The sequence below is a fragment of the Ixodes scapularis genome, unplaced genomic scaffold (genome assembly GCF_016920785.2).
Source record: "Ixodes scapularis isolate PalLabHiFi unplaced genomic scaffold, ASM1692078v2 PGA_scaffold3__209_contigs__length_174095766, whole genome shotgun sequence".
In the NCBI taxonomy this organism is placed as follows: domain Eukaryota; kingdom Metazoa; phylum Arthropoda; class Arachnida; order Ixodida; family Ixodidae; genus Ixodes; species Ixodes scapularis.
The window spans coordinates 159,072,328-159,144,416 of NW_024609868.1; the positions used below are offsets into that span (position 1 = coordinate 159,072,328).

A 72,089-nucleotide genomic window follows, 5' to 3' on the forward strand; every position below is an offset into this window, starting at 1 on the left:
AGGAAAAAAAGACGAGAATCTCGTCACAAGGGTCATGAGCAACTTCTCACAAACACCTAGTGCCTATAAATAAGCTATTCCTATTCAATGTTGCCCGCCATGTTCCCACACCACGGAAGGAGCAAATATTGAACTACACACCATAGAGACGACGAAGGGGATTTTGTTTCCCTTCGCTCAAAAATAAACACACGTTTTTTTTTTTTTTTAAGGTTCCAGTTTTGCAACAGCGCCAGTTCTGTTTTGTTCGCCATCGTGCAGGGATTTAAGATTTTTGGTTTTAACGTTGCTGCTATACTCGTGGGCAACTTACGGAGAGAGTTATGTCCTAACCGCGGTGACTGGTCCTCACAGTGAGGCAACGAACAGCCAGTCATCGTGGCTCAAATCTGAGGCTCAGTAAAATGGTCCAATAAACCCACTCTTTATAAAGTGAGCTATAAAAATCGTTGCACTCGGGCGAAAACCACCCTAGGTGGTCTTTGTTTTGATTAATTTTCATTCCATTTATTGAAATAAGAATAATGTCAGACGATCAACTTTCATGGTGTTGGTTTGATAACGCAACGACTCAAAGCTTCCCATTTGCGCTTTACACCAACCATGACTCTTGCCCTTTGCAACTAACGATAAGCAGCCAGGCCCGACTTGCAAGAAACAGTGCCTCAGATGACACTGTGGGAGAGACAGCACTGTCAAAGCCAGCGCAAGTGTCGAGCGGGACTCAAGCCGCGTCTCAAGATGCTCGCGCGCCCACCCATGAGTGGTGCTTTCTTTTACCCAGTCTCATCTGGGACGCAGTTCTAGCAAGCCGGCCCAGGATCACAACTCGTGAAGTTTCCTCTCGCTACTTTTTTTTTATTTTTGAGGGCCCCACAATCAGTGTTGCGAAATAAAATCAAGCGATATGCTCGGTGCTGCCCTGCCATATTCTTCTATGACCGAGATAGAAAGCGGTTTTACTTATGGCCTTCACTCTCGTCTAGAAGAATTTGGACTTCTTCAGTCGCGTGGGGGTACGACAACACTTCCATGCCCAACATCGCCTGAGCCATCCTAAACAACTATTCCTCGATAACTGCGACGGAAAATATGTGCCATTGTGCTTGTTTGGAATAAGTGTGGTGAGTCGATTGAAGTAAGTTTTGGCTTATTATAATTTAATGCTTGTCAATACAAACTCGCTTCTTGAGGAAACGAAGAGAAAGTGGATTTCCGTATAAGTCCCTGAAGGCAGCCGGCCTCGTGAACAATGGGTCTAATTACTTTAGAAACTTGTCCAACTTAACCCCGGAGAAAAGAGGACAACACGGTGAGGAGGAGGTGCCTCTCAGAAGGAATTAAAGCGTTGTAGCAGCGGTAGGATTACAGCGACCGCAGGGAGAAACTACTCCCCGTACAAAGGCCCTTAGAGACCGCGCCTGTTCACTCTAGCCCGTCCATTGTTCATTACCGCAGCCAATGTTCATTACCACGTTTGCCTTTAAACCTAAACACGTCAAGAGATTAACGCGGAGGAAAAACTTGCTCTGCAGAACCCAGGACTCATCGATTCGAACCACGCCGCCGCCCAATTAGATGTGAATGAGCATCGTACAGGCGTGCTACATTTCTCACCCACGTCGGAGACACTAGGCGCCTTTTAGGGTAGTTAAAGTTTCCTCTGCCTAAATGTCTAACAACAAGTTACTTACAATGTATTTGCACAAAAGTTTTCTACGCAGAAATAAGCAGACGTTATCGCGCTTCAAAGTCACATGCGCCAAGTAAAAAATGCTGGCTATTTCCTGTATTACACCACTCCGCCGAGAACTGGGGATTGTTCCGCCGTTCCGGTGAGGAAATAATCTGCCGTCAAACGAAACTTTGATGTTGTGTCTAAAAAAAATGGTGGAAGTTTAAAATCGTCCCCTTCTTCCACCAACGGCGACAAGGTTGACAGTCTGATATTGACGTCGCTTGTTGAGAATGCAGCGACTTCAAGCAGCTACCATGCTTTTCATAAACATTCAATTCAATTCAATGTTTATTTACCATTTTTTACAATGGCGGGGGCTGGGAAAAAAAGCTCAATGGACAGCTTGACGAGTTCCCAGCACCACAAAAGTTTCAGCAGCAGCATCAACAAGCTAATCGAACACATCGTTCGATTCCATCTTTCTTTACATGCCGCTGCCATATTTCCGAACATGCTGCCTCCATGTTCCGAAATCACGAAGGGTGGAAACCTTGAACTAGGTATGATAGCGACAATTTACAAGATTTTACATTGATTGCATTCTACTCAAGCTGGTCGATCCTTGAGTTGAATGAAGTATGCTGTTAACACGCCCATTGTGAAATGCTGTTGCAGTTGACCAGAGAAACGAAAACAAACCACAAACACGCAAGTCGAAACAAAAGTAACATGCAGAAGATGATCGGGAACCGCAGCTGGGATAGCCTAATGGTTTCCCTGCCCAAACCTCGGGGGATGTGTACACTCCCATGCTTTGCTTGGACACCCCTCCTAATTTACTAAGTTTGCCCATTTTTTTTCTGCTAAACTTCTTCATTATATTTCTGGGAACTTGGCCCCATACCTAGTACGCCTTCGCTGACAAAACAAAACACAGGGTGTGTGGTTGGGTATTTTGTCGCTGGTATAAAGAAATGGGAAAAGCAGGAATGCCCAGGACGAGGAAAAGGAGGAGCACCTAAGAGCCTGAGTGGAGTGTGTCTGTGGAAAGATTCGACAACGAACGACAAGGATAGGCATGAATGTTGGCCTTTGCACGAGGCTTCTCTTAATTAGCCTCCAGCTCATTTTCAGTAAACTTGTTACTGAATGGCTTTTAAAATTACTTTTGCTCACTTATTTTTTTAATAATATAGTTTACGGTGGGGGAACACTGCAAATCTCGTTTCTGGGTGCGGGGTCGATTTCAAGCCATTCGAAGAAAAAAGTGAGGCCGAGGGGCCTTTTTAAGGAACCCGATTCTCGACAGCGGAAAGGAAATGGGTGTGAGATTGTTTGTTTTGTGTCCTGTATGGGCGGGCGGGAAGCCCAGCTTGTGTGAGCACAGCTTTGCTAGTAAGCGTCGATAGATTACCAAGGCTCGCCAGTTAAATTTTCTTCAAGAAGCCACCAGGTGAGACACTTCGTTTTCGACTGGCATTTGCTTGCTTGCTGGAGGATTCTGCTCTTCATTTGGAACACATAAATATCCAAGATAGCCAAAGATGGTGCGTGTGTGTGTGCAAGAGGTGTGGGGCAGGTCGGAATTACGAATTGTCTTGTGAAGTGCCAACTTGCTACCTGCTTTAGTGTTTAACCATTGGTGCATGGTTTGGGCCGTGGACAAACTTGAAAACCACATGAAAACTGAATATTACCGCAATATACATGGATCTAGAATAATTCGTCTTCCGGCACTTCTTTCACCCTTTGTTACAATGTGTGCATGCGTTCGAAGTTTGCCATTTGTTGCATTTGCTACTTATGATCTGAAGATGCTTTAATTTCCCCGCGTAATAGAGGTCACTCGTGTTATTCCAAAATATTTCGGGGAATTAAGACGACTTTGGTGAGCAGAAAATGTGCAGTTGATTATATAGTTTCTCGGGACAATATGCACGGTTCCCTCAAATGTGACCTCAGTGTGTGCGCGACGTTTCCAACCACGCAAAAGACACCCCCCTTTTGAAAAGTCTCATTTGAATGAGAAATTTCTTCTGTCCAATAAACACATATGAATCATACTAGATATATAAGAACAATATAAGAACAATATAAGGACCATATAGGAACTATATAAGAACTATATAAGATATTTAAGAACATATAAGAACCGTATAAAGGAACTTGTGAGAAGCTTCTTATAAGTTTCTATATGGTTCTTATGGGTCCATATCACAAGAGCGAATGACATTTCAGCGAACGGCGACATTTGAGCGAATGGTCGTTTTAGCGAATAACGGGGGCGCGCGTTAACCCATCCGTCGCGCTGCGCTTTACGCCGCTTCGCGGCGACAGTCTGCGGCAACTCATTACAAAAATATGAACTCACTTGGCCCACCCGAAAACGCTGCTTCGCGGCGTCCGACTTTTCGCTAAAGTGTCGTTCGATGAAACGTGGGCGTTCGCTAAAACGTCATTCGATCAAGTGAGTGCCTCCCGGTTCTTATATGGTCTTTTATAGTCTTTATATAGTTCTTATATGGTTCTCATATAGTTGTTACATGTTCTTATGTATCTTGAATGATTCATACGTGTTTAATGGGAGGCACTCACTTGATCGAATGACGTTTTAGCGAACGCCCACGTTTCATCGAACGACACTTTAGCGAATAGTCGGACGCCGCGAAGCGGCGTTTTCGGGTGGGCCAAGTGAGTTCATATTTTTGTAATGAGTTGCCGCAGACTGTCGCCGCGAAGCGGCGTAAAGCGCAGCGCGACGGATGGGTTAACGCGCGCCCCCGTTATTCGCTAAAACGTCGATTCGCTCAAATGTCGCCGTTCGCTAAAATGTCATTCGCTCTTGTGATATGGACCCGTGTTTAATGGACACAAGAAATTACTCATACAAATGGCTTTTTCACTAGGACCCAAGTGAGAATTTTTTATCTTTAGTGTTAATATTTTAGTCACCCTTTGTGTTAGTGCCAACATTGATTGGTGGTAGTCTGCGTAGTCTCTGAAAATGGGACAGAAGTGGGAGAAAAGAGATGATGTTTGAGTCTGTTAAAAAAACGCGACGATTATATTCGTAAGCCAGGGATGGGCAGTATTTCAAATACAAGTATTTGAAATACGTATTTCAAATACTCTGTGTATTTTGCATTTGTATTTAATTACAAATCGGGTAATGTATTTGACGTGTGTATTTAAATACTAAAATGCGGGTATTTGAAATACAATTGTAATTAAATACAATTTCGTGCGCGAAAATACATTTCTCAAATTTATTGTTACGACTCATTTTGCTCATCCTAAGACGTGTCCTAAACTGCTCTTTCTTCATCTCAACGTCAACGGCAACAACAAACCAAGAAACTCTTCATCTCTTCATACACCAGTCGTGTTTCTCGTCTCGCTCGCAGCTCACCGCGGGCGCCCGCGGTGAGCTGCATAGCCTCATGCTGAGACGTTGAAACTGCCAGCCTGCTGCTGCTGCACGCCTGCCCGGGACCCCGACCTGAGGGCGCCGTCTGTGCACTGTCAGGGAGATCGGAATCGAACGCCTCGTGCAAAAGGGAGCCGGAGACGAGCCATCCTTGCAGAAACAGACTCCTTGCTCCCTCCCCCTCCCCCCCCTTCCCCCCTCCCGCTCTTTTTTCTACACACACACGCGCGCGCGCGCGCACAGAGCCGACAGAGCACACGAAAAGCAAATCCACAATAAAACGTTCTCGATGACCGAAGCCATGGAGGCTAGGGGCTTCGAAGTACAGGGTGTCTAGAAACGGCGAGGGGGCTTTTTTTTTCTTTATTTGTTGATTTTGCAAAGGACTTCCACGTTTTCTGACATGCAACAGTGCTAGTGCCTCCTGCCACGAGATTCGTTCGGATGAGTGGGGCGCTTGTCACAGTGCACACTTTTCTTAGCGGGAGCTCGACGGAAGGGTAAGTTTTCAGAGCGGCGCTAAGTGGTTGATGGCGCTTAGTGGTTGGTTTCCTATTCGCAAATCGAAAGAAGTCGCCGCTATCTAGTGGTCGATACATGACGCGTTGAAACGGGGAGCTCGCGGCGATTGGAATGCGCAGCGAAAGCTGGCGCAGCCTAGGGAACGAAACTTGAAACAGAGGAGCGAGTATAAAAGAGCACGTGGTTGGGGTTGCGAATATCCTAACTCGTGAATTCATTGCTTTTTCGAAGTGCAGACATTTCGCAAAGATTCGTACAGCTGGAACGCGTGACCTTCTTAGAAACCCAAGTCCTAGTAGTTACCCCTTCCCTCTGACAGGTTGCCGCCCTCTACGCCTCAGTAAGATACGCCGCGGTAAAAAAAAATGTTCCCGTACTGACCGTTTGCAGGATTGAGAATTGGCTGCTGATAACTTCGAAACGACTTTTTGGTTTGTGTTTAATTTCATTTAGTTTTATTTCCGCAATCTTAATATCTTGTGAGCACAATTGATGTATGTGAGCCAAACTGATGTGCTGTCGTGAAAGTACTTAACAACATCACGCAAGCCTGCGTTTTTTTTTTTTTTCTTTCTTTCTCTCTCTCCTTCGAGGAGCGCTTGCTTGGTGAGTTGCAAAAGAACTAGAGCTGGTGTGACGGCCAGTCCATGTGGACCGCACGGGGGGGCAGCCCGTCGACGCAAGTGAAATGCCGTTATCATCTCCCTGGTTGACAGCGTGGTTTGGGTGAAAGGACAGAACTGATTTCGCAAAAAAAGAAAAAAAAAAAGGTCGCTGATCAATACATTGCTTCTTTTGACAGCGTTTGGCGGCGTCCGTCTATAGATTTCGTTTTTGTTTTTCTTTTTAGTCAACCCGCGCTATTCGCCTCGAGGTCCAGTTTCTAAAGCGGGGACATGTGCTTTTGTTTATACATGGTTTCCTATGGGCATTCTCTCGTGAACGCAGAGCAGATGACCACAACCGTCCCCGCTTTCAACGTGAACCACAAGCAACGCTAGAGACGCGAGATCTTGGCTTGAGACGCTGCTTTTAGCTAGACGCTAAATTAGCGCCTTTTTGAGCTTCGACCACGCGTCTGTAGCCTTCACTGTGCTCCAATTGAGTGCAAATTGAGGCACCGTGCGCGTGACGGTTCGATCTCGAGGCGAATACTGCGTTTTCATCTTCGGTCGGAGCGCAGCGGAACTACGCGCCATCCCACCCAATCCAGCGTTGAGAGCGCGTGAAGAAGCCTTGAGCTCCGCGTGTCGCTCGTCCCAACCGTAAGGTCACGTGATACTCTGCCGGCGCTGGGTTGGCTGGGATGGCCCGCAGGGTTCGATGAGCTCTGACTGAACGTGAAACAAAGTCGACCCCGCGGGGGAGGCACTCACTTGATCGAATGACGTTTTAGCGAACGCCCACGTTTCACCGAATGACAATTTAGCGAATAGTCGGACGCTGCGAAGCGGCGTTTTCGGGTGGGCCAAGTGAGTTCATATTTTGGTAATGAGCCGCCGCAGACTGTCGCCGCGAAGCGGCGTAAAGAGCAGCGCGGCGGATGGGTTAACGCGCGCCCCCGTTATTCGCTAAAACGTCGATTCGCTCAAATGTCGCTGTTCACTAAAAAGTCATTCGCTCATGTGATATGGACCCCGTCCTTTTGCGATAGCACCTTTGCCGTGACATGAGGAAAGAACATCGTCCAATAAGCTGGAAAAATGGCGACGCTTGTGTTGGTTCTCGGTGTTAATACCGGACTGACAGTTCGTCAGCAGAGGTAAAAGCGATACCATATGACGTTCTGTCGTCTTTGAAAGACCGCCCCATGTTAGTTTTATACACAAAAGGCCTTTTTCTAAACATACAGGGACAGGGCATGGCTGATTCATATTCAACGTCGTCAGAGGCGAAAAATCCGAATATCCTTAAAGGGGCACTGACACATCAAAATCATATTTTTTTTTATTATCCGAAACGGTCGAAAACGATGCCGGGACATTACCCTCAAAATTTGAAATTTGGGAATTCAGTATTCGTGAAGTAAAAAAAACAATTTCCAAATGTCGAATTCGAAGTTCCCGCGCGATCGGCGCCGGTGCCTTGACGTCAAAAATTGCGGAGACCTGAGAGTCCCCTTTCCTGTCACCACTCCCTGCTGTTGCCATGGCGACCCAAAGCGAGGAGGAAAGGAGCGAGCGCCGGCTGGCGCCGGCGTTGCGGCGGACCGGTTTTGAGCGGTGTCGCCTGTTTTCCGTTGGAGGATACAAATCCAGGAGACGGCGCCACAACGAACTCCCGATTTTTGGTATATCAAAAAGAAGGGCCGTAGTGCGTTCGCAATTGCGTTAAAAAACATGTTTTAGGATTGCCGTCATTAAATGTTATAAAGATGCCGCCTACAAAGCTTCTAAATTTCCTGATTTTTGACGTCACCGATCAAAAGAAGCGAGGAGGCGAGAGGCGGGAAAATCAAACGCCAAAAATAAAAAGGCGCGCGTGCGCGCGGGAAAATTTTTTTTCGCGATACGGTTGTTTTTGCGTGTCTATGGCTGCAACTTGCATCGTTTTAGACAATAAAAATAAATAGGCAAAGGATAAATATTACAAGCAAGACCTACTTAACTTATTAATAAACAATCCCCAAAAATTTTGGAAAAGTATATGTCCGAGAAAAGATGATTCGCTTCCTAAATTGTGCAACGAACACAACGAAGTGCTGACGAACCTTGAATCAGCTACCGTCTTTAATAACTACTTTGCATCCGTATTTACCTTAGAACAATTACCTGTACCCAGTGATCAAATATGTAAACCAATTAACGTCTACTGTGAACCTATCACTTTTAACCCCTATGGCATTTTGAGTGTGATAGAAAGGCTCTCCCGAAGTTCAGGTCCTGGTGATGACGAAATCTGTCCTAAACTTCTCAAATTAACAAAGAACATATCCTGTCGCCTTTTGTGTCGCTTGTTCCAACAATCGCTCGACTTAACTTCCCTTCCCGCAGACTGGAGATTCGGGAGAGTTTTACCCATTTTTAAGACCGGCAATAAAAACGACTCATCAAATTATAGACCCATATCACTAACTAGTGTGCCTTGCAAGATTATGGAACATGTCATCTACTCCCACATTATGAACTATATGTCAGAACATCAATTAATATGTAATAGTCAGCATGGCTTCAGGAAGGGATATTCATGCGAATCCCAACTTTTTGAGTTCGTTACTGATCTACATAACAACTTCCACTCGTCTCACCCTACTGACGCCATCTTCATTGATTTCTCAAAAGCATTCGACACAGTTCCTCACCAACGTCTCCTATATAAACTTTCAAAACTAAACATTCACCCTTCTATTATCCACTGGATCGCTCAATTCTTAAGTAACCGTAACCAGGCTGTCCACCTGGGGCAGGACAAATCACCTAGCCTTCCCGTAATATCAGGTGTTCCGCAGGGCAGCGTTTTGGGTCCGCTTTTATTTCTTATCTATATTAATGACCTTCCTCTCCATATAACATCTTCCATAAGGCTTTTCGCAGATGATTGTGTTATTTATCGTCGTATTACTAAACCTGAAGAGTCTTTAATATTGCAGCAGGATTTAAATATGTTTTCACTATGGTGTAACACATGGCAGATGAAAGTTAATGTCACCAAGAGTAAACTATTAACATTCACTGGCCAACGAACGCCTGCAATACGAAATTATACATTACAAACTCTGCCTCTCGAAAAAGTGTCCAGCTACAAATATTTAGGTGTAACATTTTCAGACGACCTAACCTGGAATACCCACATTAACACTGTAGTTTCTAGTGCTTGTAAATCTGTAGGATATATCAAACGTAACCTTCACAGTACCCCGCATTGTGTTAAACTAACAGCCTATAAATCCTTTGTGAGGGCTAAATTGGACTATGCCAACTTTATTTGGTGGCCGCATCAAGCTTACCTTATTAACAAACTTGAATCAGTTCAGAATAAAGCATCTCGCTTCATATCTCATGACTACTCACGGACATCAAGCGTAACCGCACTTAAAACAAATCTAGACCTTTGCCCACTGGCCGAAAGAACTAAACTTGCTCGTCTTGTCATGTTCCACAAAATCTACTATTCCTCTTCGTCATTCCGAAACCATTACTGCCAACCTCCATCTCACATCTCCTTACGTCGTGACCACAGCCAGAAAATAAACCCTCTATTTGCGAGAACTAATAAATTTCAAAATTCCCCGCTCTCTCTAGCCATCAATAACTGGAATTCTCTTCCTGAGGCTATTGCTCTCGAAAATAATCCAGCTAAATTCCGCGATCTTTGCAAGGCACACCTCAAAAGTGTTTTTCGTTAGTCTAAATGTTTATGTCGGTAGCTAGTAATTAGTTTTTTTTTTTTTTTAACATGATATGCATCCTGATGCGATTTAACCCTAGCCATTTTTCGGCAAATATTACTATTTGTATTTGTTTGTGAATCTACTTTTGCTTTTGTTTGTTTTTATGTGAGTTTGTATTCTTATCCCCCCTCATGTAATGCACTTCGGTAGAAGTGCCTTTGAGGTATAATAAAATGAAATGAAATGAAAATGAAATGAAATGAAATACGACCTTTGGGGTGTCAGTGCCCCTTTAATGTAAAATTTTTTAAGGTCATTGCGTAAGAAGACAAGCACGTAAAGGCCATCTGCCAGTCATGCCAAAAGACTATTTCAGGGTCACGGTCGGCAACTTCCAACTTTAGGACACATTTGAAGGTATCCTAATTTTCAGTTAGATCTTGGGCTTTTTATTTTGGGTCACTGTTTTTACCTTATCATTATTATAATTCTGTTTATTTGGCCTAGCGTATTCATCCTCTCGTTCTTGTCGAGTACGATGAGCACGTGCGGCGTGATCCGAACCAAAAAAAGAGACAATGCACCGCTGGCCCAGAACCAGCTCTCAAGCAAACGAGGCTAGTGCTTGCGACTGTCCCAAGTGCTCCCGTGGTCACGCAGACCTAGTTCGACAGTTTATTGACGGATCTGATTGTGAAAGGGATGCTTCCTTTGACCTTCGTCGAGCAGCCAGAGTTTGTGGCCTTTGTGAAAGGTGCGTTTTTATGGCCTTCAGCTTGGCTTGTGTATTTTAGTTATTGTAGAGTGATTATGTCATCGTATTTTAGTTTTGTTTGGCATATTTCAGTTATTGTAGACTGATTATGTCATCGAATTTTAGTTTTGTTTTGTTTGGCATATTTTTATACTTTCTTTTAGGTACTTGCCCAGCAACCATAAATGTCATGTCGAGAAGAACTCTGGGTCGCAGAGTCGACTCTGACTACGATGCCCATCTTGAAAGAGTTAGGGCGGCACTTAAAGTGCCGCTGTACGTGTGTCTTACGGCCGATGTGTGGTCAACGTCAACTAAGAGCTACCTGGGTGTGACGGCCCACTGGGTATTCACTATTTATCTTGTCATACTTTTTCTTAAATATGCGGCCACCTGGCCTGTGTTCTGTACAAATAATTTTTATATAGCATTATTATAGCCTCTTCGACCGGATTTGGTTGCAGATATCGGAAGCGACACTAGAACGACAATCCGCCGCACTTGCCTGTAGGAGATTTGCTGGCACCCACTCCTACGACAGAGTCGCCGAGTTGCTCTCGGACGTTTGCACAGACTACTGCCTGCCTACAGGAAAGATTACTGGCAGGGTCACGGATAACGCAACAAATTTTGTGAAGGCATTCAAGGAATTTGGCGTAACGGCCTTCGAAGAAGCGTGTGCTGCAGGTATAGGCAAGCTTTAAGAGTTGAGAGTTTAGACCTTTTACAACCAAACTATATTGTGCCTGGATTTTTTTTTTAACAGATTCCGAGGATTTTGAGCTCGTCACGTTTGAGGAGATCGAGCCCCCAGGCCCGCTTTTGTCACAGCACCTGCGGTGCGCCTGTCACACGCTCAGTTTAATCGCAACGGCGGACGTCAAGAAAGCTATCAGTGCGAACCATGCTTTGAACCGCCTCCATTCCAGCGTCATGAGCAAGTGCTCGAAATACTGGGGCGCCTCGGGTCGGCCAAAATCAGCGGAAGTCGTTACATCTATCCTTGGCAAGCAACTACCAGCCCCTTGCATCACTCGCTGGAACTCTCTGCACCACGCCTTGGACGTCCTCACCCAGAACAAGGAGAAATTACAAGACCTCTCGAACGAGCTCCAGCTACCCTCCTTGAAGTCCTCGGAGATTGAGTTTATTGAGGAATATTGTACCATACTCAAGCCAATTGCTACAGGTAGATAGTGTGTAATGCTCAACAACCTAATTAGCTCGAAATTTATGATATGAATAATAGCCTGCCACAAAGCGAAATAAAGTAGCAACGCAGGCGAGTTGGTTCATGACCTAATAAATTAAAAGCAGTGCGCAAAAAAGAAAGGACCTAAAAAAAGAACCACACAGGACGAGTGCGTCCTGTCTTGCGCGCTGCTTTAATTTCGTATGCCACAAAGTAATATACATAACGTGGACAATAATTGCTTTATAACGTGCGTGCCTTCACCTATTTTATTTTATGTCGCGCATACTAGTTCATTGTACTCACAGTTCACTCATTAATTTCAGCGCTTGATCGCCTGCAAGGAAGCAGCAACAGTGGTTACTACGGCGAGTTGCTTCCGGTGTTGTTCACGGTCTGAGCGAAGCTGGAACAAGTTCGGGAAAATTTACAAAGTCCGCACACGGAAAAGATCGCACAGGCTGCCCTGGACAGTCTGGAGAGACGTTTCCAGAGGTGGTTGTGCCTGGGTGACAAGCCAGCCATTATCGCTTCTTGTAGTTACCCGTACTTTAAGACCCGTTGGATGCCACGCGATGGTTCGCATGACATCAGCGATCTCCTTGTGCAGGCTGCGCAGGATCTGTCTACAGGGTCTACTGGGAACTGTGCGCCACAACCAGATGAAATCGACGCATTCTTTAACTTTGCGGGTCACACTCCCTCGACCGCGACGTCGAGCGCATTCAGCGTACGTTTTGAGGTGTTCCGTTACTTGCAGGACACGCGCACCTCGATCACAATGCTGCATGAGTACCCTGCTGTGAAGCGCGTCTTTTTAAGGTACAATACAAACTTAAGTTCGTCTGCCCCCGTAGAGCGCCTATTTTCCCTTGGCAGCCTTATTCTTTGCCCCAACAGGCGTCGTCTTAGCGACACGTTGTTCGAAAAGCTTCTGCTGCTGAAGTCTTACTAGTCAAAACTTGATTAGCACGCACCAAAATTACACTGTATTGAGAAGGTCTCCTCTTTAATGTTGCACTTGCCTCTATTATGTTAAATAAATGTTATTGCCAAAGTTACAATTCTTGTTTTTATGCATGTGGTTGTAAGATATAGTCTCCATCCTTTATTCGACCATGGGGCTTTTAAAGGCACTGTCCAGAGCAGGAAGAAAACTACGTTCTGCACCGAATGCAGTGTCTCTGAATCAAGCACAAGCGTTTAGTGACTGTGATTACGGTGCTAGTCGAGGGCGAGAATAGTGACGTAATCGACGTTCACAGGCAGACTGGCTAAATAAGTGCCTGTGACAACTTGTGATGCTTTCCAGCCTGATTTCCATCCATATTTTTGCCTGGAATATTCTAAATGCGCGGGTCGTCCAGATTTTTGTAACTGGTGCGAGTTGCAACAATAAAAAATTCTCTGGCTAGTGCTGCGCGCCTTGGTCGTCTCGGTTCTTTGTTGGTCTCTCTCAAAATGTAATCGACAAAAAAAGCTGCTTGAAACTGTACTTTTTTCACCTATCACGTCCAAGCTGATTACATTTTTTTTTGTGATTATATTTCTATTACGGTAATAGAGCCTCGCACACTAACTCCCGAGCGTGCGATGCAAAATTAAAATGAGATACTCAGAAACCCGTTGCAGGTGCCTTGAAGTCGCTGACGCAAATTTTTAGGAATGTATTTGGAAAAGTATTTGGAGGAGACCAAATACATTTGGTTGTATTTGTATTTTGTATTTAAATGCTTTTTGGAAATGTAATTAGATTTGTAATTAAATACATTTTGACGAAGTATTTTGTAGTTGTATTCCGATACATATTTGCATGTATTTTGCCCATCCCTGTTCGTAACGAACGTGTTGGTAGTCTCAGAAAAACAACGTGTTTTTCGTCTTTCTTTCCTTCATGCTATGTTCACACTACGGACACAACGCGCAAATCTATCATAACACACGCAAATTTAAGCGAAACAAGCGGAACGAGTTCGTTCAGAGTAACTTCAGACCACGATAGATTTAACCGGTGACAGCAAACACACTAAAAGACGTCGAGCTTCATGGCATAGCGTTTTTTGGCTCTGCTTGATTGGCCTCATTCATCTGCTACGTCAAAGACTTACAACGAAAATTAAGTTAAACGTTCATGTCGTGCAAAAACTATTTCGTTCAAGAAATGATTACAAGCTGCACGTCTTATATATGTTCTTTATCGTTTGATAACATTGTTCACGGATTGAATAAATATGCTTTTAAAATCATGGATAGCTAAAGCGATAGCTGGCTTGTGAGCCTCTAACGAAATTGCTTTGCCAACCCTTCAGCATAGAACAATGCCAGTATCAAAAATCAAAATTTGCCCAGCTTTCTCGCTCGGGTAGATGAGCTATCTGGGCTTCTGCTTCTGAGCGAAATGCGCACTGGTAGCACCGCTGGCACGTTTGCTGGCATATGTGTCAGCGAGAGCAGGCGCTGAGTGCTGAACGGGCACGGGCGAGCAGCAGAAAGGAGGAAATTAAGAGCAGCGGAAAAACATCACCGCCACGAGCCAATTTTCTAACCACACGCAAGAGCGCCGCCATTTAGTTGTTCAACTGTTGGCTTGTTCAAGATGGCCTCCGTGGGACCGCCGCCTTAAGGGCAGGATTTCGCGTAACATTTGCCTTCACACAGGTGTACTCGTGCGTGACTTCGTGGTGAAAGCTTTGATCTTTAATTTCAAATTGTTTGTCAATTTTTAACCGGGAAACCTGGTAAAGAAATTCATAACGCTTAAAGCAATAATTGATTAATTGGTAGGTTAATCAATGAAGTGCCCAGCCCTAATAACTGACACAACCACTTGACTAACTAACGTAAATGCGTTCATGAACCTGTCACGTTTTGGTGTTTTGGGGAACATTTGTGTTACACTTCTGAAATTTGAAATTAATAGGGATGGCATAAGAAGTTTTCGCTCTTATGTCACCTAAATCAGAAACTATGCAAAAAAGGTAGCAGTAAAAACGTTTCACTTTAGTAAATTGTTTTCAAACACTTGTAGTCACCAGGGGGATCGATGAACAAATTATACACGAAACAAAAAATTATAGTGTCAAAATGTTAACAAAAATTATAGCATTAAGGAATTACAAATTTAACACAAGTCCGAATTGTCATGATCGAAAATACGTTGAAGCGAAAAGATAGAAGTCGCAAGTAGAGAAAATTAGAACTATGATGATTCGTGCAAATACATTTCATAAAACATGACGATAGACCACGCACAAATGGACAGAACAGACGAGACAAGAAGGAAACGGAAGAGAACGGAAGAGAAGACTTTCTGTTATGTCCATATGTGGGCAATCTCTCATCATGTTTAATGCATACCAACCAGCCCAGCTTACTACCTTACTACATTTCATAGAAGTATAATGCTCTTCCAGTGTGCCTTGGAAAGATCTCAAAATTTAACCTGGCTAGTTTCTGCTAATATGTAAATAGATAAAAAACAAACATTAATGTATATGAACTAAGTAAAAGACAAAAGTATATGGAGTACGTATACACATCTGCTCAGACTGCCAGCAAGCTCCACTGATTTGATAAAACTGCGGTGAATGAACGCGTGACATGAGGCAGGCACAGGAGATGTCTTAGGCATATCATGGCGGGTCATAGTCCTTAATGGCTTGTTGATATGATATGATTTATCTGAATGCGTGAGCAGGTGTGAAATTGACACGGTTTGACGCACATGTTGCTTTACCGGACAGTATAACATTTATCCGCAATCTGAGGTAAGGTTGTTTCGCTTGGAATATACTTAATTCCAAGTCCGTCTTGCATGCGAGAAATACGCTTTAGATCATATCTATATAACTATCTCTTACAGTGAACAGAGTTTTTGAGTTGCATTACAACTTAACTGTCCTCAAGTTAACTGAAGGGACACCTCAATTCTTGAATGTAAAACAAAATAGCTTCATCGTTTACTTAAGTTTTAGTAAAACCACCCCCGAATAAAAAAATAGAACGATTCACTAATGATCCTCCGATTCATTCATTATGGTTGCCTTAATATTCCGCGGCTTTAAAGGAGCACTGAATAGGAAAAAAAATTGTTTTTAAACGGTGTGTTTGGAACACGCCAATCGCGAAATTAATTTTACGCGAAAAAAAATTACAGCAATATTGACGGCGCGAGATTTATTTTAGTTGCGTCTGAATTACGCGCGCAACGTCTATGACGTCACGGAATGGTCATCCGCTCTTTCCACCTGAACGAGATGGTCATACACTTGCTCCACCCCAACGTGATGGCCTCTGTTTCTCATTGCCATCGCTTCTCTCCTCCACGCACCTGAAATGCCGAGAAAGAAAACAAGTGGAAAGGAGGTGACCACCTACTAAATTGCGTCTCGCGCCGTCGGTATTGCTCAAAAACTTTTTTTTTTTTGTTTTTGCGTAAATTTCTTTTTGACATGCGCGTCCCTATTAGATTGTTTAAACAAACGCGTTTTTTTGTTTCTTTTCAGTGGTCTTTTAAGACACGAAAGAAACATATATTTATTAAAAAAAGACTTTTCGTAAATTTAGATTTCTTTTTTTTTCTGGTAGGTAGGGTTTTCAACGCCTTTATTGTGTACGACTAAATTATTCTATCGTGTTTCAAGACCAACTTTTTGTTACTAACATACACTCTTATGAAAAATTACGACGGTGTGAGGAATCATGTCGGCTTTGAGATGGTCGCTTCTTCTCGTCTGTCTTGTAGGTGAGTTGGTGTCCACTTTTTGTCGCGTTTTACATAAAGCATGCGTTTTTTTTTTTTTTAATAAAAGACACGTAATTTAACATGCAGGCCACTCTGAATAAAAGCAGATTTATTCGTCTTCATACATATAACAAGAGTCTTCAAATAAATATCTCATATATGGCGACAACTCTCTCTCCCTAAACCAGCCTAGAATGAAATGGACAACATACGCACAAAGTCTCTGAATTGGGGCTTTAGATGTATGGGTATGCATTATTTTCTTGTGTGCAGTTTCGGTGGTGTTGTCATCATAGTTTACCTAAAACAGCTCGTCGCGCCCGTTAGTTTGTTTTTTATACGTGATATTCAGTCGAGAGCTTGAACAAGATACGTATTGGCTAGACTGCACAAGATAATTTGTAGTTCAATTAAATATTGATAACAACTAGTGTTTCACCGAAAAGACTAATAGTAATACACCTACAGTCAAAGCAGGTTAAAATATTTTGTTATTTTTCAGCAGTTTCGGTGGCATCGGGAAGAGTTCACGTTGACCATAATGAAGGCAAGTAACAAAGAATCGGCTAAATCTACAGTAAGAAGTCAGACCGCGTACGACAGGAAAAAAAATCTACACGCCCGCGAAACGGAAGAACATTACAACACACTTTCGTTTACTAGTTTAGCTATCGCGTCAAAAATATAAGCATTCACTCCAATAATACGAACGTTCTGGGAAATTAGAACCTTAAACTATTGTACAGTTTCACGCACACTTGTGAACAGTGTAAGCTGAAATGACTGAGTGACGAGAGAAATGTTCCACTGGCACTGTCCCAATACATGGAGATGAACTGGCAACGAGATGTAACATGCGGAGAGGAGTGAGGTGGCCCCTGCAGACTTACTGAGCCTGTTCATTTTTATTGTTGGGGGGAACATTTAGCCTTTGTTCCCGACCACTCGATCTTGTCTCTGACTTCAATATCTTGGCGGATGTATGTCGGCCTCGGATAAATCATTTGTGAAGTGAATGAACCAGTCAAATTGACAATAACTACAAACGCGCATGGAATCGCACGTGCTTTGGAACAGCGCGCAGTTCTCCAGCATGATCAGACTGTTACTTAGCTAGCAGTAGCCACCACAGTCTGGTCTGAATGGAACTTCACGTTGCTAGTTGGAAGTTCCCGCATCGAGGCCGCACAACCTGTAAGTTATGGTCGTTGTTCGGCCATTTCATGTTAGGCAGTTTTAGAATAACGTACGCAATTTTAGCGCAGGCTAGCGCTAGTTTTTGGCACTTGCGTTAGCGCACGCTAGGCAAGGGAGTTTTAGAATAGCGTTTCTCCGATGCGACGCAAAAGTCCAAACCTCTCGCGCTTGCAACGCCACCAAGAAAGTCACAATTTTTATTTCACACACAAAGTTCTGTAACTTGAGAAAAAGAAAGCTTTTTTTCTTTTTTGGCCCTAAGAAGTAGATTTGTTTAAACCTGAAAATGCGACACGAGCGGTCGACCGGTCGTGTCCGCCTGCGTCGCCTCGCTAAGAGAGGTCTCGTGTACTGACCTTCGCCGACAAAACGTTCGCGCATCTCAAGCATAAAGCTGCCGGTGATCGTTGCCCACTATACTGGGTTTTCTTAACCAAGTGCAATGTCGTCCCGTATTAAAAATCGTAGTCAGGAGGATGCCTCCGACGTCGCGCCCACGACGCCGCGAAAGCGGCCGCAGCGATGTGTCTGGGAGCCGCCATTTTTTGACTCTGCTCGTCTTGGCTTTAGCCAACTTCTCATTACGAATCCACCTTGGAGTACCGCAAAGAGTCTTTGCGCACGCGCGTAATTTCCTAGAAATAGCGCACACTAAAATAGCGCACACTAAAATTGCGCACGCAAAGCGCAAAACGTGGTTAGCGTTCGGCGCATCCGCAGTTGCGACGACGCTATTTTTTTTTTTTTTTTGCGTACGGAAAGCTTTAGCGTGCGCTGTTCGAAAACTCCCCATTGCCTTGTCTACGACCGTGCTTGCCTGATGTATGCACGGATCGTGCTCTTGTTTTGCCTCTTACAAATTGGTGACCATCTGCTGCTCAGTAGTCTGCGCGGAAAGGCTACCCTGTAGAAAGATTACACGCTGTTTTGGTGGTGACTTTTCAACTTGTTTTTATTCGAGTACGCCCAAATATTGCCGCGCGCTTCGCCGAGCCAGCGCCTGCCTGGCCGAATGGTTACTGTTTTGGGCTTCCGCGCGTTGGCCCAAGGTTCGATTCTTGAAGCGGCCGCTTCTTTTATTTATTCTTCCAATTTAAAACGGTTGTGAGTTCGAGAACCTTGTCGTTTGATTGAGGTACGAACGTTCTGCGCCGAATGTTCCAAAAACCCACGCGGGTTCACAAGTTTGTTCGCGTGGCGGTCCGATGCCAGTCTTGCCCCTGCAGCGCTCGATCCTGCTGTTTCGCCGACATCGACGACGCGACACTGACCTTCCCTATTTTGTTTTGGGCACAAGTTCGCCTCAGTAAACGTTTAGTTTCTTCAGTGATTAGCCGCCTCATCATTTGTCATTTGTGCCGATATTTAGCAGCGACTTGTTATTTCAGAAAAAATAAGCTAACAAACGAAACCAGCAACTGGCATGCCTCGCACTTGTGTTTTATTTTTACCTATTTTTATATGTTTTGTTTTTGACGCTGGGTGCGTTTATTATTCGTGGATGCGACTGCTGTTGTAGTTAGTTACGCATTCCCGGCTTCTTAAAGTGCAATCTACACCCGGTAACAAAATAACAATATAATCAATGTTTCTAAGATATTCCTAAAGTTTTTCTGCAAAACTTAATTTTTTTTTTGTCTTCAGAAATTACCTTTTAGATATTTCTACTTTCTAGAAGACCGTGCTTGAGAATATTATTTAGCATTAAGCCAAACTAATTCTGTGCGTTGCTGAATACATCAAATACGTATGATAACACTAAATAGGAAAAACACTGTATGTCTGAGCGTAGATTAAACGAAAAAAATTCCTACCATTAGGCTGCTTGACGGAAAAAAAGCCTCTTTCAGGAGATCAATTGCCAGCCACCGGCGGACGTTACGGATTAAAAAACAACATACTGATGAACTGAATATTTCACGAAAATTTTCTAATGTTTTAATTGGTGCAAATGAAGATACGACGCCAATTAGGAAAGTTTTTATTGTCACTGAGAGCTCTTAAACCAGTAAATTTTAGAAAGACTTTGTGTCGATTGGGAGTGCGCTAAAATTACCACTCGTGAAGAAGGCACCAGGCCAATGATGCGACAATGTGAATAAGAATATCAGCCGCGTTTTCGCATCGGCAGCCTTGTGCCTGCTGCACAAAGGGATTCTTTCGTGCACCTGAACACTTCCCATGTGCTTTGGGTTTTCTGAAATCGACTGACTTATGAATCCTCAATGACGCTCGGTAAGGTTTTCACCTGCATGGAAACTATTCAGACAGTAGGTTGTAAGCTTGTAATAAATTTTACGAAGTATTTAATTGTAAATACCATTTTTGTTTGCGCGACAAAATGAAGAGCCTATGTCAAAACCTGCTATAACATGCGTTGTACACACAGTCTTCTAGACGTTACTCGAAAAAAAGTCAATATATATTACAATTAGTCTCGGTTAAAGAGGTAATAAATTAGTTTTATGATTACTGGTGAAGAAAAGTAATTGGACGCTGTTCAAATTAGTAACCGCTAATTTTCCGATTACTTCAATTTTCCAAAACGACAGGTTTTCCTTCCGGTTTGAAAACGGGTCTTTTCTACAGTTCCTTATTTGTGTAGTATCACCGAAGTATAAAGTACCATTCTTCCGAATCTACCAATTGTTTTTAATATCGTGTCAGAAGCTTGGTTTATATAGAGTCGCTGGTAGGGAACTTGTTGAAAAAAATGCGAAATTAAAAAGGAGTAAAAAATAGTGATGGTCACAAGTAATTTTTTTGTCATTTCAAAAATTATTCTTTTGCTTTTGAGATTAGTTCCTGATAAATATGTTCGAATCATTGCGGAATTACTGCAAAAAGTAATCAAATACAAGTAATACGGTTACTTGTAAGGAGTACCGTACAAATCTGAGTGTACCCTACAGCAATGAGCGGGCTGTAATACTTTGGCGATAAAGTAATAAAAATGTCTGGATGTCAAACATTGAGCAAAAAGCTCATTAATACTGCCTTTTATAAGGTTAAAACTTTATGAAAATGGAAGATCAAAAGGGATACATAAACATTTCGTTGCGTCTGAACAGAAAAACGGTGTAGAATGGCAGGCAACACTCTGTATTGTGTGTAATAAAGTATCAATATTCAAATTCAAAATTTTGGGGAGAATCGTCGAACATGCAAGCTTTGTTTCGCAGACATTACTATCTATAAAATGAGTGCCAAACTAGTCTGCTGTTTCTGCGAAGTATTACTGGTGTATTTTAATCTCGTTCAAAATAAAAGTAATGGTTTGTTAGCAAAACACGTGTCATCCGTGCTTTGATAAAGGGTTCAGCTTCAAAGTGGCCTAAACGCGTGATTATTGTAAATATAAAGCAATCAAATTCAGAGAAGCAGTGTCTTGGGATCATATACTTTTAACGAAACATTGGAGCTGTCTTGTTTGTCCAGTCCAAAGGCGAACATGTTAAGTAAGAAACAAAATAAAACAGCGACTCGCACTGTAAAGCGCCTTTTAGACATCAGCTCCCAAACAAATAAACTGTGTTCAAGACCTACATTTGAGAATCCGATAGGGCTCCGAGAACCTGTGGAATCAACTGATCAGTTCCACGTCCAGACAAAAAGACACTATGAGGTTAGAGATATAAGGTTGTACCTAATTTTAAAAACAACAACAACAACAACAACAACGTAATTATGAGATTAAATATTGGCAATGTTTTAACATTGTAGGAGGGATACAGGTCTGTCGTTTTCTTTTTAATCGCTGAGGCCTCCATTGTAAAAAAGATTCAACAATTGCTGGTTCTGATAAGAATAGGACCCGGTTCGGATATTTTGTTCAAGATGTGGAAAACTGTGTGCTGGATGTCATATAACAAATTTATATAAAGCTTTCTAAAAGCTATTTGACCTTATGGTTGTGTCGCTTGTATCAAAATATGACGAGAATAGAGATATTTAATGGCGTTTTGACTAGAAGGTAAATGTATTGTTGCTTGAAAACAAACTGTTGCATAAATTTGTGGCTTACATTGCGGGTTATATTCAGCTTACAGAATCAACGATCAATGCCAGGGTATAATTATAGTATAATGGGCTGTCTGTCCATATGGTATAAGTGGCTAAATATACATACGACATCAAACCCTTTCATTCTTTTAGGTCCACCGACCTATGGCTGCCCCTTCAACGAAATGCTGTGCCAGAACCACTGTCAGGAGGATGGCTACGTGTACGGGGAAGGCACAGATGCGCTCCTTTCTACTTGCATGTGCAAAGGATGATTTTAGCAAAGCGTTACTAGTATATGCAGAAATAAAACATCACGGTGATGCGGCTTTGCTTTATACTCGTATTATTTTTCTAGGTCAGAGTGTATTACATGTCTCCCGCAGTACTCAGGATAGGTTGTTCGCAAATATCTGCAAGAAGGGGAAGACATTTGTGCCGTGGTTTGTGTTGTTGTTTCCTGTAATCTGTGTATATTGTCATACTTTGACCATGACAATGTATTCATACTAAGAAGGCATCCAATATAGCGCGAAGTTATATATGGTAGATTCTTTACGCCATACCTCAAATTTTCTTGGGGTACGCTAATAAAGAAAATCTGCGCCATTACAGTACTTAGCGGAGGCACAATGCATTGCGTTTCATTACTACGGAGCACATCCACTCTAAGTTTTATGAAACTGTGTCAGGAAATTAGAAGTTTAAAATGGAAACTGCGCTTCCTTATTTGAAAAATTAGTAGCTCGCCGTTCCAATACATCTTGGTTATTTTCGAGTTGTTAAAGAATGTGGGCCATGACAGCACTTATTATTGACCATGCCATCATTGCTTTCATAGCTGAGAATCTAAAACAAAGTTAATTAATACTCTTAATATTATTGCTATAATTCTTCACTTTGGTGGCATTTTGGGTTCCTTTCCAAGTACTTCGAAAGTGAGCGTGCCAACTGTTTACACTGCGATTCCTCTGAACCGATGCAAAACGATGGGTCGTAAGGGCTGACGGGCGGTGCAAACATGCAAATTTTCCGAGTCTCATCTGAGTACGTTACCGTAGCGTGCGCCCGACTTGAGGTATGGATGCTGCTAAAGCTACGCAGGGAAGTAATTTTAGTTCATTACGAAAACCAAAAAGTCCCCTAAGGGTGAGAGAATATATTCGAGCGTCAGCAAGTAAGGCCTCTGCCTTCACAATCCACACATTGCGGGAAATTTTCAGAATATAATCCACGATCCCTTTAAGGTGTTCCATAAGTATTATATTGTTTATAACCTTCAATAGAATAGTTCTTACTGTTCAACGATGAACATACACTTTTTTTTTAAATTGACATAATTGTAGAGATTAGGCGTAAACGTGAGTTTGGAATTATATTTCATTTTTTATATACTTGTTTTGTACACCGCTTACAATAAGTTGTTCTGTAAGTCATCATTACAAAAAGGCAACTAATGAAAAAAGTTTTTTCTTGATATCACTCAATCTGACTTGTACAGTCGCCGGCCATATGAGCTCCCCCGGCCTAACGCCGACCGGATCAGCGAAAATCCCGCACGCGGCGCGTCGAGCGTAGCCACGTTTTGGGAACTAGGCTATCAGAACCAAACCATTCTGTTAACAAGGGGGTGGACGCACAGCTTTTATCGGGATTTCAGGCTTTAGAAGTGTGAATCACGAAAACATGGCCGAATAGAATTGCCGTCTTCGGGTGTTGGCCCCAAATGTTCGGAGATGACGGTATAACTGCTGATAAACTGGAACTTGCTTTAGGCTTATATAAAGCCGCAGTGTGCGATCGATGCTTACAAATGTAAATACCCTATGTTTGATATGATATTAGGCATGACAACAATGATCCCACGGCAAGCGAGAAGTGGCCGACCAGGGACCCATATGCAAAGTCATCGTGCAGATAATTACCCTTGGCGAAACAACACGCTGCTGAGAGCAGAACAATAGAGTCTCTTCGATAAAATGCGTTCATGAAAAGTGCCTTAATCTTTATTCTGCTTCGACAGAAATCTTTTTCTTTTTGTTATCTATAGCATATCCCTATAGATTAAATAAATGATTTCAAAAGCGCTTGTCATTGTCTAGTCTAGGTTTAAGAAAGATTGTAAGAAAGCTTGTGCGTAGGATTACTCTTCGGGTAGGAAATATTTAAAATGACAAACCGGTTTTGCAAATAAAAAAAAGTAGCAAATAACACGTCAGAGATATTATGCAGCGAAGAATTTCGATAAACCGTCTGCGTTTACCTACAACTGGAGGCGGGATTGTAATCGGCCGTGCTTCGGATTCACGTTCCAAAACGCGAAATGCTATTAAACTTCCTGCGTCCACCCCTTTGATAACGGAATGGTTTGGTCCCAATAGCCCGGCTCCCAGAACGCGGCAACGCTCGACGCGCCACATGCGGGATTTTCGCTCCTCCTGTCGGCGTTCGGCCGGGGCAGCTCATATGGCCGCGACGTAACGAGGTACAAGTAACCATACTAGAAAACCCCAGAGAGGAGGAGCTTAAAAGGACAAGAACAAAGCCGTCTCAGAAGCAGCGCAACAATGATTTAATTTTACACAGTCTTCCTTCTTCTCTTCACATATCACGAGCAAAACCCCTGGTCATCGGCAGGCACCGCATCTGAAGGTCTCAAACAAAAAGAGGCGTTCACGACTGCAGTCTGAAGCGCCCGGTGAATACAATACTTGACCCACGAAAATGGCGGTGTCTCATCATTTAGAGCAAACCTTAGCTGACAGACAACGGTTTGGCACAATTTCGTGATAAACAAAAATAAAAAAAGAAAATGAGAAGAAATCATCCCGCTGGACAAAGAAAAAGGCTCGAGGTACACCTAAGCACTTCTAATAAGTTGTGATTGCGGAAGCATGGAAGCGGCTCTTGCGCTCCCGTATTTCGTCTGTTGCGTACTTTCTGTCGCCGGTCAGCGCGCGCGCTCTCCTGCGTGCGATGACATTGGACGCTCCGTGTTGACGGCGCGCTGACCTTGGGCACGCAGCGTCATGGGGTGAGCGGTCGTTAAAACTGGCGCGCAGCGGCCAATGGGAGCCTCGTCCACGCGCGCCAGCCAATGGGACCGAAGCGGGGAAACTAGGTGCCGTTGTCAGGATTTTCACTTGGTTTCATAGCTGGGAGCTGGCTGCACTTGGCAAAAAGGATTTAAGGTGCCGTTTGAAGCCGATGACGTCGGCTCACTCCATGGGACAGTTAATGCAGTCGTATTATAATGAACTAGAGAGACAAGAACGTCCATGTCTCCTTATCCAAAGTCAAAGAGGGCCTACTAATAGAGTTTCTGGCGCTCCTAATCCTAACTGTTTCCTTAAAGGGATGCTGAACCAAAGGGTGGTTATCATTTGAGCCTGTTCTCGTTTCGCCCTTCTCACTTGGCCCTTCTCAGAACAACCATTCTCAAAAAGATCTTCTCGCTTTGAGCTTTAGCATTTGGCCCTTTCCCGTTTCGTGCTTCGTATTTCAATTCCCCTCACTTGAGCCCGTTCTCGTTTCGTCCTTCGTATTTCAACCCCCCTCATTTGAGCCCGTTCTCGTTTCGCCCTTCTCACTTGGCCTTTCTCAAAACAACCATTCTCAGACAGATCTCGGTTTGACCTGTTGCATTTGGCCCTTTCCAATTTCGTCCTTCGTATTTCAACCCCCCTCATTTGAGGCCGTACTCTTAATATAATAATAATAATAAATCTTTATTTCCATCCCTTGGCCTCTTTCAAAACAACCATTCTAAAAAATATCTCGCTTTGACCCAGCACATTTGACTCTTTCTACTCCCAATATTTCTTTTTCGGGTAATATATATTCATAAAATCACTAATATTTCCTTCTGTGTGTGTGTGCCACGCTACCGGCTTAATCTCTCTGCCAATGATTTTAGCCGTGCGCCGTGCGTCGTGGTCGTCGAGAAAAGCTACTGCCTGACAAAAAAACAGACCAACTACTTATCGCAGACAGATCACAGTCCAAAATGTCACTTTCTTTGAGGTCGCTTGACTTGTAACAATGCAACCACTTCTATAATGTACATACGTATGCTATTTCTGTTCAAACAGAGTTTCCAAGTTAAGTGTTCATCGTTTTCTTTCTTTTCTTTGCGTTCATTTAGAGAATGGGAAGCAGGCGTCATTGTACAAACGTATTACGTTATCTATAGTATTTGTATTTTGGGCGGGGGGTGAGAAATGTGTGTGTGTGTGAAAGTTCGGGGGGGGGGGAGGGGGGTAAAGGGGGGGGGGACACCTAGGGGGGAGAACAACATAGATCAAGAGAAAGTGGGGCCTGAGAATTCAGTTCTTTTATTGTCCGGGAAAGGTTGTGGGTGGCGGGAACTAAGTCATAAAACGCTGAACCGTCAGCGTTGCGCCCAGAAATACATGATCCATTCGTCGCTTCACTCGACAGCAAGACGTCGGTCAAGGAAGATGGACAAGTTTGTTCTAAGCGAAACGCAAAAAAAAAAGTTGTGTCTTCACCTTGAAGGCTACAAGTATTACAAACGACGACAGAATGCAAACGGACTGATCGCGTGGAGTTGTTGCAGTTACATTTCATCAGGATGTGCGGCTTCGATATTGACCCAAGAAGACGTGAAAAGCAGATCACGTAAGTTGCGATATTCGATTTGTCGTTGACGGTCTGTATCAACATGATAGAAATCGCTGCTATTTGTTTTCGTTCCTTACTTCCTCTTATCAGCACCACTTAGTACAAGCCTAAAGGCAGTTAAAGTGTCATTGCCCATTCACGTTCTTTTTACTTATAGACGATCATAACCATGCACCAGACGAGGCGACGCTCGTGAAGTACCAGCTGCGCGTGGCACTGAGAAAGGCAGCAGCATCTAACCCCAATACGCCCGTGCCAAGGTTGTTTCAAGAAGAACATCTCCGGACTTGTTCTGCAGTAGGTTTAAAATTATTACATCTATCACGTCTAAATAAGTACTATTCGAAGTTAGCTAAACCAAATCACTAAATTTATTCTAGGTGCCAGGTAAAGTCGCAGCAGAAGTACCTACGTTTGCCAGCCTGAAGGATACGATGTACCGGGAAAGGCGCTCTGCGCAGCCACCGCTTCCTTCATCAGCCTCCACTCTGCAACTCAACGACGCCCACAAAAAGACAGAAAGCGCAGAGCCGTTCCTGGTCGTCGACGACCGCAGTGATCCCTCGTCTTGCATACTTGCCTTCGCTACACGAGATGGAAAGCAGCGGCTGTCGTCAGCCAAAATTATTTTTGCGGACGGGACGTTTTTTGTTGTACCCCACATCTATGAGCAACTTGTAACCCTGCATGTTGTAACCGACGGCGTGCATAGCGCAGCGGTTTACACTCTGTTGTCGGGTCGGTTACGACAAACCTATGTCCGTGCGTTTCAAGGGCTCAAAGCTCCATTCATATCGGCTGGGATTTCATTCTCGACCCCTGATATTTTCATGACGGATTTTGAGCAGGCGCTTATTGGTGGTCTGCGAGACGTGTTTCCTCAAGCTGCTCATCGCGGGTGCCATTTTCACTTTGCGCAAAGAGTATGGGCTTCCGTTCAGAGGGCTGGGCTCCAAAGCGCATATTCCAGTGATAACCAAGTGAGGGCGCTCATTCGAAAGCTCGTGGCGCTTTCCTTTGTTCCGCCTTGTGACATCCCTCGCGCCTGGGCGTTTCTGCATCAGGAGGGAATATTACTCGGTATACCGGAGCTAATGCACTCTTAGAAAAAAGGGTCAGTATAGTCCTCCCTAAAGGGAGGAACGCTCTTGACACATATGTTCCTTCAGAAAGGGAGAAACTTTCGTCCCTTAAGCAGGGGAGGAAAAGTTCCTCCGTCGACTGCATCTCATTATGGCGGCCACGAATCGAGCAAATCGAGCTCGGTAAGGCTTAACGAGAACACTAAGTCTATTGCACGAAGCGAGAGGAGCAGGAAATAAAAACGTAACACGAGCTTTCCGCGAACTGTATTTATTTCCGAAGTTTCTTTACCCCTGCAGGTAAAGAAACTTACGTTTCGAAAGCATGCAGTCACTCAGTCTTCTCATCGTCAGCACTGCGATGTTCAACGGAGACAACCGGCACTCAGTTCGCGCACTCTATGTCCTACCTTTGCTATTCCTCGAGCCACAATTCCTTCGTCAACCGTAGCGTCAACCGCACATCACGGAGGAGTGAAAATCATTCGCCCGCAAAACCAAAAGCCGCTCTCAAAAAAAAGCAAATCCGAAGCAACCTCTTGGCTTACCTCAGCACGGTAACACGAAATTATGGCGTAGCCGCGTAGCGTAAAAGGATGTTAAATCGCTTGCCACCAGATGGCAGGGTCAAGCAGAGTAATCGCACGTAGCTAGGCTAGGTGGCGCTAGGTACCGCCCAATTCATGTTTTACAAAAAAATATTTTTATTTTCTTACGCCACAATTGCGTTTCCTTTTCTTCGGAATCTCTAACACATGTAGACACGCTGCGCACACTACAAACATCAGGGCAACATATATTGAACGCATACACAGGCATCGCACATACAAACATCAATACAACAGCACACTACCCCGATCACTACTAACGAGCCCTGCGTTTCCGTCTTTTATAGTGGTCGTTTTGAACGTGCGGAATTTTTCGGTGACTCCCTAAGCAAAAAAAAATATTCCGAACATGTTCATTTTTTTCCAGCAATGTCATACATCTGAGGCTATTTTTAATGGCTCAGGGGATGAATCTCTTATTAAAAAGAAGACGCTCAATCATGCCATAATTATTTGAAAGCCAATAAATCGAGCCGCTCCAATGTGGTTCCAAGCCATGAGTTTGTTTTCCCGCATGGCCCTTCGTAGCCAGTATTTATATTGTAGTGTTCGTTTTTGTATTTGTGCTGTTCGCGCAAAGCTGCAATTGCCGTCTTGAATTAATCTCTGTAGAGCGGATATCCACTCAGCTGGAAGTGATGCTTCACGGGCACAGAAATCGCTTTTCGATCAACTTGAATGCAGCCAAAGCCGCGACTTCCGACAACTGTTAAGTGTACGGAGCTGCGCCGTTGCGAGCTCGAAAACTTCTAGCGCTCATCCCAGTGCGCCACTTAGAGGGCAATTTCTACAGGAACCGTAATATATTTAAACAGTAAAATAAAGGATAGCGTGTTTTTTTTTCGATTTTGCCTGTCTTTTTTTTTTATGCTAAACTTCCATTATAAATATACGTACTTTCCGTCATACTTTCGTAGTGTTGTCTTTTCCCCAGAGCGCAATCGCTCTCGGGGACCGACAGTCACATTGGCCACTGTACGATAGGAGCTTACCGTTCAGACCAGCGTTCCAACATGACTATCCACACGTCGATCGACTGCACCTAATCCCTCAAGTGGTTTTAAACTCTTTAATGTAAAGCGGAATGTCATCCTGCGACACCCCGGCCCCTCCGATAACGGCCCGACCAGCGGCATCAATGCCCGACAGTTTACGTCATCTCATCTTGTTGTTACACCACTGATACGCGAACACACGGTCACATCGGCGATAATTCCAGTCTTCTGTTCACAACCCACAACACTGCCATCACGATGTCGCTGACACGAAGAAATACAGAACCACGTTGACGATGTTGCTGACACGCAGAAGAATCACGTTGAACGCCGGTTGGCAGTCGGCACGGGACAACGGAACCGAACTCAGCACGGAAGGCACCCAGGCAGCCGGCAGGAAAACCTGCCTTCCTTGGACGCAGTTCCCGCGATTTCCATAACGTCGAAAACGTCGACACAGTTCCTCGTGGTTTCGCTGCTGTAGTTCCGCGTGTGTCCCGCAAATTGGAGACGGCCGTCTTACCCAGTGTATGTAGCACTGCTGGCACTGCTCCGGAACTTCGCTGTTTCTAGCGGCTTCGTTAGCTCATTTGATAAAATTAGTGGTAAAAACGTCAATGCAACCGAAATGTTCTGCACGTTTGGACTAGAAGACGGAATTACAGGCGGCCTTCGCTGCCGCTGAAGCTCAATCAACTCAACATTAATTTATTAAACAACGTGCGCGATGTGCTCGAAAAACGAAACCGATAGAAGATGGGTCGGGAGGGCGAAAGCTTTCTCCGGTCTGCCTGGAGGAGGAAAACGTCTCGGAGAATAATAAGGACCTCAATTTTCCTTTCATCGGTCTGGGTTTGTTTATGTGTGTTTTGGTAAACAAAAATAAAAAAAACTTTACAAAAAAAAAACAAAAAACAAAAAAAAAACACTTTCCTGGGGATCGAACCGTTGACCACTTGGTCAGTAGCGCGATGTTCTACCCCTGCGCCAACTGAACAAGGAGGAACTCGCCCTCCTCCTTTCATCTGAACTGCCGTTCCTCCCTTCTCTGGGCAACTTGTCCGCAACAAGGAGGAACAGTCGCTTTTGCTACCTTTCTCCTCCCTTTTTTCTTAGAGTGTGGGAGTACTCGATTACTTTGACGCGACGTGGATAAGTGGAATTTCCCAACTCGAACAGTGGAACCACCACGGAAACAGGGGACCCAGAACCAACAACCACATGGAGGCATGGCATCGAAAAATCAAAGGCATGTCGGGAAAAGCGCACCCGAATTCCTTCGCGTTCATTGATTTAATCAAGAGAGACGAGGCCCAAACAAGAGTCCTCTGGCTTCAAGTTGCAAACGGGGGAGCCGTACGTGCGCGAGGCCGCAAGTGGGCTAATAAAAACAGAAAACTGGCGGGGATTGAAGGCCGTTTCAACAGCGGCGTCATTTCGCTTTTTCAATCTGTAAACTTTGCTCAATCTCTTTCTGGGCTGTAAGCATTGTTGAGAGCTTTAGACGGAAAAATAAGTGCGTGAAAATGTTGCCGTTGATTTGTTGTACGAGTGTGAAAATGTATAAAAATAAAACCAAGATGATTGTCGGTAAAAGATGGTATTCCTTTCTTCGAATAAAGAACAATAGATTTGACCGAGCTTGGGGGTGGGGTTAGCTATACTAAGACTCTATATCTGATGGTATGTTGGGTGCCCAAGCAAGCTAAGACTCATGTACAAAACTGCAAAGGCATAACGACGGCAGAAGCCTGCCGAGCTATATATAGTCCCATTCGGTCGTTGCGCAAACGGGCGATCTGAGAATGGGCCCAGTTGCCCAAAAACCGATTCGGATCTTATGACAATACTCCACCGAGGCGGACCAAGTGAGAATAGGACTAAATACGCAAGGTTCAAATGCGAATGATGGGTTTTAAGATAACGGGCAAAATGAGAATGGGCCCAGTTGAGAAAAACCTAATTCGGATCATATGAGAAAGTTCAAACGAGGCGGACCAAGTGAGCATAGGACGAAATCCGCAAAGTCCAAATGCGAATGGGTCGTTTTCAGATAACGGGCAAAATGAGAATGGGCCCAGTTGAGAAAAACCAGATTCGGATTTTATGAGAAGGTTCAAACGAGAACGACCAAATGAGAATGGGACGAAATGCGCAAGGCTCAAACGCGAATGGGATGTTTTGAGATACACCCGAACCAAACATTTCAGTGTCTATAATAAGTGGCGCACTATCTTTCCATAAGTCAGCAGCCGCCGGTGTGCGCCAGTTCACGCAACAAAATTGACGTCATCGAATCCCCCATTTACGCTTAATAGGGTTGAATGGGGGATATGATTAACATCAATTTCGTGGCGTGTGCTCGCGCACACCGGCGGCTGCTGACTCATGGAAAGACAGTGCGCCACTTATTATAGACACTGAAACGCAGGGTTCAGCATCCCTTTATTAACCAGCATAAATTGGTATTTCTCTTTGCTAAGAAATGTCGCCTCAGCCCAGTCTGGGTACATCTCTCTCATTCTAGGTCTATCTCTATTACTGGAGGAGGCAACGTATTCAAGTAGCAATAGCTTACTTGTTCCTCAATGCTCCCGCGAAGAAGGTAATGTGCCGCCGTCTCTGCGGACGCTCTGGAGAATCCGTCCATGGACGATTTCCTTCGGCTTTTAGCTGGAACCACCTGAAACACTTTCTATGGGTGGTCGCAACAGCTAGCGCTTCGCCCCTTAGACGACTCGGAAGCGCCCGTCGAAGCAATCGGCAACCACGAACTCTTACACAAAGTGTGTGTGGGCTACAACACCGCTTTTCCCTGATGCGCATCCGTCGAAAGGGTCTCTCAGCGTCGCGGCAGATATCTTTACCAGGAAACCTGGGAAGATAACTGACGGTGACATTGAACGACAACGGCTATTGAAGGTTAACAAGGTGTGAATGACAAAAGGAAACAATATGCAACCACTTTGAACACAGGTACACACTTTTGATTTCATAATAAAAAGCAACTAAATAGGTAACACGAAAAGTAATTAATTATTTTCTGGTAATTTCTCAATTACTTTTGTGAAGCAGTAATTGATGTTTTTAATCAGTTACATTTTTTAATTACGCGCTTGTATTTATCATCGGTTGCTCCTTAATCACTCCTACGAGACTGCTGACAATTAATTCACCCTCTGAAATTAAAAAAAAAAAAATTGAGCAGCTAAAACATAAAAAGTAATGAAAAATATAAGTTATGGCTATAAAATGTGCAAGACACTCCTATGAGCCAACCCACACGTTAAAATAAGCTCCATGCTTACTACGTAAAGAGTCGTTTGTGTTCTATGCCTTATTTTACATGTTTACGCTGAAGAAACATATTTGTGCCGCTACTGTTCACCCATTTCGACTTTCCTTCAGAATAGGGTGATCTCTAATTATCGGTATACTCTAAAGGTCTATTCACATGGTCCATCTTGTTGGCGAAAAAAGCGTGGCTAAACTAGGCTTCGGGAAACAGATGCCCCGCCCCGTGTGAACGAGACCGAAACAGACGCGCGTCTCTAAAAAAAGGTTGCCCGCTCTCCTCGCTACTGGAGCGAGGTTTCGCAGAAACCTCAGTGAGGTCTTTCAATCCCCCGATGGAGAAACGCGGATGCTGCCGATGGCAGCTCAACATCGCTATGGCGTATGACCTTCGAGCCTGGGCGAGTTTTTCTAGGAGCCTGATTTTTGGCCCATCCGTAGCCAGAAAAAGAAAACAAAGATGGCGGCGAGCGACAGGCAGAGAAGCGGTGCGTACGGGCATTGCGGGTTAGCAGTACGGGTTGGTGCAGTTGGTGGCACAGAGCAGATTCACCAACAGTCGCGCCGAGTGCAAGCACTGTATATAAATGTGATGACTGCATATAACTGATATTTGAGCGGTGCAAGCATGTATAAAATATTTCTAAATTACCCGCCTGTTTGACGTCCATGTTCTTTCTCTTGTTTGGCAGGCCCGGCAAACCGAGTGAACCGAATCCGATGAAGTTTATAGAGTAATAATAATAAAGCAGACTGTCTCATCAAACTGTGCGTACTTCATATTTTGATGCGAAACGGTCTATAATCCCGGCAAAGATGGCAAGGTTTCGCGAAATTCACGTGGGCCATTGCGTCCCAGGTTCCGCGCGTCAGATTCTAGGTTTGAACAGGCCAATATTGCGGAATCTTGGTTTCGCTAAACCGTTGCGCGTTGAAAAGATGCTTCGTGTGAATAAACCTTTAGCGTCCTCCGTCATTTTTATCTTTCTAACATCGATCACGATGCATATTCCGTAGTTATAGAATTCTAAATGCATCACACTCCCAGTACTTGAGCTGAGTTTCACCACGCTTGTTATGTCAGTCGTGCTTAGGACTTCTATTATCAGGAATAAAGGAATACGCCGAATAACGTTTTTATTCAAATCGAGTGGTCATCTTAGTTTTTTTTTTTTTTTTTAATAATCTCATCTACATATGCAGAGGTCCCGGAAGGGTAGCCCAGTGCAATCTCCGAATATATAGCCCAGACTCAGACAGTGGTTGTAGCAGACGATGTCTTGCTCGGGGCAACCCCAGTTCGGAGGGCCTAAATGAAATGAGATTACAATATTAATGTGATACATGATGCATTTAACTTCAGACGGGAAAAAGAAAGAAGCAATTTCGACAGCGGTAAAAAAGAAACAAGGACATGAATTGCTGTTTTTTTCCTCCTCCTGTCCCAGTCTCCGGTTAATCAGATCGGGGTAAGTTACACCAGTCATACCTTGCGCACTTATTTGACGATAAAAACAAAACCATAGTAACGCGTAGCGCTTTGCCAATATCAACCAAAGAAACTAACAACTATTATCGTACAGCGGCGAGAGTTAGTGCCCCTACTGGCGAAATTCGGCGGCGTCCGTCCGCAAAAACCCACATGTTGGTGGGGCGTGCGCCGGCCTCCTAGCCGTCGACTTCCGCACAACCACGTCGTCTATGAAAAAGACGTACTATCGCTCCCTTTGCCTTTCTAGTCCCCATCTTCTTGCCGCCGAAAACGTTCCATAAAAGCATTTGAACCAAAAAGCACTTCTCTGTCATTTTCCCGTCCAAAGCATCGTCTCGTAAAAGCATTTCGCAAAATATTCACATCTCCTAAAGCACATATCCTACAACTGTTCTGCTAAAAGCAAATATCCTTAAAGGGGTAGGGAAACGAAAATCCAGCGCTGATTTTTTTTGCTTTAATGTGTTGCATGTTGCCCAGCATAACCTCAAACATACCAATCTCTCGTTGAAAGGCACAAGCAAACTAATTTTAAAGCTATTTAAAAAATATTTCAATGTGCACTTGGTGGATGCATGCGGACCTAATGTGGGAGGTAATCTAGCAACGTTGGGAAACTTGCTACGTAGTCATGACATAGCAAGTTCTATCGGAGCAGCGCCGCTCTTTTAATTTCCACATTTTCATTCTGAGCTTTCCTTCTCAACTCACAAATCGCGCATTGAACCAAACAGTCCAAGAAGACGAAGAGGAGGGACTTCCCTCTTTCTCGGGCCCTTCTTTGTGCACCCGGAGGCAGCCATTCTGCCCTTAGAAGAATAGCCAGTCACTCAAAACTCGAACAACACTTGCATTCCCCACCCCGTTCAGCCCTAAGCTGACAGTGCTGTGGAAGCTACGTGCTCCTTGGGCCAGCCATACGCTTGTCACCCAACGGGTACTTCGTACGGCTCGCATCAAACGCGTTGACGCTATACACCTTTCCAAAAAACGCTCCTAGGCCGCCGCCATGTTGCTGATGCTGATGCAACTGGTGCGACTCTCACGCCCTCTTTCAGCTAGAAATTTCCTGCCACTCTCTTGGACTGTGAAGAGCCGCTCAGCGCGGTTCTCTATGTTTTTGCGGTTTTGCATTGGACGTTTTCTAACCCCTCTTGGAAGTTCCCACTTAATAATTTTTGTGCGTGCTGCGTAGCCTTCTGTGTTATCTTCCACTGTAAGAAATAAGGCTGGTAAGTGCCTGCCATTCAAACTTTTCTGTCCGACACTCATGGGAAACGAAGGAGGTCAAGGACGTCGAACGGCCCTCGACGTGATTTTGGGAACATCGTTTTCCCCCCTCCGGGAGATAATCGGCGTAGAATCCTCAGTCATCTCCAAAAATACTTGTCCGGGTTGGGGTGGGAAACGGGTCAGCCGCGTTCGTTCATTGCCTTTGTGCTGTTGCGAAAAAAAGAAGCTCTCCCCAAAACGCGCCCATAACGAAGTCAGCTTGGATTCTGTCCGATCGTCAAGATGTGACTGTCGTCGACTGTGACTGTTAATTGAGATCTTTTTCACATAAATTCTTTTTGGATAACGCTGCATCGTGTGGTACGTAGAATATATTGTTCGAATATTAACACTTCCTTAATTGTATGTCCGTGTCCTGTCCATCGGTAAACACATTATTTGTGAGCGTGAACAATGCATGCCTTTCGGCTATTTTCTGTTGTAGATTATTTTCGACAGGTAAGCGCTTCGTCGTTTGACATGCGGCGAATGGCGCGGCTCCGTCAAAACTTATCGTAAAAAACGAAAACACAAAAACTAGAACTATACATTCCAGTCGCATTCGTTCTGTCGCGCGCGTACCCAACAAAAATATTTTATAGATTTTTTATTGCTCCTTTTTTTTGTTTCAAATGTGGTACAATGCTTTCTCGATGACCTCGGGAAAATACATGCACAATGAAACACAAAATACAGTAGGGAAAAACGAGAATTTAGCCGCCAGCAGTGTTTGAAACTACGCCTATTGAAATCACAGTCCACTCGGCTAGGGTTAACAGGGACGCCAATGAGAGTCTAGCCTCAGACCCAGCGACTGGGCTTAAAAATGGTTTGCTGCCCCATGGGTCGAGTGTTTCTTGGAAAGGTGTATTGACACCACCACAACGCTGACAACGCCACCAACGGCAAAGCTCATAACCCTGCCAGCCTTGCTACGTCACGAACGCGGGAAATCTTTTTTTTTTTTTCTGTGTTTGTTTCCGTCGGATATTCCATGACGCATCGCGCTCTCCATTCGCTTGTGTTCGAGCGCTTGCTCGAGTGCACCGTTTCGAAAGAAAAATATAGCCAGTCGTTCGAAAAATACAAACGTACTATTATCATTTACGGTTATTATTTGCCATGCTTGACTCATTTTCGAACGAAATTTGAATATTTCAATTGTTGTTGCCATACCCCTTTAAGCACATATTTCAACAACGTTAGAGCTAACGCTGTTTATCGGAGCCTACTTCATGTAGTGTTTTGATATTTTGTTTTCAGACACCGTGTTTTTTAAATGAATAAACAAAGGTTAAGAATTATTAATATAGTTTCAACCAATAATACTTGATAACTTAGAATCAATCAATCAGTCAATCAATTAATCAATGAAATCATGTTTTATTTTCCCCCAAAGTGATCTAAGAGCGGCGCATGCACATGATGAGAAGAAAAATATGCTAGCGAGTAGCGATGAGCAATACTTTGCTTACCTTTTCAAAGTTAGTGAGGAAGTCCGCGTGAGAATAATTAAACAAGTCATACATGAGTAGCATGCGTGTCAGTTGTGTGGTCAGTTACAAAAGTGTAAACGAATCGGGAACCTATTTTGCCGTTGGGAACATTAAATATTGTATTTAGCAGCAGGGGAAAACCGATAACAGCTTTGAACACCTTATCAAGGAACAGATTGACCAAGTTAGGCATTTAATAATATATATTACTCAGTCCGCGTCAGGAATGTTCATCAAATCCGCGGCTAGTAATTTGTGCTCGTGTTATAATATTTCGAACATCGGTTTCTATATGCGAAGAAAGTACTCCTTTAGGCTATTCTATGTCGCCGAACGCATTAAGAAATGCTCGAGACTATTACTATAAGTCACGAAGAAATTCACTAATGAATGATCTCATGCGTTTTTTCGCTACGAAACTGTTTGGCACAATGTGAGGCGAAAATAAACTCTGATTTATAGGTGGTGTGCCTGGCAACAACCATATGTCGTCAAAAATAATATTCTAATAGTGTCATAATTTCAGAAAAATAATGCTAGGCATAACTTATTTCGGAAAGCTGTGGAAAATATGTGTGGTTTTTGTTTGTGGTCAAAACGCTCAGCAACTGTGGAGGCTACCTTGGTGGCATGTTTGGCTGCATAAAAAATAAAAGCGGCCATAAACTCAAATTTATTTACACAGATAGAGGTGTAGGCTTTGTATTTCAAGATGAGGTCTGGGCAAAAAAAAAAAAAAGGCTCTTCATCTGCAAAAAGAAAAATATTATTTAAAAAAAAAAAGAAACTTCTCGTTGACGCGGTGCAGCATCACACGAAAAACCATTAGCTATCTTGATTAAATTGGAAGTAAATTTTTGTCTGTTGTTTTGCCAATTGTCACACTTGACAGCAAATTGCTCATGTAGTCCTTCCGAAATACAACATATTCTCAAGTTACTATTGAAGTATATCTGCTTGAAAAGGGAAGCATTTAAAATGTTCTAAAACTCAGTTTAAACAGTTCAAATTAATTATGTTACTGCCTCTGCATTCCCTGTTTTGGATTGAATCGTGAGGTAGCTTTTCTTAAAATTCTGGCCACTTGAGGATGAGCGAAAATATCTCATGTAGTTTTAAAGCCATTAGCGTAATTCATGACGTGTCTTTCCAAAAATGTAATAAAAATTTTATCTTAATATATACTGGCTTGCCGCTGACAGCGTGTGCTGCACTCAAAGAAATGCTTGCGCGTCTACTTACCTGCAAAACACTCAAAGAGGCAATCATTGTAATCTGGGAAATCATCTCAGCAAACGATGAGGCGAAACATCTGCTTAGATCTAAAAATGAAGGCTGCGCGGTGGCATTACTCAAAGCAAAGCGTCATGCTTGCATTGCGTAATGCCACAGCGTATACTTAACTTTAAGATCTAAACAGATGTTCTGCCTCGTCGTTTGCTGAGCTGATCTCCTAGAACACAATGATTGGCTCTTTGAGTGTTCTGCGGGTAAGTGGACACGCAGGCATTTCTTTGAGTGTTGGGTGATGAGACCCACCGGACCGTCGACGCGTGCCTCGCCACTGTGGGATGTAAGGTAGTGCTACACCACACTCATCCGGAACACGCGAACGGCGCCTCATGTTGTGGGAGCATTATTATGGAGGCGGTCGAAGTATTGCACTACGAGGTAGCCCACTGCAGGACAGCCCGGGCAGGGAGGCCGCTCACTAGACCGTGGACACCGCAGCGATTTTGCCGGCCGGCCATATGATACTTGCCACGTTTTCGCACAAAGATGTGTCGGCTGACGTCGAAATAGTCAGTGGTTGAATGATTCCATCAGTAGAGATGTGATCTTTCTTCCGATTGAGGCGAAAAGCTTCAACCGCCTCGTACGCAAAGTTGCTGCGGTATGCCCGGCATTTTTCAAGTAATCAGAAACTATAGTTGAAAGAGGAGGAGGCTCCGATTGTGCCACTAATTGAGGTGACGGACCTGCTTGAAATCCGAGCAACGTATTCAGGGAAGGCAAAAGCACAACTTCGCTATTCATTTACGTGTAAGAAAAGACGTAGATTTTTCTGTGCGTAAATAAGGCCCCACCACGGCACAAATTACCTGGTGCTATCACGCGTCACTCTGTGTGTTAGTAATTTAATTTGTACTATAAGAATACTTTAGCAAGTAAGGCACAAGGGGGTTCAGTCACGGCTCGGAAAAAACAGAGGCTGTCAGCGGGATACTTTTAGAGCTCGGTGAATATGAAGGAACTCTAAATTTAAAGTGTTCGAATTAAAAGTAATGGGTTTGCCTAAGAACCGCGAATTTTGTAAGTCCCCCCCCGCCCCCCCCCCCCCCCCCCGCCCGCCCCCCCCCCCCTTCCCTCCTCTCCATAAAAAAAATTAACTGCGATATGATAGTTCAGTCAAAATTGATCAATCAGTTAAAAGGACAAAAGCGATATCGGCTTTTTGTTCCTTCCGCTGTAATTTACTCTTTTAAGTAATTTATCGCGTTAGTTGCAGGCTGGACGGCTGAACGAAGCCGACTAAGCGATGGCGGCGGACGACGGGTGTGGGACGCTTATTTCAGAACTGTTCTCCGCGGCACCGGCGAATCTATCTAGCTTCGAACGAGAAATCTTTTTTTCCGATCAGAACAATTAGGATTTATTCCGTACGACACGCCCGACCACCAAGCTGACTCGCACGAAGACGTCGCCGAGTCGACGCCCCTTCTGCCGACTGAAGACATCGTTCGTCTTACGAACACAAATACGCTCTTGAGAAAAGCGCAAACGTCAAGCACGAAGAGCTTGAGTTTTGCGTTTTTCGTGTGAGGTGCGGAGTCCGCGTTTTTCAACTGCGTCACACACCCAGAAAAACGAAGAAAAGAAAAAGAAAGAGGAAGCGGTCGGGTGTAGTTACGTGACTTTCGGCCATTTTCTCTGTACCTGTGCATTTGTTCCTCCTCCCCTGTTCAGTTTCTGTTTTGGTTTTGAGCAGTTTCGTTTTTTTGCTTTATTAAAAATATACCTGACTTTCTAGCAAAATATTGATAGGGTAGTCTTCTGGCACCATAATAAATCGTCAAGCAAAAAAAAAAAAATTAGTAGTGTCAGTGTTCCTTTAAAGACGCACCTTGCTGCGTGTCTTAAATATTTATATTCATATCAGTTTACTTCAACTCATTACTTTAAAGACCCCTCAGGGGGTATTACAGAAGAGGTGAAGTGTATAAAATAAGCATTTAAAAAAGTGCAACGTGAAATTCACTGAAAAAAATAATAGTAACATTTTCAATGAAACTTGATGGACAGGTGATGGCAGCGATGTTGTAGGAAAGGTCGTTCCAGTCTTTTGGTGTTCGGGAAAAAACTGAGGCGCAAATAGTGAAAGTGCGGAACTGTGGGCGGGCGACCTGGAGCAGATGACCGGTGCCGTAGGACCTGCGTGCTGGGGGTACGATGTAAGGTGCGATACCAAGCAGAGAGTGGAAGAGCTTGTGAAATAGGGAGAGGCTGGAAATGGGGGGGGGGGGGGGGGGCTGCGATGACTAGGAAGAGTTAGCAAACATAGTTAAGCTTTTAGGGACAATACACTGACACCGAACGACTATGAAGCACGGATAAATCTGGTGGCGCGATTCTGAAGGGCTTCGAGTGTGTTGATAAGATATACTTGATGTGGGCTCCAGATTACGGATGGGTATTCAAATTTGGGTTCGATAAGCGATTTATAGGCAAGTAATTTCACGTGTTGCGGTGCATGACGTAGGTGGCATTTTAAGAATCCCACGGATCTGTTTCCACAGGAAATAATGTTAGTAACGTGCATGAGCCATGCTAGATCGTTACAGAGGGTGACACCAAGGTACTTACATTACTCAACTAGATCAATGGAAACGTTAAGGATAGCATAGGGTCAGAATAAAGGATTACGGCGAAGCTGGAAGGACATAACTTTACATTCGTTATTATTAATTATAGTAATAAATTGTTGTATTTTTCGCACCTCCAATAACCTCTTAATCTACAGTTTGGCGTACTAAACATACGTAGAGTAAAGCCTAAATATACAGAGAAAAGCTAAGTTAAATAAATAAACATTATGATCATGCAAAAACTCACTATTGATTACTCGCAGACATCCACTAACGTAGATGTTACATAAACTCATGAGTGGATGAAAATATGTTGAGGTTAGTTTTTAATGAATCACGAGCAATTTGTATTCTTGACAATGGGATCACAGCTGACAACCAAGATATATAAAAATTTGAAATGTTTCAACTCGAGCGAGAGGGAACATGAAACTGAATAGTTTGTAATAAAGCCACCGAACTTACCCTGCAATGAACAACTTTGTGAAGGAATAGAAAATCTCTGTACTGCCTTCTCATGGCCAATTTATGCAGCAAAAATTTACGAAGCAATGTTTCATAGTGATAAAAATATCACCTTGCAATGTATCCGTCATATAAAATTCTTATCATTCGTTTTGCACATTTTAAATAGCTAGCTCTTACGATAGAGTCAATGTATTCCAAATTTCTGAAGCAAATTCCAGTCGCAATGAGGCTAGAGACCTAAGTAAGAGTAGCAAGCAGCAAGGGGTTAAAAATTGACCACAAATTTTTGAAATCATTTCTAACGTCCTGAACGCTGCATTTACTGTAGCGAAGACATGATTGTTGAAAGTGAGCTTTCCTAATACACTCCAAAGTCTCTGACAAAGGATACTGGAGGAACAAATACGCTATCCAGGTAATATGCAAAGCAAATAACATCACGCTTCCTGGATAACACAATTGATTTGGATTTGAAGGGGTTAGGTAACAAGCTATTTTCTATACACAATCTTGAAACTCATTGTACATCAGCTGGGAGAAGAGAGCAGTCGGCTAGTTACTTCACACTTAAAGAGACGCACACAGAAGTATGAAACTTCCAAGAGCCGCGGGGGGGGGGGGGGGGGGGGGCAAACGTTTGTCCAGAGAAATAAATGAAACTCGTACTACTTCCAATCTACCCAAGTCAAAAGCCGTCTAATTGCACGTAAGGTAGAAGCAGCACGAGACTACGAAATCGCAACCTGTCTTTCGATTAAAAACGCGTTCCAGCAGTGTCTTTTGGGGGAAGTGCTCGTGTGACCAGTAGGGAGGCGAGGCAGAGGAGTGGAGGGCTGGGGAGGGAACTGCGAGCCGCACTTTAACGCGCAAAGAGCCGCATCCGGCTCACGAGCCGCAGTTTGGCCGCCCCTGTAATAAGCGCTTATGGGGTACTTGGTAAAATGCATCTGCGAGATCTAAAAAAAATGGCGTGAAATTGTATGTAATACTGAAGATTAGTATGCAGATGATGAATAAATAGGACCAGTTGGGGTTCCGCAAGAGATGTTCTGCGAAATCCGTGTTGCGACGAATTGAAGAAATTGTTCGAGTCCAAGAAATGTAAGATCCGAGGGTAGATGAAAATATTATTTGCCACTGTTTTTTTTTTTTTTTTTTTTTTTTAAAGACAGAATTTTTGGGTCTCTGAAAAAGAATTATTCCTCAGACCACTGTTCCTACTTTTATATTGTCATTGATTGATTGTAGTTTTATGGCGCGAGAGCAACTAGGCCAAAATGTGAATGGCTTCGCCACAAAGTGTTCTATACCGCATTTGTAAAGGTGACTTGTTCATTTCGTAGTATAAATTTATTCGATTTATAGGTTTGCATGCCATGTAAATATTAAATCAGTTTAGCGGTCTTTGAACTGGATCATGAATGATATAGGAACTAATAAAACAAACACTTTTTTATGGCTAGTATCTGTACGAGTAACTTAATTTTTCCTTGATTTGTGTTATTTACTACGCTGATTCCTTCTTTTTGAAGGTTTTTATGTGACTCTTACAGCTAGGACGCTGCTGAAGGTAATCAAATATCATCTTCGGTTTGAGACTTGTGTCCCGTCGCAGGTGCACATTGCTGGTTTCTATATAGATATATTCATGAAAGTTATAGCATAATATTTTAGATAAATACGCACGCATGTGGAAATGTCCGAATTGACCCTCAGATAACAGAAAGAGATATGCTTGCCTCGTTTAAAGTTTTTGCTAAAAAAAAAACGAAAAGAAAGAGTGACACTATGGTTCGATGAGATCAGCGTACGAATAAAATCTCTAAAGAAACGCCAAGAGGCGATGGTGTGGGTCGTCTCTTTCTCCGACACACAACAAAAAGTCTGCGCGTTTACCTTCCTACACTACACGAAGACTTCTAATAACGGCCAGTAATAGAAGGATTCAAACGAATAACACATCTTAAAATACGACAAACACAACAATAACAAAAACAGAGTGCGTTTGCACAATGTGCATGACATTTCAGGTGTTCATTGTACTTGCGCAGATTGAATTTTTTGTTTAATCGTATTTTCAGCTTTTTCATTCGCTGGGATCATTCTAGCGTTCGCCATGTTGTACTGTCAGCGTTTTTTTCATACAGATGAACTCGCAGACGTTTCGTTTTATGTGTAGGATGTTAGATGAAATCCGCAAACATGATGTGTTGATTAGAATATGTGCGGGATCCGTAAGGGTTTTGAGTCTAACTTCAAACAGCTTAAACGATAATTGATCGTTTAGAAGGTATGTGTTAAAGTCTATAATGCACCTCAAAAACTCTCATTACTATAACATATTGCTCTAAAAAAAGTATTTAAACCCTTCTTTAGATGTTCTCTTTGTTTAAATTATATTTGAAAGCAAATCAAAATGTTTTATTACCGTATGGGTCTTGGGCATTGACCAGGCACCTGGCGAAGCCTGGAAGAGACATATACGAAGGTAAGCAGTTTTACGAAATGAATCGCAACTTTATATTCTCACAAAAATCTTAATGCTGGTGTTGTGAACATAAATTAGCATCGAGCTAGATATTAATCACTATATCACCATTTTCCGTGTATCATGTTCACTAAAGTGTTTTCAGAAGGGATGCGAAAATCTTTATAATAAATAGCACTCAGATTGTCCCTTGTAAAGCTAGTCGCGCTGCCAAAATATCTGCACTAAACTATTATTAGTTGAATTTAATGCAAATACTTCTGAAAATTAGCCCGTATCTGGACCGTAATTGTGAGGGTGTATTGAATACGTTGTAGAAATGCTTGACTTCTTTTGTAAAATTAACTCTTTTTTGGTTTATTTCATAAACATTATTGCGATATACTGTAATATAAACATCTACAATCAGAAGCCGAATTATGTCTAGAACGCACCCAGAGATGCCGTGCAGAAGGGCTCAGGTAAGGAAAACGGTTTCGCATAAAAGTTATACACTGATCAGTCAAAACATAACCACCCACCTAACCCCGTGTTGATCAACCCCTGGTGCCCAAAATACTGTTAAAGCATTAATTGTCGCGAGTTTTTAATTTTCGTGATTTTCGCGAACTGAAAATTTCGGAAAATTTAAAGGAACGCCGAAATTTCGGTCCTGAACTGTTTTAATGCAGGCGTCAGGAATTCGATAAACTTAGTGGCTGCCCTGCGATTATGTCCTGTGTGACCGTTTAGTAAAAAACACATGCTGCGAAAATGAAAAAAAAATACAGTAGTTGCAAATGGTTTCGGCATGAATTCTACGAGTCCTTGGTAAGTGGCCCGAAAAGCGTTGTACCAGATTTGCAAGTACAGGTCGCGCACATCGTGTAGATTACGATAAGGTGGTTTCTGAGCTCTAAGCTAGAGCCATATCCCATTACAGATGTGCTCAATACGACTAATGTCTGGCGAGTTAGTGGACAGGACGTTGGTGGGTTTCACCATACTCTTAACACCGCTGTAGCACAATTATGGCCTTGTGATACGGAGTGTTGTCCTGTTGGAAGATTCCAGTTCCGGTTCGGAAGACTGAAGCCATGCATAGGTGTTACAGGTCAGCAGTCATGCTGACATAGTCCCCATCTTTTATAATGTGCTCTACAACAACCACCGGTCTCAGGGATGCCCATGAGAACGTCCCCCAAATAAAATAATGGCAGAACCCGCTGCCATCCACATCAGCAGATAGTAGATAACGCGTATGGCATGTCAGCTTGGTGCGTTCATTCCCACAGTGTAGTGCTCGTCGCGATGTTTTGGTTAATTGGTGCATTGAAAACAACTCGAATTTAATAATTCACGCTTTGCAGCTGCCGCTGACAAGGCTATGAAAATGCGAGTTAAGTTTAAAGTCAATGTGTTCTGTAAAAAAGAGCGCGATTTTATGTCAGGCATTTAGAAGATTTATGGTGCCGTGTTTGACAACGTAGAAAAAATCAGCTATTTAGGTGACAATAATGTCTAGAACTAGCCATAAAACTTATAACAAACCTTGTATCAGGCCTGTTTCGTGGAGTGTATTTGAGGAAATACTTACTCAAATATTCGCCAGATATTACACCTGCTTTAGTTTCAATCACTGCGTTAAGAACTATGTCGCTGACGACAATTTACCACTATATTTGCTTATAGAAGACTATAAACTAATGTCTAACGCTATTATGAAACCATTATTTGAAGCTTGCAAAATTCAATACAAAATTTTCAGCCTTTCGGGTATGTAAAATGGGACATATATAATGTCGTTGTTTCGCGCGCTGTGGAATTTTGAAGAAAACATGCACCTTTCACTCTTCAAAGTTTACAAAGATTACGTGAACTCACCGAGTAGAAAAAGTACCACAAATGTCTTGATCGGACTCGCCATTTTCTTAGAGGCCTGGACATGAATAAATTTTTGCGTTTATAATAGATAAATATGCATCTCTGATAAGAAAAATTAAAAACGCGCAAGCTAGACAAAAATATTAAGCCTCGTAAAATCAGTTAAAATATTCTGAAGAAATCGTTTCTCGCTGGATATTTCTGAGCGTCTCTAAAACTGTTTGGTTACACAAAAGCGCAGTTCTGATAAAAAGCCTCAATCGGTATTTGTGTTAATGACATATGAAGGTTACGATAAACGTTCACCAACAAAATAATAAAATGTAAGCAAACCCTTTGTGTATAAGGCGAATTTAAAACAAGCCACATGTGCGGATCGCAGAAACACACAATTTCCTACGAATTAGATGAAGCGTTGGACTAGATCTATATAGTTTAATTAAAAATATATTGACTGCAGGTTTGACATAATCGCCAACAAATTACTTCCAACAGTAGTCTTAGTCTACAATAGTACCAGCCGTAATGTTTGTTTAACGTTCTACTCCCATGCCTACTCAACCTCTTCGCAACTTTGCATCTAATATTGATTTAAGATTGCGTTCAGATATGCACCCACATAATATAAATTTTCTATAAGTTTAGAAGGAAACTTACTTGTACCTGAGTAGATTCGCTTAGGTAGCGCCCGAATCTGCGAGAAGAAATTGACGATTATCGACTTATATAGCTGTTGATAACACGTGAGGAAGATAGCGATGTTTTGGCGCCATCTATCATATTGTGCCTTTAAGAACTAGTAGAATTGTAAACATTTGATACGCACTACAAATAAGCCGTAGAGATGAAGGATTTAAGCGACCATATTCTAGGTTATTTTGGAAATTGCAAAGCGTTTCACCATTTTAGGGCTTATGTATGGCACGAAAATATTACAATGTATCAATGGTGCAGACCGGACATTTCTAGAAGAAAAGAGCGCGGTCTGTAAACCTCCTCCATGTAGTAGATAAACGTTCCGTTCATTGTGACATAATCGAGAGAAATTGGCACCTGCTCGTACGAGCAGCTGGAATCTTTGTCGTCGGTTCTGCTGTGTAAATGTTCAAAGAGAAGCTCCTTTCGTGAAGGCGATAAGACCGACATCTATCTATCTTCTAACGTCTTGCTTGATGCACGGAGACGATGTTTGCTATTGGTATCGTTCTATCTCACGTCACGCGCCCTAAGACTACCAGGTGTGGTACATGGGATCACTCACATGAAAAAAAAAAAATGCTGGGACTGCCCCAGATGGTCAAATTCTAGGCGGTTTAAATATTATCTTTATGCCTCCGAACATGCATTTATACAAAAAAACCTCTGTTAGAAAAACAAGTGATGTGAAAGGAATTAGAATGCTGGCTTCGGAAAAATTCACGTAAACTTAATCAAAATAAATTAAATTCAATTAAATTCCAAATTTAATTTTCCAGGAACACTGGAAAAAATTTTCAAAAGGTTCATGAAGCAGCTTGAGTTGGATATTTAACTTCATTGGCCACATCTTTAAATACCGGAGAATAAATATTTGGGACGGACAACAAAAACGCTTCTCTCTGCATTCAGCATATTTGTTCTAAATCAAGGAATGAACATGCGTATAAAACTGTAAAGAAAAAAATAAGAAAAAAAAAAACTAATATTCACCGATGGCTTCATAGTTGCCAAGGGTAGTACGAGTGACACAGTGCTCTTATTCAAAACGTGAGGTGGACTCGGCTGACGCTTTTGAGCACTGAGGATGTTTCGCAGTGAAAAGGCAAAAAGCTTCCGAAGGAAGACAAATTAGGATATACTCAGCTTTTATGTTTAAAAAACATAAAAACTAGGTATGGGAATTTTTACACTATTGCGCAAAATTCGTTGAATGCACTGAAACATAAAAGATAACTTTTTATTACTGAGTTCATATCTTCGTACGGGCCGCGAGGACAGTGGGAGTAAATCTAGTTTACCTTTTTGGAAAATCTCACAAGGCTTCTTGTCAACCACACAATGCACCATGCGACGCAGGGAATTGTGCCGTTTTGATGTACACTCGGGCCGGCATAGTTCTTAATCCTTGAAGAGGCTAAATTCCTTCTCTCTTACCATTGCAAATTCAGAAAAAGTAAACAAAAAAACAAAAAGCAAGCACATTATAAACCCGGTCCTTTTGTCTTTCCGCTCGGATATCGCATAATGCTAAACAAACATAAAAAGCTCCTTGTGTTTAAGGATACTCCACCCGCCGTACATCGCACTGCCGCAGTGCATCGAAAATTCGATGAGAAGTACTGCATATTTCCGAATTGTCTCTTACTGGTTTTCAAAAGGTGACTATAGAAGTGTATAAAATATTCATTTAAACTTCTTACTGGAGAAATTTTCTGGTTTTGGCGTATGTTGATCATGCGTCCGAAGCGCTGACCTCGATTTTGAAAGGTTCTATCGACAGTTTTGCTCTTAAATAGTCAACTACGCAATACAAATTCCCTGACTGGTTTTCAAAAGTATAAAAATATGATCCGAAGTGAAAATAAAATATATCCCAATGTTATATAAAAGATATTCTGCTTTCTGGAACAAACAATTTTGCTTAAATTGTGCGTTAGTGGAAAATAATTCAAGCCCAAAAACCACACCAGGGGAGGGAAAAAGATACTGAATTGCAGACTAAAATATTTATGGCAGTTTCTGAAAAATGATGCTCGTGAGGCTAGTCGATGTATCTGCTTGAGTGGTGTTTCAGATGATGCAGATAGTTATCATTGATTGCTTGTTTAGATAACTAATATTTTATTGCCTTGTATTTTGAATGTTATTCTGACGGCAACCAACCTTTGTTACCCTCATCACGATCAGATAAATTTACCTCTTTGCCTTCTCTACGAGCAGATTCTAGTGGAATCACCGAGGCGATAAGAAAAGTGTGCTCGAAATTCTCAGATGGTATTAGCGGTATACAGAGGTTCATTATCAAACCATGCACTGAAGAGTTGAATGCATAAATTCTCCTAAAACTATCCATACTACCATGCTACCCGTCTTGCTCCTCCCGAGAGAGTATCATCACGCCTTAATCACAGCCAATGCATCACGCGTATTGAAGGCAAAACGCTTGCGTTGACCACTTCCTCTTTACCTCACGCAATAGCCATCTGGAACTCCTTTCCCGATGAAGTTGTGCTCAATGCTGACCTAATAAGGTTTCAGCAGAAATCTCATTACACATGCACTACTCATACGCATCTAATCCATATCAGTACTTTGTGCTTTACTATTGTTTTTTCTTACTTTCTCCGTTTCTTATTTTTGTCGTTTTCAAGTGCCAAAGTGTATTCAAACTCTCAATTACTCCCCCCTAATATAATGTACCACCCGGGCCCCTAACGATAAATAAATGAAATAAAAGTACCGCTCCAAGAATTTTTTTAGTTGTTCTCTCAGCTCAAGTACCTTTCCGTCGGAATCAATGAATTTTCGGATTTTAAAAAGTGGTGATGTCCCTATTGTTTAAGAGTTGCTTAGAGATTTTATGCTTTTCATATTTTTCCAATGTGTTTCAAATTATTCTACGAATGGGGACGTTTTCTAATTCCTAAAAGATTAGAAAAGAAACAAAGAAACCTCAGCATCAAGCTTTTTTTTTTTTTGAGAGGTCGGGGTTTTGAGACTGTTTTTGGGACGTTCTTAGACTATTCTCAGCCATTTCTTATAAATAGGGGATCTCTATATACACTATAATTTAATACTATAAAAATTTAGAAGGCCAACAATATCTTAGCCCGGGAACGATGAAATAAACTGTTATGAGTCTGCGTTTTACAGAGTATATTGTAGTGGAATTACCGAAGCGATAAGAAAAGTGAAAACGATGCTGTCAACTGGTGTTAACGGTGTAGGGTGTTTCGTTTTCAAAAACAATTATTTTTTGTTTACAACTCAATGTACGCACAGTCAGCTGGGATCAACAATTTTTAAAATTTCGGATTTTAAGAAGTTATATGCCTCGGTTGTTTCAGATTTCCTTCGAGTATGTCATTCCGCTTTTTCGTTCTTTTAAAATGTTTCAGATTGTTCTCTAGATGCAAATGGTTTTATATGAAAAAAACACACCTCCGCATCATTATTTCTTGGGATTTTGGACTTTTCAAACTAATTAGTGCACGTTTTTAGAATTCCGCGCCTTTTGTTAATATAGAGGATCGGTATATAGAACATAATTTGCTATGACAAAAACGTTTGACAAAGCTGGTTACAAAATGCTCTTGTGCGCCTGGTTTTTATACGGAGTTACTTCAGATTTAAAATAATGTTTTGAGATATTTGTGATTTCACTCACACATTGTTGGGGTAGTTCAGAGTGACAATTGCTTTCACATACGGTGTTCCTCACGTACCGATTGTTGTCTTTTTTTTATTTTGAGTTTTTTTATAAATGATATGTCTTGTTCCTTTGAGTCATTTCAGGGCCCTCGTAAACCGCGGTGGCTCGGTACGTTTAACTATTTTTATCACTTGTGTAATGTGATGAGATCTTTCTCATCACTTGTGATGAGAAAGATAAAGTTATGCTAAATCAATTTCCAGTTCTCTTCAACAAAAATCCCGAATATTTTGAGAAATAGTTAAAAAAAGCGTAAATTCACTAGTCTGCCCAAAATTTGCTGTCGTATAATTTCGTATTTGTTCGAGCTAACAAGAAAATTATGGTACAGACGTCTTCAACGTAAAATGCAGTACAGCATGATCAATGATCTCAGACAAATATACTATGGGACTTCTATTGTTCATACTGCAAGGCCGGAAAGTATTGCGATAGTATCTTAGAAATACTCTGGAGTATCCCCATCTCTGTATCGAGATACACTTAAAGATGTGTATGTATATCATTAGTGAAATACATTTACCATGTGTTTATTGTAATAAAACGCTCTGCCAGACCTAGGTATTTTGTTACGTTTGTTGTAGAAAGTTGTTTTACGAATAAAAACAACACACATTTGGTGATCCGGCCGCATAATAGGGGGGAACATAAGTACAAAAACAGATTGCAAGTTCCTCCCTCAAAGCGCCCACTCTTTTCACTTTTGCGTATCAAGCACTGGCAAGAAAACGAGTGGAAAAACAGAAAACCACCAATCATGGACAGTACAGGAGTCGTAAGAACTTTTTTCCCCACCCATGTTGCGAAGCGTTTCGTGCAGTCAAAAGTGGTTTGGTGGAGACAAGTTCGGCTCTGTAATTAAATCTTTCCCCCCCTCCCGGTCTCTTCCTGGTGACTAAGAAAGACTGAGACGACAGATCGAGAGGCGCTCTCATAGCAAACAAGATTCATTCCAGGCAGACATGTTTGGTCAAGCATGGCAGGCAATCGCTGTTCTCCAGTCCTATTTCGGTCACTGAAGGTGATAATACTTTTTAGCGACGTTTTGTGTGGTAGTTGTGGGATGTAGCACAATTACTACATGTGCAGAATTGCTGTTGAAAAAGCTCCGCGTCCTTTATCTCCTGCTTCAGAAATCCAGCACTCGAATACCCCGTACCATAATCACTGCGTGTCAAAAGCGCCCTCCTTCCTGCACCCTTTCTACATTCACATTGTGCGCTTTGATCGACATTGTTCGCTGCCTTCATTCTAACCTCTTTCGGTTCTAATCTACACAATATGTGTGATGTGAAGGAAGCAATAAGAGAAGGCTAACGATTGAGTCACATAAAATAATAAGGATGAAGTCCAAGTGGACAATCAGCAAAGAATACAGTTCGCGGCTGATTGCATTAAACTTCAAACTCGCCTGAAATGAATGCAGTTTTTCTGTAGTTCAGACGCAGAGGGACAAATATGCGCTCATAGACCATCAATGTCTAAAAAAATTGTCAGTCATTATTGGAGGAAAGTGAAACAGATGTCTAGGAAAGCGCCCCCTATATCTTTGACTTTGAAGATATTCAGAAAGATGAGGCTACAATAGGAAGAAGACGGTGAAAATATATGGTCCTATGGAGAATTCGGCAGCCTTGAAATGGCGCCGGCTACTCCAAAGCCACAATAGGAGTTTCTGCAGCTATCCAGCGTCGCTCAGACAAGGAAACGACTCAACAAGCGCATCGGCAGAAACAGCAGCGTCAAGGAACTCGAGCAACGCTTGTAGAACGGTGCCCTTCAACTTGTAAATATCGTTTTGTTTAAATACTGCGATATAATGCAATGGCGAGAGGAAGTTTATATATATATATATAACGCGTCGCAACAAAAAAAGGCACTAGTGTCGTTTTGGTCCTGGGCCCGGGGCCTATTTAGGACAATTATTAAAATGTAGGATAATTAGATTGCTAAGTATTTTGACGTAATTCGCTGTTTAATAATTTGTTTAAGGGCATGATTTCAATTATAAAATTGATCAGCACTATCAAAAACACTAAATCAACAAATTTCAGAACGATAGAAGGCACGCGAAGCATTTTACGGCTTTCTGAAAAACCGCTTGAATTCGACGTGTTTTTAAGTTTCGGTTTGCTGTCGGAGCGCAACTCGGTCCCGACGGGAACGCGCCCCGTGGAGATAAAGTGCAAATATATCTTCTGCACTGACAGGGCAACTATATATATATATAGGTGCGCTGTCATTGCATTGTATACATTTATATTGTATTGTGTGTGTATATATATATATATTTATATGGTGTAACGGGCGAAAGTAAAGAAGACAAACGGGGACATTAGGAGAAGGAGGACGAAGTACGCACAGTAGGAAAAGGACAACGGCTGGAACGCTCGTAATATTTTGGTGTGAGAGGTGGGATTGAACACACGAGTATAGAGGTGTCCACGTGTGTTCAATCCCATGAAGTGGGTTGAGGTACAGGCAGTTCCCGACACATCAGCGACACACCTCGTCAGTTTTGTGAACAACCATCTAGTGTTGCGGCATGGGACTCCACGGATGATCATTTCTGACCGAGGAGCATCGTTCATGTCTCGTGATTTCAAGGATGTCCTTAGGAACTACGTGATTGAGCATGCAGCTACTTCCCTCAACCACTCCCAAACAAATGGATTGGTAGAACGCACTAACCATACTTTGAGCGATATATTAGCTGTACTCTTTTATTCATCTCACAAGAACTGGAACCAATATATTGACACTGCTGCGTTTGCACTAAATACATCCCGACAAGAGACAACGAGCCAATCGCCATTCGAGCTGGTGTATGGGAAGCTTCCCACGCTTCCAGAGGACACAGCGATGAACACGACGTGGACCCGCAGCGCGCGGGACTATGAATGCGACTTCTCTGGGCGACTACACAAAGCAAGAGAAAGAGCTCGACTCCCCATCCTTCACAAGCAGTCACATCTCACCCAGCAACCGCGCACTGGAAGTTCTGGACCATCGTTCGATTCAGGAGATTTAGTGCTTCTTCGAAGTCACCTCAGACGGCCGCAGCGATCCGAGAAACTTTTCCCAAGGTACAACTGACCCTTCCAAATAAGCAGGCGACTTGGTCCTGTGACATATCGCCTCGAGGAATTGCGAGCGCTGCCTCAACGAGGAAAACACCGGACTCTGACAGCTCATGTCAGTCAACTCAAACTTTATGTGGCCCGCGATGACTACGTTGGTTCTGTCCGGGACGGACATCCCCTTGGAGGGGGGCGATTGTAACGGGCGAAAGTAAAAAAGACAAACGGGGACATTAGGAGAAGGAGGACGAAGTACGGACAGTAGAAAAGGACAACGGCCGGATCACTCGTAACAATATATATATATATATATATATATAAATTGGAGTCCAGTTCGGACTCCAATTATATAATAGATCAAGTAGTGGACGGATCAAAATTAGTAAAATCAGGCACCTGAACGTAACATAGCAGTTCCAGTTCGGACTCCAGATATATAAAAAGGTCAAATAGTGGACGGGTCAAAATTAGTAAAATCCCCTTCCTCATGGTGCCATTGTTGAAGAAGTGCTGGGTGGGCGTCACTCCCACTCTTGCGGTGCATTTCCCTAGGCTCCCATAGGTTTCAAGCTGCTAGCTATATATATATATATATATATATATATATAGCTGAGAAGAAAAAAGTGAAAGCCGTTTAGAACTCCCTGCAACGCCGAATTAGAGCGCAGCTCTTGAGGAGGAGGAGGAAAGGGTGAACTGACCGGGGGGGGGGGGGGGTCATGTGACCTTGGGGGGTCACGTGAACTGGGGGTCACGTTACCATGACAATGCCGATGATGTCATCACTGACGTAACTGATGACGTCATCAGTGACGATGACGATGCGGATACCGACGACGTCATTAGTGACGTCACTGATGACGTCACCAGTGATGATGACGATGACGATGCGGATGTCGGTGACGTCATCAGTGACGTCACTATGACGTCACCAGTGATGATGACGATGACGATGCGGATGCCGCTGACGACATCAGTGACGTCACTGATGACGTCATTAGTGATGATGACGATGACGATGCGGATGTCCGTAACGTCATCAGTGACATCACTGATGACGCCATCAGTGATGATGACGATGACGATGCGGATGCCGGTGACGTCATCAGTGACGTTACTGATGACGTCATCAGTGATGCTGCCGTGACGATGCGGATGCCGGTGACGTCATCAGTGACGACGACGTCATCGGGGGGGTCACGTGTCCTCGGGGAGGGGGTCACGTAAGCTCAGGGGAGTCACGTGACTTCGGGGTCACGTGACTTCGGGGGTCACGTGACCTCGTTGGGTCACGTGCCCCCCCCCCGAGGTCACGTGACCCCGGGGGGGGGGGGCTCGCGCGGTGCATTGTGGGATATATCCCATAATGCACCGCGCGGTTACGCCGATGCCGACGGCGACGCCGCTCAAGCCGGTAACGGATGCCTAAGGGCTGCGCTCTAAAAAGCCTTTGGTGAAACCATGAAAGCAGCAACAACGGACGATTTATTCTTCCACGTTTCGGCCGGAGTCCGGTCTTTGTCAGGAAGAACTTTTAGAGATGAACGCGGGTGGTATTTATACAATGCTACGGTCGAGTCCAAGTTTCAAAAACGGCGGGATGACAGTTAGAGTTTTCAAAGAAGCGTAGGAAAAGTTCCATATGGGCAAATGTTTATATATGTAATATAGTTTGTTGTTGGGCGAGTTAATGAAGGTTTGGATACATGGTGTCCATCTGACACTGTAATTTTGGGCGAAAGTAAGGGACAAAAAGCACGTGAGCTGTTAGAAGCATTCTTTATCAAAAAGAAAGGCGACCTATGTGTGATCGATACCCCGATAAGTTTGTATAATGCTCAGAAACGCTTCCTTGATAAGTTTCTGTGACGAGCGTGTGATAGTGACACGACGCATGCGTGGACGCATTGAAGTTGACGATATATCTGTATGTTTTCTAAAGGTTTCCTCAATACAGTTGTAAGTTGCGCTCGTGTTTGTTTCTCTCTCCTGTGTGCGTCTTTTCTGTGCAAAACCATGTATCCAAAAGTTTATACAATGCTACGTCGGGTCCAAATTTCGGCGGGGGTGACGGTTGGAGCTTCCGTGAGAGGGAAGCGTAGAGCAGTTCGTATCCGGGTGAAGAAGGTTAACGGTCGGGGCCAAGTTTCGAGGACGGTGGGATGACTGCTGTAGCTTCTTGAGAGGGGGTGCAGGGTGACTTTGTGTCCGGGCGGGCAGGGGCGACCTGGACCGTGCCTACAATAGACAAAGGATACACGCGCAAACTAAAGTGCTGTCTTAAAAAAAAAAGGAAACCGGCACGGTCACTTGTGTTGTTTTTGCGGGGCATGCATAAATTAGACCTGGAAGAGAACAATGATAAACCTAGAAATCGAAAGAATGAAAATGAATATGAAAACCTGGAAATAAAAGAGAAAAGTTGATGGTCCAGTTCCGGCCACAAACACAGTACCAATGCTTACAATACGTCTGAGACCTGAAAAGATGTCCCCTAATCGCTGTTGCTATTCGTCTGTTAGCATTTTATTCGATTCCAGAGTACCGGGGCTTTAATTTAATCCTTGTTTAATAGCGTTGAATCGGTAAATTAGGTAGGATTCACGCTGTTCACGTTCGCGATTTGATTTTAATCCAGATTCTAGGAGCGTCACTGACAATTTATCAAACGAATGTTTTGGGAGAGCGAGATGTTTGGATAGAGGCAGTGTCGGAAGATTTATGGCGTGAGATATTATATTAATAAACGGAAATCTAAACGTTGTTCTAGTCTGCCCTATTTATTGCATTTTGCATACCGTACACTCAAATAAGTACACGACATTCGACGAGGCACATGTTAGCTGCCCTTTAATTTTGATCGAGAACTGCCAGTGAGTGCTGCTGCCCTTGTTCGTGTGCTGAATCTGTTTACAGATCAGACATCCTGGGTGCATGCGAGGCCTACATTCATTAGGTGGTGGCGATGAATATACCCGAGAGTTTACTAGCGCGTCTTTGAGGTTACGCGATCGTCTGTGGACTACCCCAGAGGCGGATGGAAACGCCGTTTAAGGCGCTCGCTTTGTTTGAGAATGTTATAATGTCGTCTTAAGATTTTATTTACATTAGGATGGTTCATGCTATAAGTTAAATATAGATTTGTGCGTTGTGTGTCGATTTGCGTGGGTCGCGGGCTGATAAGGTCTGCTCGGTTCAGTTGCTTGGCTTTTCTGCTTGCATCGTCGATTATACGGGGTGGATACTTTTGTTTCTCTAGCACTGACTTCAAATTCTGGCTGCTCGTATCCAAATCTGTCTCTTTAGAAGAAATTCGTTTGAAACGATAAGCTTGGCTAAAGGGAATGCTGTTCTTGCAATCGTGTGGGTGGTCGCTTTGATAATGCAGGTATTGCTGTTGATCTGTTGGATTACGGTACAGGCTCGTAACGAGTTTACCTTCGTCTATTTTAATGTTGACGTCTAAGAAGTTTATTTCGGTTTGAGAGTACGAATGTGTAAAGCGGATGCTCGGATGAGCAGCGTTTTATCGACTTATGAAGTCCACCAGCTCCTCCTCAGTGTGCGACCAGACAATAAATATATCGCCTATAAACATTTTGTATATTAGCGGCTTTACGGGACATTAAGAAAGGAACTGAGATTCTACAGGGTCCGATCGAGAAAAGTAAACCCTACCTTTCGGCCCGCGTAAAAAAGACTATGCATCGCAGAACGCTCATACTCCGCCAGGATGTAACCCTAGCGGTCTTAGCAAGATGCCAAAGTTTCATTCCAATCCGATAACTTAATCAAAAGTTATAAGTGATTTTCTGGAAATTTCAATTGGAAAATGGAGCCTATTTTTGCCCGTTTTGGGTTTCTGGTGTCCATAGAGCCCCATGTGTTCAAAAACTCCGTCGGCGGTCATTTTCCCAAGGAAATTTTCAGAAAATTACTTATAACTTTTGATAAAGTTATCGGATCGGGCTGAAACTTTAGCATCTTGCTTGGACCGCTAGGGTTACATTCTGGCGGAGTTTGAGCGTTCGGCGAAGCGTATTTTTGTTTTTACGCGGGCCGAAAAGTAGGGTTTACTTTTCTCGATCGGACCCTGGAATTTCCCCATGAATACGTTGGCATAGTTCGAGGCCATTTTGGTGCCCATCGCGCTTCCGCTAACCTGCCTAAAGTACCCATTGTTAAATGCGAACGTGTTGAGTTTTAAGACAAGCCTCGCTGGAGTAGCGACAACGTGTCCATCTGGGGTATGCGGTGGTTTGTAAAGTTCGTACATGTCAATTAAAGAAATTATTCTATCATCGTGTGGGACATTTGTATACAGCGATGACACATCGAGTGTAACCAGATATGATTCTTTTGGTATACATAGATTTGATATTTTCCTTAAGAGGTGAGTTGTGTTTTTAATGCACGAATCGAGACTTGTAGGTATATGTTTAATTAAACTGTCTACACATCCTGATATGGGTTCGGTTACTGTACCTATTCCGGATACGATCGGGCGCCCTGGGTTACCAGGTTTATGAATCTTAGGGAGCATGTAGAAGCGGCCAGGGAAAGGCTTTACTGGTTTCATTAATTTATGTTCGGTAGCGGTTATTCTGCCCTCGCCTGGGAGATCCTTAAGGACCGAGGTCACAATCTGTGTGTGGTGCACCGTAGTGTCATCTGCGAGAGGTTCATAAAACTTTGAGTCATTGAGTTGGCGGTTTCCTTTTCGGATGTATTCAGAAGTGCTAAGAATCACGATTGCTCCTCCTTTATCGGTTGGTTTTACTGTTATGTTTGTCCTATTCCTCAGGGTTTTTATGCTAGCCCTTTCGGATTTAGTGGGGTATCCCTTTTTCCCGCCTGCCTGCGATATTCCCGCGTAATGACTTTTTGCACAGCGGCTATGTATAAGTCAAGACAATCATCACGGTTAGCTTTTGGCGTCCAGCCGCTCGTTGCACGCTGCTGAGAGCTAATAGAGCTAGAATTTCTGTCCAAAAAGTATTCCCGCAATCTTAAATTTCGAGTAAAGTTGTCGAGGTTCCGTAGTAGTTGTAATTCGTCAACAAAACCTGTGGCGGGACAGAATTTAAATCCTCTCGAAAGGATTTTTTCCTCTTGTGTTGATATAGTTACTCCAGATAGATTAAAAATCGTAGTGCCACAAGAGGCATTAGTGCTTGACCTATCGTCTTTTATGCTAATGACCAGTTGAGTATGTTCGCTATAGTTAAATGATGTCGTAGGCTGAGGTAAAACAGGTGTAGTAACCTTATCGCGCTGTAGCTTACGTAGCCTGATTGTTCCGAGGTCATGGCGTTTCTTTTCATCGAATTCAGATAGGGCGCTAATTTCGGATGTCGATAAGGGGCCATTTGAACGGAGAAGCGGAGCGGTTGCGGTAGTTAACTGTTTTACTTGTTTGTCACTGTGATGAATCGCTATTTGGACCAGTTTAAGGGAACCCTCAAGGAGAACCTCTCGCCATTCTGATCGGTCATGTTGGTCGAGGTTTGTGCAGGCGGGAGGAAGGAAAAGCGACATGCCCTTCGGGGTAATGCCTGCGTTAAGGTACTCTAGCAAGCTTGATTCTTGAAGTTCGTGCCTAACGCGTTTATCTGAGAGCTTTCATACTTTAAGAAAAGCTGTACTGTAGTTTGGAGCGGAGGAACTGGACTGACCGAACTGTCGTCAACCTTCTTTCGGGTGCGGGGAGCTCTCCGCGGCGGGCTTTCGCAGGTTGTAGCGCTGTCCTGGGGTACTTCTCGGCTGCTGCCGGCGTCGCTTGGGTGCCGCACTCTCGGCAGGTGTCGGGTACTCATCGACGGAGTCGACGCTCTCGCTGGCTTCCGGGCACGGTGTTCCCAGGATCCCCACAGGGGCAGCTGGGCTCTCGACGCTCTCGCTGGCTGCCGGGCACGGTGCTCCCGGGATCCCCACAGGGGCAGCTGGGCTCTCTGGACTGGCGTTGTGGGACAAGGGACTCTCGGGGTGCCTGGGTTCCTCTGATGGGGCTATCCTGGTACAGTTGGCGGTCGCGGCGGTGGGGATCTTCGATGAACACCCTGGCGACGTCGTACTTGTTCCAAGTTGCAAAATAAACTTCAGGTTTGCTGCGAGGAGGGCGACTCCCGTGAAACTCCGGTGCAGCCCGTCAGCCGCCAGGACTCGAAGAGGCGGCAGCGACGTGAAGTCGTGGACCAGGAAGGTCACCTTGACTGGTTTTCTGCAGTAGTCCTTGACTGTGTTGTTGAATTTCCGGGCTTCGGTGTTGAACCAGTGGACGAAGCGGTGGTTCGACTGATCCAGGCGTCGATTGGTGTGCCGATTCAACACGAGGGACACAAGAAGCCTGTGGAGCTCCGGACGTGCTCGCAGCGTGCTGTTGACCAGGCGAGAGCACCGTTGTAGCGTCTCGTCGGTGCCGTATCTTTCCAGCTCGGTCGTCTCTACGTGAAAGACAAGCGTCGTGACAGAACGTGGGAGGTTGCCGAGCTCCTTCTTGATTTCGAACGTGGATGCACCACGGATGGTGATGAACGCGGGTGCGGCTCTAGCGTAGGGGTTGAAGTGCTGGTGGAGATATCGGGTCTGCGAGTTCCCTATGACAGCGGAGGTTGGCAGGTGCTTGGGGTACATCCGCCTTAGCTGCTCCACCTTGGGTGCGCCGGGGGCCGGTCTGGATACAACGGACATGGTGGTGGGAGGCCGAGGGCGTGGGTATATATATATATATATATATATATTTAACGAAAAGGCATTGAAAATATACTAATTTTGCGGAACTATCAGAAGACTGGGGTAATATGTATTCAAAACATGTTCCGGAGTTGTTAACAGGAGTTTTGTCATGGGCTTCTGAAACCGGGGCTTTTAAAAACGGTGGAATAAAAACGAGGCATTCGACACAGGGCTTTATACATCGGGTTCTTATATGCACTTCCCGTAGCGGTTAATGGACAAAGAGTCTGAGGGAAGGAGAGGTGCATAAACTTTAAAAAAAAAAGAAAAAAAAAGAAGAAAGAGGAACATAAATCCTATCGATTCCACTCGCCACAAATTACACTTATCCCACATTCCACTATTTGGGAAACATGTTTTTGGTATATGTACCTTGTTCCGAAATACGTTTTTCTTGTTTGCGAGGAAGTATTTCAGGGATATCACGTCACAAGAATTACAAATATATCATTTGTATTTTGGCCTTGGCATTCACGTATTCCAGCCCTTTGTATTTTTGAATACATTTACAGTACTTCTGCACATTCATCGTTCAAAGTCTCTTGACGAAATAATTCCTAAACACTTGCTGTTTTGGGATGTGATGGCTCATTGAACTAATTGACAAAAAATACAAAAATAAATTGAGACACGTACCACTTTCTCTATAATATACACTTATACAACGAATGTTGTATAAGTGTTTTTTTTTATTTCCTTTAAACATTAAAGTTACCGAGAAAAAGGTTGGCGCACTTAGAAAACATCTGTACTTCATTATGTGAAGCTTCAACAAGTAATAATGAAGATTACCGTAACCGTTAGCAACCTCTTATAGTCCATGTCTATAATAAAAACGAAGGCAAACCCCGTATTTCTAATTCACATTCGGCGTTTAAATAGAAAAAATACACGAAATCAGATTAAAAAAAATTCTGGGTTGTTTTCTGCCATATGGTGGGCGTTGAGAGAAGAGTAACTTTTATAGCTGAAGCCAATAGAGTATCCCCATAAAGTACCACCAGGTGTAAACACAATCCAGTGATATCCCTCAAAAGCCTTTATTTTTATCGCTTTTTCTATCACTACACACCGAATATTTGCATATTCACCATTCTTTCCTGTGCAATCGGATGTGAACCTCTATATATTTTTGCGAAAGTTTAGTCCGGAATGTTTAACGCGCACGTCGATACCTTATCCAGTGTTTTTATGCCGACTACAATAGCAACTCAGAAACAGGATTTTCCCAGATAACGAAGTTATCGCTGGGAAAAGTACAGCAAGCGATTGCTGTTTTTTTGTAAGATAAACGTCAAAAACTAGCTATTTTCGCTGATTGTTAGCAAAATAATCGTCCTGACAGATATAGTATTAACATGATATTTTTTCACTTCATTTGACCCTTGAAATAAAGGCGACAGCTACCATAAAACTCTTCATTAAGGATTGTATTTAGGACAATACCTATATTTTGATTGTTCATAATGTTTCTATGGAATAGTAAACTTCTGAAACAACTAGAATTACGAAAACTGAATTGCATTGCAAAAACAAATTTGATCGATGCTATAAATATATTGCGGCGAAAGCGGCATGGAACCATATTTAGTATGGGAGGTAATTGATATTTTATTAACAATTCTGATTAACATGGTTAACACTTCAAGTACAAAAAAGAAATATTGAACGCACATGTTTTTCATTTTATTACTTTATTTTATTATTTATTTACATATTTAATTTAGTAAAACGAAGTGAAGAAACTATTTCGGGGTGACACAAGAGGCCCTAAAAATATGTATGAAAACGATTGATCATATTTGTAACCTGATTCCCGTGATTTATAGGAAGAATTCGACAACCAAGGCCGACAGAATCGAAGTGCAACGCAGCAGTGTCGCAGAAGGCAAGCCGGTCTTATGCACTTAACCATGAACCATACAAGGAATCAGTACTTCAATCGTAATATATGTGAATATGATGACGTAAGTGGAACATTATGTTTGTCACTTTAATATTTTCCTAGTCCAAGTGAAATAGTGCAGCAACGATGACCAGTTCTCAACTAAATTGTACACCAGGGAAGTGCTCGGAAGACTCTTTTAGAAACTGTTACATTTTGATGAGTTAGTATGCTCTTATTGATCCTTATTAATTTTTCTGCTGTTTGGCTAAAGGCAGCGCCGTAAGAAACTAATATTGAAAATAAGTTATTAACTATTTTATTGAGGGGATAATTACTGTTTCAATAGAGTGAGCCTAGACTTAGACACTATTTACAGTTATGACACTGTAATCCCCGTTTATGCACGCGAACGAGGTATTATTGGAAACTAGTATGCTGCTCTAGAATGCCTAAACAAAGAAGTAATTTAAGGGTTCTTAAATCAACAGACATGAGAGAAATAGGCTGGGGATTGATGTTTCTTGTTTTCACAAGACACTGAAAAGAAGAACTGCAGTAATATGTGCTCAAATTTCATTCTTATTCTGCGATTTCTAAGTCATGATAGATAATGCTTCCGCATAATTAGTTTTTTCGGCTATCTTAGAAATTCACAAGTGAGGTTGATTTAAAAAAAAACGATTTTATTTTAACTTTTACAAGACCTCATCGTAGAATCACCTGCTATGTCTAGATTAGTGGCCGACGACTGTATTATTTATACTGAAGATGATGCTCAAAATAATCAACTTATGTGAAATGAATATGCACCTATGATCAACAAGTGGTGTTCTAAATGGCCAATGTTGTAAAGCCTAGATAAGACCACATGCACGAATATCACATATTAACGAAAGCAGTGTAAGATCATGTACACGTCGCAGGGAAGTGTGCTAAGTCGAGCATCAGATTATAAAAACCTTGGTGTGACCATAGCTCCAAAACCTAAGTTGGACATCACACGTTAACAATAACGTGAAGAAAGCTAATAAAAAACTAGGGTAAATTTTCGTTCACTCCCAAACAGGGTTCGTCAGAAACAAAAGTCACTGATTACAATATTGTAATAATCCATTTACTAGAATATGTCTCGGTATCACCTTTTTATAACCAAGAATCTGTCTCTCTTCCAGATAGGAAGCAGAACCCGTTAAAAGTATTTTATATGATAATTAGTCATCTGGCTCTTGTAAACAAGCAACAGTACAGCCATAAGACGTTTTGCGTATAATATGTCGCAAGTATAGCAGACATGTGGAAGCGCAAAATGTTCTGTACGAACTACTTTATACACACAATCTTTTTGCAAACAGTGCGAAAAATGGAACTTTCAGGATATGTAGTGGCTGCTGAAAGTTGGGAACAATTAGCTTCCTTTGTGTCAGATATTCGATCAGTGATAACTGAAGATGTCGACTGCTGTTTTTTAAATAATTTGCATTGAAATAATTGCATTGATGTGTGCATTTTTACCGTGCTTCCTAGTGTTGTGTAACGCCCATCCCTACACATGATTAAAATCAACGAACAACGTTAGGAAACTATTGAAGAAAACAGAAGACAAGAAAGACGCTGAAACTTACAATGGAGAATGATGAACTATCCTTCCAAAGCTCGAGTGGAGTACCTACAGAGTGCTTTCTTGAACTGCTAACGTTTTATTTAAATTCTAGGGTCATAGGATTTCATAATGATTTTTTTCTTCAAAGATTCGGAGTGTGAATAAAATCGTCTATAGCGCCAGTCTTAAATGGTATTTTTTCTTGCCAAAGTTGATAGCTCTATCGCACTAGTCCTAAGCTCTGCTGTGACAAAGCTGTTTAGATATGTTGTTGACTTTTGGCTTCTCTTTGATAATCGTGTGGAACAGGATGTTGTTAGTAGTGTTAGGAACGCTTTTGATACGCACAGCTTCGGTCTCAGGTACACCAATGAAGCGCATAGGAAGGCGTCTTACAATTTTTTGACCTTTCGCTCTCACTTTGCACCAACCACTTACGCTGGTCCTCCTGCCCCCGTTCAAAAAAGGGCATTGCACCTTACGCTTCTGCACACTCAAAAATTGTAAAGAGGGGGATTGCACTCTCCTGTCTTGGCTCCGCTCTAAAACAGTCCAGATTTCATTGTATTAAGGACAGTTTTAATGCTAAAATGCAAAGACTCCGGTTTTACAGATTTCCCTGGCCGGTGATAAGTGAAGTGGCGCGTGTCTTGGTTAAACAAAGTAAAGGGAGTAGTAAGCCCTCAACATCGGGACTAGAGGCCCGATGTTGAGAAAGAACAAGTGGTAGTGGTACCGTATTTACACAAGGTAGAGCGTAACCAAAAACATGCAGCTCAACGATATGGCGTACCGGTTGTTTCTTATGCCCCCCGCCCCCAAAAAATGGCCTAAATTTGTTCAAAGCTTGATCTCGGCATAGAAAAAGTATCCAGGCACAAGTGGAACAAAAAATTAGTCCACCGTTTTTGCCCTGTACCTCCTGCGTGGTGTATAGCACCTTGTTGTCATCTGGTAGAACTTTTATCGGCAGACTGGACGGTGTATTAACGACAGGCTTCGTGAACATTACCTATCACTTAGATCCAACGTAGGTGGTTACTTGCCTTTACACTCCCGAAATTGCTCATGTAGTCCTACTCTGGCTAACACTAATAACATAGGTAGATATAACGAAACACCAGAGAAATTTATGAGTCGTTTCTTATACAGGGCTTGGGAGACCGCAGCGTGAGTCAGCCATCAGTGGCTTTATAACAAAAAAAAATATATTTTTAAAGCATTAAAGGTCTAAAGCTATCGCCTCGCGCTCCGGAGATCGCTAGCCGTGCCTGTATATTCTTCATCATTTTCTTTCTTCTCTTTGGAAGATACATTGTGTTCTGAGTTTCAACGTCTTTACTGCATTCTGTTTCCTTCAACAGTTTCCTAACGTTGCTCACTGATTTCAATTATGTGTAATCGTTACCGACCAGCCCTGCGCACCACCCCTCTACCTTCCATCCCTATGTTGGTCCTTTGTAGGACTGATACAATATAAATTGATCATATAAATAAAAGCAGACGAGAAAATATTGTATGATCCTAAACATAAATCTAAATATAAAGGCACCGTCATTCTGAGCAAACGTTCAAGAGTGGAGTAAAGTACAATATATCAGCTTTGATTGGGCGATTGAACACTCGAGGTACAGATTTCTAACAATAAATTACCGGATGCCTTCTCGCAACCTCAGATGGTCTGAAAAACTTTGCCGAATTGTACAAATTGTTCTTATTAAACATCACGTGTCCTAACACCTAGTCCTCAACTATAATCTATCTAGTAAACGTGTAATTACTGCCCTTATTTCAATCAATCAATCAGTGTATTTTTTTTTCTTTTAATAGGTACATACTCCTTGAAATGGTTCCTTCGCGCAAAAGGCAAGGCGATCGTGTCGCCTGTCTGGCCACCAAGGTTCAGCGGAGAGGGGGGGGGGGGCAGTGTAAAACGGCAGCAGCACCAAGGGTAAATTTCGTTCAGCAGAAAAGTAACAAAAGTACAGATAATTGATAAAATATATAATGCATACACACACATACTTACACAAGAGATAATGGATACACAGACACATAAAATTGTAAAGAAGGAACACTAGCACGAATTTATATTTTTTATTGGAACAGTGTTGTAAAAACAAAGATTTGTAAAAATAATATAACACACCAAGCATCAAAAAAAAAAAAAAAAGAAATAACACTCGCGGTAAAAATCACAGAAGTGAACAAGCTAGATAACATATTCATAAATTCCAGGCACAAAGAAAAATAGCAATTTGTCCGCACAATAAAATCTAAATATAAACGTGACCAGAAAGTGCCTAAAGCGTTTTTTAGACCTGATATTGCTTCTTCGAAAGTAACCCTGGCTCCATGACCGTAGCACAGGCTGAGGCTCTGGCAAGGATTGCAACTTTTGTTACCTAATTATCCGCATGTCAAGCAGGTTTCGTCAGAACTAAAAGAGATTACGGACGAGCAGAAATGCACAAATTACTCATTATCCCCCCTAACAACATGTGCGAGAACTATTGAAACTGATCTTGGCAATTTGTAAATCCAATGTAAACGCGGTGACTGAAATCGCGACGGAGGTCGAGTGCCTTCTTTCAGAGACAGCACTTTTGAAACGGCACTCCGACGATCGAACTTACTTTTTGGGGGGCTTCAGGAAACTGCTAGGGAATCGTTGGCGGAGTCTGAAAAACTAGTTCTTGACGTAAGCAGTGATAAACTAGGCATACAAATTACCCCTGATACGATTGAAAGGCCCCATCGAATCTTAAGGTTTTATCCTGATAAAAACCGATCCATTACCTTTGAAGTTTACTTTTTAAACGCAACGAAACTGTGGTGAGATCAGGCTCCAAGCTAAAAGACGCCAACGTGTCGGTTTGTTTTTTTGTTTGTTTCTTTATTTCAGACAGAGAGTCACAAGAAGAAAGGGCAAAAGGCAAATAGACTAATCCTGACGAGGCCCGGTCCCCTCGGTACACTGCATCAGAAGTCAATGGGAAAAACAAGTATAAAATATCGACAAAGAAAAACAACATTGCCAAGAAACCGTAGTGGAATATCATATGTACCATTACCTCCACAAAGTTGATAACTGCACGTCATATTTTATACAGTAGCTAAAATAGGCCTGTTCAGAATACTATACACATTGTGTGTGTAGACAAATTGACGTTCAAAATTTATTCCGAACAACATGCCAGAAGGTACGTTTTTACATCATATTCGAAGCTGGAACGTGGAGCACTATTCAGGAAGTGAGGTATCAAGTATGCCAATTTCTGGTTTTCATAGGTTGCTCTTAACCAAGGTATATTATAAGATTCATGCATTAAGTTATATTAAGCATCATTCCAAAGGAATGTCTAAAAAAAGTCGTTTGGTCGTTAATTATGTCGTTCCGTACATAAATTGAAAGTTTTAGATAAAACATTTCGTTAACGTTAAGCAAATTGTGCTTTAGAAAGCACGGGGCAATATGATTCACGAAATTTAGATTTTCTATGTAGCGTATGGCTCTTTTTTGCATGATAAAAAGCCTTTCGAGGTTTTTCTTAGTTGTCGAACTCCATACTAATAAACACTAATGAGTATGATAATGCACTAAGGAGCAATACAATTGCAGTTTTAACCAACTTGTAATCAAACATCTAACTCTGTATAAGACGCCAATGGATCGAGAAATCTTCTTACAAATATTTTTTATATGGGGGTTTCATGATACGTTTTCTTTAACAAACACCTAATAATGTATAATCGGAGACTCGTTCAATTACACTGTTTTGGTACTTTAAGCTAATATTGCAGTCATCAAGTTTATTTCGTTTCTTGAAAATTAAACATTCAGTTTATTTCTTACGTTCAACTGTAGCTGATTTGATCCCAGCCAGAAACATAGCTCCCTGAGCCACACGTTAGCCGAAGTTTCAAGGTCACGCAAATGATTACAAGAAAAAGCAAGCTCGTATCGTCCGCATATCAAATTAAATCCGGAGTTTGTGAAATGTTTACAATGTCATTTATATATATACTGAAGAACAATGGTCTCAGAATAGATCCTGGCGGAACCCCATACGTGATTAGTTTAGGCATTTATCGGTAGCCACTTATGGTGAATTCCGCTCGCAGATCTCGAGCGCTCCAAAAGCGCTCCATTTGGAGCGCGCATATTCCGCTCGCAGATCTGGCTCAAGTTGGTCATCTTCCGCTCGTAGATCTCTGGCAGCGCCCGCTCCACGGAGCGCCCCAAACTCCGCCGAACTTGCTCTGCGGGATTTCACAGATCTCTCCGGAAATTGACAGAGCGGCCCACGTGATTTCCGTCAAAATCGGCAGTGCGCATGCGCGGCGAGGTTGGAGAGATCGGCGGGCCGGTCGGGCCACGATCGGGTCGTGGAGTGGGATCTGTTCGGGTGCGTCGGTTGTTTACTGTGGACTGTGACGGCTCGAACGCTTCTACCTCGCGTAGATCAGGGATAAAAAGCCGGGAATGTGGAGCATGGCAAATCGTAAGCGCTGACATCTGTGATCACCGAGGAAGAACGAAAAAAAGAACGACAGAAAAGCCGGAGGCAGACGCAAGGTTAGGCCTATTCATTCTGCAGCCAGTGATTGTTTACCTTTTTACACTGCATTCCATCGGCGTTTTCCCGTGAAATAAAGCAAGAAGTGGTTAGGCAACGACCGCGCAAGTGATGGTTTGTTACCTCTGTGTTTATTAAAGTCGTACTAGCAATCTGAACTCCACCGCTGGCAATCGCTGTCCGTGCCCCGCCGCTTCGAGGCGGCCGAAAGGTATGTGACGGTGCCGAACGCGGACGTCTTCGCTATTTGTGACATGGGCGCCGTGGTACGTATAATTCCGCCCGGCCTGTGTCGCGTGTTACTTCTGCAGCTAAGCAGTGACAGTCGTCACTGGTCGTCGGAAAGATCAGCCGGCTGAGGCGTTGGTGGGCTGGTCAAGTTCGAGCAGCGGCCATTTTGAACGGCGGAAGGAGAAGGGGTGGGGAGGGGTGTGGGTTAGGTCGCTCCAAAAATGCAAGTTTATCTTCCCCTCGTCGATACGGAGCGGGTCCCACGGAGCGGAATTTTGCCTCCCTCGCGGATTTTGGAAAGCGCTCCAGATCTACGAGTGGAATTCACCATTAGACAAGTACACTGCATTATATTCGACAGATAGCTACAGACCAGTTCTAGCGCCACACCTCGGATTCAACAAGATATAATGTTTTATTGAATCGAATGCCGATTAAAGTCAAGAGATACTCCAAGAGTGATTTTGTTTCATTTAAAACTTATTTAAGAATAGTTCTTTAATATTTACTAGCGCCTTTTCCGTAGATTTGTCTCTCTGAAATTCGCAATGTTCTTTTACAAATACACGTTGTTCATCAAAAAATTTACTCATCGGAGTTTTTATCACATGTTCAAGAACCTTTGAAAACATTGGAAGGACAGATATGGGCCTGTAATTGTTAATGGTATCAAGTATGCCTCTTTTGTGTGGAATAGCTACTCTGCCGATTTCATGGCATCTGGAAAAGTACCTGTAGCCAAAGCATTATTGCAGATATGTCGTAATGGGAAACACAGTAAATCTGCGACAACTTTGATTGGTTCAGCTTTGATATCATCGTCTCCTGTCGCCGTATTATTCTGTAAGGATCTCAGAAAGACAAGTATTTCACTTTCACTGCACGGCATCAAAGATATACAACTTGAGACTCTAGACTCATGCATCGAATCCGCTGTTCCTAATACAGCGCCGGAGATCAAAGAATAAGAGTTGAATTTTTCCTCTAGCGAAACATTGCTAAACTGATGACATTCAAAAATAAGAGTATTTGGGATCTTGCGTTTTGATCTACCAAAAAGTCTTTCCATTTCTTTCGACATTTTCTTAGGGTTGTCCAATACGGCAATGAACTTGTTCTTATAGTATTCTAACCGTGCTTTGTTTAGAGATGCGTTTAATTTATGTAATATTGTTTATATTCAGTTAATATTGCCTGGTCTTTTGATCGGATAAGCATGTCAAATAATTCATTTTGTTCTGTGATTCGTATATAAAGCTCACAGCCTATCCTTGGTTTTCTAGACCTTATTTTCCTTGTTACAAAAAGAATGCACTGTTGTAGCTATTCTTTATTTTATGTAGAAATAAGTCATAGGATAAATTAGGGTTTTCTTCACTTTGAACATCATCCCAACTTATTCCTCCAACTAGAGAAGGGAAAGCACCTAGGGTATTCAGACAAAGTCTCCGCTGGAATATGGGCGTATCCGAAGTGCATTTCTTTTCCTTTTTAGCTCGCCGAAAAATCTAAATATTGGAAGGTGATCGCCTAGAGGAAAATTCATAATACCGGGCACAATATCAGTCGAGTCATAGCTGGCAATACATACGTCGATCAGAGTTTCACTTTCTGGAGTTATTCAGGTTGGTGGAGGAATCGCGTTTGCGTAGCCAAAAAATTGAATAATATCGCAGAAGTGTCGGCATGTAGGGCTTGATGATAGCATATCAATGTTTAAGTCACCGACCATAGCGACTGCTAATTCAAAGATGACGCGTAATCAAGGACCCCGTAACGATACTAAAACATTATTGAAGCGATTAGTGTATCAAGACACATAACGACAATCGATTCATAATGATCCCTGACGTATGAACATTCAAAGAGGGTAATATACTGAAGATTGTTCTTAAGTTAAAGAGAAACTCCTTCTCCCATGGGGTCTGTTCTATACACACGTTCAGATTTATATCCTGTAAAATAGACTGCATCACGATCACTCAGGAACCAAGTTTCCGTAAATGCCAATATATTATATTTGTGATCCAGTGAACCCAAACACGTCTCAGTTTCAAGCCATTTGTTTCTCAGACTTCTAGCGTTTGCATGAAAGACCGACATACTGCCCTTTTGAATAAAAGTAGTGTAATGCACAAGTGAGTTAAGGGATAATGTAGCATAATAACCAGTTTGATGCAGTTGCGGCTTAGTGGATAGATGTAGGTAGTCAAGAGCTTACTGTCAGTTCTTTTTTTTTAGACTATTTCTTGAAGACATCCTCGTATTGGATCCAGATTGCATTCCCCATGCGCTTTTCGTACAAACAACATGCCGTTCTTCTGCCAAGTATACTGAATGTTATACTCTTGAGCTTTCGCCCTCGTCATCTAAAGAAGTTTTATTAGTTTCCGGTGTCAAAATGTCAAACAGGTGCGCAGTGGTTTCGTCGCTCTTTAGGGGACCCTTTTTTTTCGTCCACTGATACCGCGTATTACGCGACACAAATCGAACAAGCACAGCTGGGATTTTTAATGTTTTAGCGGGCAATCGGTGAAGACATTCTAACTCAATTTAACATAAATCAGCAAGCTGTAGCTGTTTTGCGAGTTCATTTACTTTACTGAGTAGATTTTCATTATTACTATGTGGTAAGCCGCGTGTTTCAAGGTTTTGTCTCCTGCTATTCTGTTGCAGATTATTGACCTGTTGCCTTAATTTTCGTACTTCCTGATTGGCCTCGGCCTACGCTATTTTTTCTTTAGGTCGACAATCTCAATCGCTTGTCGTTTCATCTCGGCTAATACTTCGTCATATTGCTTCGACATCTGCTGAACAGATAATTCCATACTTTCGACAGTCTCCTTGATCGACATCAAAGAGTTCACCTTGTTTGTTATTTCGGGAATTTGAGATAACGTTTTGTTTATTTCTGTGAGTACACTAGCAAATGTAGCTTCCAACTCGGGTTTCTGGCTTGTAGCACCCTCTCCTCTACGTGTTTTCGATGCTTGGCAAGTTGGGCAAACGCATTTTTTCTTTAACGACTCTTCCTTTTTTGTAGCTCGTTTTACTGGCACCCGAGCATGTACCTACATAGTAGCCATAATTACACTTTGAATACGTTAGATATCCATCAATATCAGGAAGTAAGACTACCCAAAGACTGTACAATTAGCCAAGACTACCCAAAGAATGCACAATTCGCCAGAAAGATGTTTTTACAGTTCGCCCGAGCCCAGGGAGCTCTCAACAAGTTTCACGTCCACAGATTACATATGCGGAATAAACTCTTTATTTTCAATTACGAAACAAGCCAAATCATTGAGAGCAGCTCACACGTATCGGACACTGCATCTACAAATCTGCCATTTTGAAGTTAACGAATGTCACGATTAAGAAACCATTTCGTTCCCAATCTTTTTAAAAAACAACATTTCAGTTTTGTTTACAAACACAAGAATTATTGTTCCCAGCTGCGACGACTTGTCCTTCGTCATTGACGCGGCGTCAGGTGCCGTTGTTACTCTGACAGAAACTTTACTTTGGAGTGGTATTCGCATTAACGAAATGTTTGATTGTGCTGAGAGTTAAGTGTTTTCGTTGTGATCGAACTGATATGAGTGGGGGGATCCTAATCGCACTGGATGTAAATCTTGAATGATACCAAGTGACCGTTAACACCCAACTTGAACTGGTTTGTGTGAGTTTTATTTCTGCCAATAGAAATCTTCTTGTGTGCGCCTGTTATCGTCCGCCTAATGAATCCACAACTTTTTGTTCTGCCCTGCATGATGCGTTATGCACAATTGCAAATAGGTTTTCTTTTGCACCTTCACTTTTTCTTGGGAATTTCAATTTGCCCCTGATAGACCGGTTTGGAGCATTCCCAACTACGAGTTGCTATTCTGCAATTTACTCTCATTTCTTCAACCTTTGGTTGGATTTTTTTTTATCAACGCAACTTGTTGCTGAACCTAGTCGAATCACAATCTCTTCGGCCACTGTACTAGATCTCATTCTCAACACTGACTCTAGCGTTGCCTCTTCTATATCGTATTTACCTGGTATTAGCGATGATTCCATTTTACATTTTTCGTTACTTACTCCAGTGTCTCGTGCTAGTAAATCAACAAAACATTTCTTTGACTATAGTAAGGCATATTTTGGA

At 42.7% G+C, this 72,089-nt stretch overlaps 1 long non-coding RNA gene across 1 annotated transcript; it reads right to left on the reverse strand.

Moving 5' to 3' along the window:
- Positions 1-16,074: 16,074 nt before the first annotated feature.
- On the reverse strand, positions 16,075-45,454 carry LOC115323324. Its single transcript, XR_006078137.1, has 3 exons — positions 45,415-45,454; positions 43,492-43,530; positions 16,075-16,233 (listed from the first exon to the last, which is right to left on the reverse strand). It is a non-coding gene; the product is annotated as an uncharacterized LOC115323324 (long non-coding RNA).
- Between the last annotated feature and the right edge of the window lie 26,635 nt (positions 45,455-72,089).